The 53,178-nt window shown below is 40.0% G+C and overlaps 1 protein-coding gene across 1 annotated transcript; it reads right to left on the bottom strand.

Annotated features, from left to right (window-relative positions):
- Positions 1–20,288: 20,288 nt before the first annotated feature.
- Positions 20,289–42,613, bottom strand: CMTM6 (CKLF like MARVEL transmembrane domain containing 6). Its single transcript, XM_081283106.1, has 4 exons — positions 42,374–42,613; positions 31,301–31,477; positions 27,915–28,013; positions 20,289–23,397 (listed from the first exon to the last, which is right to left on the bottom strand). The coding sequence occupies exons 1-4, from the start codon at positions 42,509–42,511 to the stop codon at positions 23,260–23,262; spliced, it is 552 nt and encodes a 183-aa protein (XP_081139232.1). The 5' UTR covers positions 42,512–42,613; the 3' UTR covers positions 20,289–23,259.
- Positions 42,614–53,178: the final 10,565 nt, after the last annotated feature.

Below are 53,178 nucleotides of genomic sequence, written 5' to 3'. Positions count from 1 at the left end.
CTCAGGCTTCCATGGCCACCCAATAAACTGTCTGATAAACTCTTTGAAAGGTGGCCACACCACCAGCACCAAGGTATAAATGTCTAAGCAAGCAGTAAAGGGAAAGAAAAACAGATCGGAGTCAGAAGATTTGTTTGTGTCCCCTCTGCCATTCACTAGCCCCGTGACAGTGCATAGACAGTCTCTCTGAGCCTTAGTTCCATGTTAGTGTAATGGAGAGAATAAGCCCGTGCCACCTGCCTTGTGACCCTCTGGGAATTCAGCAACATAGCAGTGTGCTCATATGACAGTGATCTTTCTAATGCTGATCCCCAAAGAGGCACCAGAGTGGCAGGAAACTGAGCAGGTTGATATTGCAGAAATGACTGACTGGAGGGGTGCAGGGAGGAGAGAGGAAAACATCGTGACGTTTAGTTTTCTGGACCTTAAACTCTTTTAAAGTCAGGGCGAGGGGCCAAGAGCATTTTCAGCAGGACTCTGGAATACATGGTGGACAGAGGGAAGCAATGAAACCCTTGCAGGAGTCAAAGAAAGTTAACACGTCCTCAGCATGTGGAGATACTGGCAGTGGGGATGGGGGTGAAAAAAGCCGGTAGTGATGGAGGTAGCTCTAGGCATGTCCTGTGATCATCTCCTGCCAAAAGCCCACTGACTCCCTCCTAGCCTAGTGAAGGAATGTTGGCTTTCACTTAGCACAGAAAACAGGGATTTTCAGACATTCTGCCCTCTCGTTTTTTGAGCCCTGGTGGCTCCACAGCTACTCAGGAATATTCTAGCAGCAGAGCCAGTGCCTTAGAGTTCTTGACATCTTGGCAATCTCCGTACGTATCTGGCTCTCAGTTGGCAGTTGAGGACGCTGTTGGCGACAGTAGGGAGAAGCAAATCCAGCAGTGACTCACTGTCCCTGGACCACACCCCAGGGTCTGGATGTCTAAGCCAACAGGGCAGTGACACTCAGCTGTCCCATGGAGATGCAGCCCCTGGACCCAAATGTTGACTCATCACTGTGCCCCATGACTTGAAAGTGCCGACATGCCTCCCTCCAAGAAATTGAGATCTAATGATTCTGCACTGGGAGCCAGATATCTTCTCAGCCTTGTCCACAAAGCGGTCTATCTGCTGATATTAGAGCAGATTAGAAATGCAGGCCCCAGGCTCCAGGTTCCACAGAGGCCCACCAAAGCAGGATCATCATCTGCATTGTAGCTGGGTCCCTGCTGCTATGCCCTGCTACAACCTTTTTGAAGCACTGTTGGAACCAGTAGCCCTGGGCTGGGGCAGATCTGGTGGAGGGAGAGATAAAGTGGTATCAGTTGGCAGATGTCTAAAGCGAAATCTACTTCTGCTTGCTGGATCCCAGGCTATGTTAGGCAAAAGACTTCTTTTAAGGGTGACTCTACTGCTTCTTGCCTTGGCATTTCTGAACCCCAGTGTTCCTTGTAAGGATGCAAAGACAGGGTGAAGCTTGTGAGGAGCAGTACTGTCCGTGATACTGGGAGCCTGCTGTGCAGGCTGAGCAAGGAGCCCTGTCCCAGGGCAAATCGCACAACTGCACCCAGCCCCAGGAGACAGGTGAGACGCTAACCAGCTCCACCCACCTCACATGAGAGGCCACATGTCATAGAGCTTTGTGAACCAGAAAGAGTGTGTGGGCAAGAGGGCAGCTGTGCTCCAGCTGCCAAGGAGCTGCTTGATGCAACCTGGGGCCACTGAGTTTGTGTACCCCACTGAAGGTTTGAAGAGTAAAGGAAGCAGAAGATGAACGACATTAATGTGGAAGCCAGTGCTGTTCACACAAGACATAAAGCCATACTCAAAAGCCACACAGGGAGCCAGGCATGGCGGTGCACCAGCTCAGGAGGCTGAGGCGGGAGGATCATGGGTGAGAAGCCAGCCTCAGCAACTTATCGAGGCTGTAAACAACCTAGTGGGATCCTGTCTCAAAATAAAAATTAAAAAGGGCTGGGATAAGGTGCAATGGTTAGCACCCCTGGGTTCAACCCCTGGAACTGAAAAAAAAAAAAAAAAAGCCAGACAGTCAGTCTTCAAAAAGAAACTGGTGTGCTCTATTATGGTAACTTAAATAAGCCAGACACACCAAAAGAAAGGGTGGTGACCAGGAGCTATGGGAAGTAGGAACAGGGAGTTAGTGTCTTCCGGGTACCGTTTCAATTTGGGAAGATCTAAGAGTTCCGGAGGTGGGTGATGGCAATGTCTGCACAACAGTGTGAATGTATTCAGGACACTGAACTGTACACCCCAAAAGCAGTTAAGATGGCAAATTTTATGTCACATGTATTTTACTGTGTCTTTTTTTCTTTTTTCTTTTTTTTTTCAGTTCTGGGGATTAAACCCACTGAGCCACATTGCCAACCCTATTTATTTATTTATTTATTTATTTATTTACTTACTTATGGTACTTGGGATTAAACCCAGGGGCACTTTACCACTGAGCTATATCTGCAGTCCTTTTTGTTTTTTATTTTAAGACAGGGTCTTGCTAAATTGCCAAGGCTGTCCTCAAACTTGTGACCTGCCTGCCTCAGCATCCCAAGCTGATGGGATTACAGGTGTGCTCCACTGCACCCAGCCCATGGTTTCTTAAAAAAGTGATATAGGACCTTCTTGGTGCATTTGTCGTCTGTAAACCAGGCCCTCTTGGAGCTGCGCCCTCTTGGAGCTGCGCCCTCTTGGAGCTGCACCCTCTGGGGGCAGTGCCCTGTGGAACACAAACTCTATACCCAGCTCCCAGGCAGATCTTGTGAAGATGTGAGAGGCAGAGTTGGGCCCATGGAAGAGGGGTAGGGGGTCTGAAGCCAGCCATCCCCAAAGACCAAGAGCCCTCCCTGGCTTATCATGGCGGCCTGAGGTCTAAAGAAAGGGTGTTGGCTTCTGTGGCAACAAGAGGCACTGAGACATGAGGCCACAACCTGTCTGCCCACATTCCTCACTACAAGCAGTCTCTTCTGGCCAGCAGAGCCTCCCTGAGCCTGGCCTGGTCCTTGGAAGAAAGGGATGGGAGGTGGAGGGCGGTGCCATTACTGGCAAGCCTCTGCCACAGCTATTTTCTCACCACCTGAAAGATGGACAGAAAGACTGCTGCCAAGGCCGGCGCTGGAACATGGGGGCTGTGATGCTCTCTATAGAGGGATGTGGCCCCTATCTTAGAGGGTCTTGTGAGGGAACCACCTACCCTGATGCACTACAGTGTGGCAGAAAGGCCCAAGAAGAGAGCTGACTGGAGGTGAGCCAGGGGTGAGCCCAGTTTGGGCTGTCTCTTGGACCTGACCTGGAACTGTCCTACTTAGAGCCTCCGAGACACAAAGCAGGACTCGACCTAGACTGCGCCAGCTGTCTTCCTTCATGAGCAGTGGCCTTAAGCTCCACAGACAGGCCCAAGGTGGAGGATCAGAGAGACCCAGAACTCCCAGGCCTTTTTTCTAGCTTGAAGAGTAAACCTCTAAGCCATGGAAACATAGCAAGTCCTTGGGGCCCCTCGGTAACCACCACTTCCCCTCTTCTGAGGGTTTCTGTACTGATTCCTGTGAACTCTCAGAGCTGCTCCAAGGGCTCACAGAAATCAGACTGCATGTGCGAAAGACGTTAACGTCTTAAAGCACACACCATCCTGTCATCAACAGCGAACACTGGCCCTGGGAACCCCTTCCACGTAGGATGACTCCCCTCGTGCGGGCTTCAGGGGACCCTGACCAAGAGTATGAGACCAACCCCTGAAAACCTGCTGCTTCCTCTCTGGGTGAGCCCAGAGTCCTCCAGGCCACACAGCCAACAGCACTGGAAGGAATCCAGAGACGGGCTACAGCTGTTCTACCTCTTACTCCACTGTGGGATTTTCACAATGATCTCACTGTTCTTATGGACACACATTATAATAAGTAAACGTCATGAATTTTCTATAACAGAGTTTCAGGAATGATTTATATTGAAAAGAGGATTATCCTGCTTAAAAACAATTTTTTTTAAAGTTTGGAAACCACTGTAATTGTAGGGAGATGCCAGGATACCACTTGATACCAGGTAGATGGAGGTGTGCAGAACCCCAGAGGGGCATTCTTATGAAGACTACCAGAGAACAAGTGCCCCAGCCCTTGCAAGGAAATTGAGACAAAGTGGATTGGTAGAGTTTTATTGTCATTTTCTATATATACAGAAAAAAAACAAACAAAAAACTCCATACAAAGTTGTGCAAAAAAGGAAAAAAAAAGTTGCTGCTTGGCTCTGCTCTGAACAGAGATAACAGCCAGAATAATTGTCACACTGAATACTGATTTGACCACTCAGCTGGGCGTGGTGCACGTGGTGGGGTACATCTGGGGAGAGCTGCCAGGCCGACAGCTCGGTCTTGCCAGATGCTCTAGTGACCCAGAGAAATGGAAATATGGATTTTCAGGCTAAATATCTTCTGATTTGTAAATGTTGTAAAAGAAACGCTTTAAAGATACATTTCAGGCCAAACAAAACCTCTCTGGGGTGGGGGGGGGGGCCTAGAAGCAGCCAGCGGGTCATCAGTTTGAGACCCTGCCCCAGAGGGACATGAAGCCCTTGTCTTCAAAGTGCTGGCAGTTCTGGGGGAAGTTGGGGGAGTGTGGCAGAAAAAAAGTCAGGGCTGAGGCTCAGAGGCCCGGCTGACTGCCAGCTGCTTCCTCCAGAAACCTGGGGGCAGCAAGGGGCACAGGCTCTCCCCGGGGAGCCCTGCCCTCGGGTCCCCTGCCAACAGCTGCACCTATTCACTGCGTGGCCACACCTCCCAGCTGGGCACAACTCTTCTGTTGCAAAAACAAAAACCCACCGCACAGGTGGCAGCCCCAGACGGTGCCACGCGCCCACGCCTAGCGGCGCACGCCCTCTAGCGGCCATCTGGGGGCACCGCGTCCCGGATCTTGGTCTAGCAAACGCCTCTGGAAAGCCAAATTCTTCTGATTCCAGGGTTCAGATTAGAAGCACCAATTTGTATGTTTTATATACAAATTGTGCACAAATTAATCGCAATCCTCGGGTCATGATATTTTTATACTCTTTGATTATTGGTCGATCGATGTATGACCTCCTTCCGATTAGTTTGTTATAATGTAGTTAACACTGAAGCAAGAATCATAACAATAATCTACAGTAACAACAATAATCTGCAGTTAACTGTAATTATATGCTTCCCCATCTCACCATCCTCACCCCCATTTCTCCCCTCCCCAATCCACCATTCACAGCGTATCTGCTTTTGCTTTTTTCCTTCCTTTCTCCCCACCCCCATCCTGTTCTCCTCCTCCTGGTACTGGATATTGAACACAAGGGGCGCTCTACCACTCAGCAACATCCCCAGACCTTTTTTTTTTTTTTTCCTTTTTTTTTCCCAAGACAGTTTCTCAAAGTTACTGAGGCCAACCTCCTGCCTCAGCCTCTAAGTAGCTGGAATTACAAGCAGCTTGCTCTTCTTATAGTTTCATTGTAGTTATAACATCTGTTGCTTTAAATGTACATATAATTAGAGCCGGGTATGGTGGAGCATGCTTGTAATCCCAGTGGCTCTGGAGGCCGAGGCAGGAGACTCCGGAGTTCAAAGCCAGCCTCAGCAATTTAGTAAGGCCCTGAGCAGCTCAGCGGTTAAGCACCCCTGAGTTCATATAATTAGGATTGAGATATAGCTCAATGGTAGAGCACTTGCAGGCCCTGGATTTGATTGCCAGCGCTGCAAAACAAAAACAATGCAATAATTATGACAGTTTATATTTAAATGAGGGTACCACCCTGTATGTAATCTTTGGGGGCTTTCTTCCCTTGCCATTATGCACACTTTTTTTTTTCCACCCCATCCTCTTGGTCTCAGCCACCACTGCAGTGCCAGCCCTGCAAGGGTGATGACCATTTCATGCTGGTGTAACCTGAGAGCTGTGCTTCTGGTATGGTTATCCCTTTCAGCTATCATCTGGGAGCTTCCTGTGGACTGTCTAGGGAACTATACCCGGAAGCCTGCAGGTCATACCCTGTGGGAGAACATTGGCCAATGAGACCCAGAAGTCATCAGATGTAGTTTTCCTCCTTCTGTCCTGGGACTGACGGATGGAGGCACATTTTACACAGCTTCTTGGAGGGCAGTCACTCAGAGGCAACCAACTCAGTAGCACATCCTCTCATCAGCTCTCCCTTATTCCCTGCTTTCACTCCTGACAAGGAAGGTTCGATTGGATGCAAGGGTACAAGCTGAAAATAGTGGCTGCACTGATAGTCTTACTCAGGAGTGGCCTTCAAAGACAGTAAGGAAGAGAAATACACAGTCACGGAAACAGAATGAATTTGAAAGCGTAGCACCTCTAAAAATAGGTTGATGCAGATTCTGGCTCCAGAAGTCCAGGCTTCTTTGAGAATGATAAGGAGGGTCCAGGAAGAGGCTGAACCTGTAAAAATTCCTTTGGGGTATACAGACTCAGAGGGAAGCTAAAGGCCCAGAGGTGCGGAAACAGCTGGGAAGAGATGGCCCAGGGCCTCAGGCCTTCCACAGGCCAGCTAAAGCTACCTGTATTTCACTTCCTGGCCTTTTCCTCCTTTAAAAGTTCTACTTCCATTCAGGGATTTCAAAGATGGAATTTTGTAGTTATAACATCTATGGCTGAAGTTTCTTCCATTTTCCTTCAAAGCTTGCTTTGAACAAAACCTGTTTTCCTACTAATTTGAATGTTTCTGGAGCTTGAGAGTTATCTCCCAGGCAGAATTTTGTGTCCCCTTGAAGCCAGAATTAGATAGGCAGTCAGTATAGATAGGTCAATCGAGTCAGGTCGAATCCAGGAGGCCAATTTTGAGTATGTCCACAAGTTGGAGACTGTCTCTTGAGAGAATGAAATGTTAATTCCTTCAGAGCCCTTCCTCCACCCTTAACAAGAACCTGCCCCTGCTCCAACCAGTTGCTGGACTTGCCCCTCCCTATAGAGAGCCATAAGATTGTTATTGTGCCCTGGGTTGCACCATCTTGCCCTTCCCCCTTCAGCCCACCTGTTTCTCACCTTTGAGTGAGAAATGCCGTCCCACCAAGCATTCCTGGGCCTAGCCATATAAGCAGGAAGGCAAAAGATGAGGGGAAGAGAGCAGGAGAACAAAGGAAGCCTAGGACATATAAAAAGGGCAGAACACCTCGCTTCTTGGGACACCATGATACCAGTTATGACCCCCTTCACTCCTCCTCCCCACTGAGAAGTCTGTTATCCTATCAAATAAACCCTGCTTTATATGCTTGCCTCAGCATGCTTCTCTAATGTTCAAACTTCAACATGTGGGGAAGCAGGACTTGTCACTGATAACTGGTGGTATCACCCTGACAACAGCATCCCCTCAGTATCCACAGGACAGTGGACAGTGGTCCCTTCACCTTCTGAAAGCTTTTTTTTTTTTTTTTTTTTTTTGGTGCTGGGGATTGAACCCGGGGCCTGTGCATGAGAGGCAAGCACTTTACCAACTGAGCTATATCCCCAACCCTCTAAGGCTATTGTTTAAAAGAACATAATTTTTCTCTATTCTCCTCTCCCCCTCCCTAACAAGATTAGGGAGACAGTGTTAATTTCCTTCCCCTAGTTAACTGCCCCTGAACATGCCCACTACAGGAAGGAGGTGCCCTCTAAGGATCTAGGAAGTGAATATCTCCCAAGTTGGGACCCCCTAACCAGAGCTCACGTGGAATGTAACCCTTGAAGAGTTCCTTTAAAACCCTCCTGTCCCTTGGGCTGGGGATGTGGCTCAAGTGGTAGCGCGCTCGCCTGGCATGCGTGCGGCCCGGGTTCGATCCTCAGCACCACATACAAACAAAGATGTTGTGTCCACTGAAAACTAAAAAATAAATATTAAAAATTCTCTCTGTCTCTCTCTTTCTCTCACCTCTCTTAAAAAAAAAAAAAAAAAAAAAAAAAAAAAACCCTGTCCCTCCTGATGGGGAAAGTCACAGGAGTCCCGTGTTTCTCCTTTGCTAGCAAAGCAATAAGACTTATTTTTCCTTTTTCTCAAAACTGTTTCCTCATTATTATGTTGGCATTAATTAGCATTAGGGACAAGGACTGAGCTTTTGGTTACATCCATAAGGAATTTGTTCCAAGACCCCCCTGTAATGTCCCCAAGCCCACAGATGCTCAAGTCCCTTATGTAAAATGCTGTGGTATTTACATAGCTAAAGCAGCTCTCCTGTATTCTTTAAATCATTTCTAGATTACTTATACTACCTAATACAATGTGTAAATATTACACAAATAGTTATCATGCTGTATTGTTCTAGGAAAAATAAGAACAAAAAATCCACACACTTTCTGTACAGACACAAGTGGTTTTTTTTTTTTTTTTTTCCCCTCAAATAATTTCCCTTCACAATTGGCTGAACCCATGGATGCAGAAGCTGCAGATATGGAGGTAGATATGGAGGGCAGACTACACTCTAGGAGGAAGAGCTCTGAATGGAGCTGATGCAAAACCTGGACAGGATTCCACAGCCCTACTGGAGCAAAGACCTGAATCTGAAATGACACAATGCAGACTAGGACAAATTACAGCAGAAGAATAAGAACTAGGTATGGGCTGGGCGTGGTAGCACAAGTCTGTAATCCCAGCAGCTCCGGAAGCTGAGACCAGAGGATTGTGGGTTCAAAGCCAGCCTCAGCAAAAGTGAGGGGCTAAGCAACTAATACAAAATAGGGCTGGGGATGTGGCTCAGTGATTGAGTGCCCCTGAGTTCAATCCCTAGTTTCCCTCCCCTCCCAAAAAAGGAACTAGGTATGGGACTGGATCCTGAATTCAGTCCCACACAGGAGGAAGTCCCAAACATTCCTAAGCTCATGAGATACAGGCTGTGGTTTTGTGAGGGTTTTGTCGCCTGGGTTGTACTTGCTGCTGTTTGACAAGAATCTGCTCACTGAACAGAATCTGCTCACATTCGTCGTGCCCCTTATTGGTGGCTCTCTATATAGGGGTCAGATGCATAGACAAGGCTAGTGTTTACCCATAAAGCTTGCCAAGCGTAAAGATTTAAACAATGCCTCTTCCTGGGAGAAAAACAAGTACTGGTGAGGCATTAAACTGACACAGATGCTCTGCAAAACTTCCTTTAAGTTGAACATCCTGTCTGGCCAATGGATTCTGGGAGTTCTACTGTCCATTGTAGAAGCATAAATAACATGGTGACCTTTGTTTTTGTAACAGGGGTCCCTTCATCTTCTGAATATAAGCCCTCATTGCTCTTTTTTTTAGAGAGAGAGAGAGTGTGTGTGTGAGAGAGAGAGAGAGAGAGAGAATTTTTTAATATTTATTTTTTAGTTTTCGGCGGACACAACATCTTTGTATGTGGTACTGAGGATGGAACCCGGGCCGCACGCATGCTACCTCTTGAGCCACATCCCCAGACTTTCATTTTTTCCAATGTTTTTTTTTTCTCTCTTCTCCCCTCTCACCCTCCCTAACAAGCTTATGGAGCCAGTGTTATCTTTTCTTTCCCTAGTTAATTGCCCTGGAACACACCCACTACAGGAAGCAGATGCCTGCTGAGAATCTAGGAAGTGAATTAACAAATTCACTTCCCAAATTAATAAGTGAATCCCCCACCAGAACACACCTGGCATGTAACCCTTGAACAGTTCCTTTAACGCCACAACACCCTACTGCCAACCCCCCCCCCTTGATGGGGAGAATCACAGTCTTTGGGACAGGAGTCCCCTGTGTTTCTCCTTTGCTAGCAAAGCAATAAACCTTCTTTTTCTTTTTTTCTCAAAACTGTGTCCTCATTATTAAATTGGCATTGGGGACAGGGACCAAACTTTTAGCTACATTTTGATAGTGACTGACATCATAAAAGTGAATGAATGTTTCTGCAAAGGAATGAATGTGATACAGCAGGTCATGTGTCCTGTTCCCTCGCATGTTGAAATATAACATTAGAGAAACTCGCTGAGGCAAGCATATAAAGCAGGGTTTATTTAAAAAGGGGTAATATAGGCTTCTCCTGGGAGGGAGAAGGGGGCCATTGTTGATATCCTGATATCCCAGGAAGGTGAAGGTGTTCTGCCTTTTTATATGTCCTAGGCTTCCTCTGTTCTCTTGCTCTCTTCCCCCTTCTCTCTCCTTCCTGCCCAGGAAATGCTCAGTGGGATGGCCAAAAGGTAGGAAACAAGTAGGTTGGAGGGGCCCTGGGAGGAGTGATCCACACAGGAAGGGGTAGGAAGGGACAATCCCTGGGACAGGTTACCTTAGCAACAGATTGGAGCAGGGACAGGTTATCCTGATAAGGGTGGAGAAAAGGCTCCAAAGGAATTAATATTGCAATTCTTCCATTCTCTGGATCTGACCCTTGTCTATCTGCTGGTCTGGCTTCAATTCTGCAAAATATATGATGGCTACACCATCATATCTGGTACCGGGTTTGAAGTCTAAGATATTGCTGTAATATCTTTGTGCCCTTTTTTTTTTTAATTACCCTAGGGATGAGAAATTAGTTTGGCACAGCCTACTAAGTACACTCTTATTATCCTAAATTCTCCAGTGACAACAGCATCAATGGGCAGGGCAAACCTAGCACAAGGTGAACTATTGGTGGAAGTGCAGGCATTTACACAAAGGTTGCACCGAGAATGCAGCCTTTACTGTGTCACTTGTCACTCAAGCATAGCTAATGACAGATAACCCTGAACAAGGACAAAATCTAAGTGTTCTGCCTTCCAAGTGACCATCTTGGGAGCTATGTCACAGCTCAAAGAGATATTTCATAATCAAATGAGGTAAAACTTGGTAGTACCATCAACTATAGAAAACGTGGTCCCACAGCAAAACTGGCTGCTTACTGAACACAGTATACCCCAAACCTGGGACTATCCATACAGCCTCCACCCCAACTAATCAGACATGGTCAATCTGAGTGAGGGCCATAATCACAAATTATCTTATCAGTAGTCCAGGCAGCATAAACAGCCTTGCTCTAGACCTTCTATTTCCTTCAGGTGTCTGTGACTAGTTGCATAGCTCATTAGGGTCTGGCAGAAGGTCTTTCTGGGTCCTTGAGCAATTGCCTCTCCTGTCCTGATAGGCAACTGCTAACAATACTGAGTCCAAATCTAAACAGTTTAACTTGACATCTTCTTGTCCTGACTTTTTTCAGGATATGCCATTTCTCCTGCAATTTGGAACTGAATTCCACAGATGAGACAAGTTCCACGGAGTCTCATCATGACAGGAAATGGATCTTCCAATGATGGGTTAAACTCAGCCCCTGTGAGTTTAACCTTCTTCACAAACAGGTAGTTAGTTGCCCATGCATTAGGCAGAAAAAGTGTCCTTCCCATTGTTTTACCCAAACTATTGGTTTAATAAAGATCTTACCTGCAAAATAAACCACCTGACAAGAAAACTATCAATGAAAAAGCCCACTTACCTCCAAGATGAGAATGTCCTTTGGAAGGCTCCAGCCATCCAGTAACGGTGAACAGCGGGTGGCCCACAGCAGTGGACACTCTGTATGCAAACTGAGCTTCACATAGGATCCCTAGCCAAAGAATGCCCTGCCCTAATATCTACTGAAAAATATGAGTTGTCACTAATTGCCTAGCTGTATGGTCAGCTCTTTAGGCCAACCAGGACTGGACTAGAAGAGATATACCATCTATTAGGTGTCCCTCAATATGGGAACACTTAACTATTTAATTGTAAACTCAGTATCTGTTATATATATGGAAATAGGAAGCAACCTCAATAGATAAAAGTATTTAAACTAAAAATTCAATCAAACATATATGGCCTGATTATCTCTACTGCAGACAAATGAACCCGTGCTCAAATTCACCATAACTGTGGAACCACCATAAAGGATTGAGATGTCCAATGAGAAATTATGAAAGCCACTCTTTTTTTTAATATTTATTTTTAGTTTTAGGTGGATACAATATCTTTATTTTATTTTTACATGGTGCTGAGAATAGAACCCAGTGCCTCACGCATGCTAGACGCGCATGCTACCACTTGAGCCACATCCCCAGTCCCATGGAAGCCACTGTTAACTGCAAAGATTGTTATCATCTGCCAGATGTGTCAGGCTCTTTAATGGTGACTTCTACAGGGCCAGCTGGTTTATCTTCATCTATTTACAAACTGCACAAGCTGATAATCCCCTCTGCTTACCTGAGCTCCTTGGCTTTTATACCTGCTTTGATATCCACAGATTAACAGATGGATGATTGATTTTGTTCAGATCTACGTAGATAAACTTGAACACTATTTAGTATGGATGTTCTCTGGACACATTTCTTTGCTTGTGATCTCCTTAGGATAACAAAATGTCAACTCCTGGGTCCAGGGGAAAAAAAAAAAGGATAATCTAGCTCATTACTAAGAGGGGATGGCAGATCTCAACTGGTCAGGTATGAACATGTCTGACCCTGAGGAGTGCATGGAGGCCAAGGGGAAGTGAATAACTCTTTTGTTTTATTACAGATATGGACAAGTGGCCCCAAATGCCCCCTCTTTTTTTTTAAATAAAGTCACTTCCCCTACCAGTGTACTTTCATTCTTATAAAGTCGCATAATTACTGTACGGCTTCCTCCAACTTCCCCATAAACAAGTGTAGTATCCTGGGCCTTCGATCCCTCTCTGCTTGTAGTCCTTTCACATCTAGCACAAATTACAGGGTGTTGAAAGTTTAGGGACCTGGGCTTAGGGACCTCTGCTTGTTTCTCCCCATTAAGTTTTTCATCTGTACCATGAAGACACAAAGTCCTATTTTTTTTTTTATATTTATTTTTCAGTTTTCTGCAGACACAACATCTTTATTTTTATTTTATGTGGTGCTGAGGATCAAACCCAGCACCCTGTGCATGCCATGCGAGCGCTTTACCGCTTGAGCCACATCCCCAGCCCCACAAAGTCCTATTAAATTGGACAGCTTTCCATATCAACAGAAAACTTCTAGATTCCCCTGTTGATTCATAACTTAATCAATTAGAAGATGCCCACCGATGGCAGGAGCTACCACTCTTGATTATGACATGTGCTCAAGGAGGTTGAGGGGTGGGGAGGATGTAAGAATAAGTGCATGGCTGGCCCCAGTTCTTCCTCCTGCCCTTTACCATGCTCTTGGCCCAGCAGAGGCACCGCTGTTCTCCCTCCACCTGACTCTGGGTGTGAGAATGCTAGCAAGGGGGATCAAAGAAGCCTGACAAACACTTAGACTTTGGGGGCTTGTCTGTCTTCCTCCTTTGCCACTGCACAAAAAAAAAAAAAAAAAAAAAAAAATGCCCAGGCCCATCTGAGAGAGAGGAAAGAGGAAGAGGACCAATTTTCCTACCTGACTAAGAGCTTCCAGGCCTTGGCAAGCCTGTGCCCAAAAATATACGCTAGGCCTGCTAAGAGCAGAAGAGCCCAGTGGCCTGAACTCTGACCTTTAGGCTCGAGAGCTAAATAAATAGCTTTCATTTAAGCCACTGAGTTTAGGGGTGACTTAGGCATCATTGTTTGTGATGACAGACACAGGAGGCACCAAGGCACCAAGGATAGCTTAAAACACCGTCCATCACCTACTGTACAGAGGCTGTTTTTACTAAAAGCTGGTTTCTTCTCCTACTGCCCATGTAGACTTTCAGTTCAATCCAATTTAAGATGATTCCAAAGACAGGAGCAAACTGGTTTGTCTGGTGCAAACAGCAGGTCCCAAACTGCTTCTAGGAGAGCGATCTTCCTGCAGGTGCTAAATACAGATAAATGCTCCAAGTACACATGAGAGGAGGGAATAGGTGGCTGTGTGAGGCGTCCAGACACAAGACCAAATAAAAAAGACTGAGCCACTGGAAACTTAGAGCTCACGCTCACAAATGATAGGATAGAATCACCATGAAGAGGATTCAGTAAATCCAAATTCTGTGAATCTCCACAGGAGAATTGGCACCCAAAGGACTTAAGAATAGAATATTCTGAAAGAAAATGAGTTAAGGGGCTGGGGATGTGGCTCAAGCAGTGGCACGCTCGCCTGGCATGTGTGCGGCCTGGGTTCGATTCTCAGCACCACATACAAAGATGTTGTGTCCGCTGATAACTAAAAAATAAATATTAAAATTCTCTCTCTCTCTTTCTCTCTCTCTCCCTCTCACTCTCTCTTTAAAAAAAAAAAAGAAAAGAAAATGAGTTAAAAAAGTTAGAAACTCAATGGACCTGCTAAACAGTAAATAAGGGTTAAAATTCAATAAATTGGTTAAATATATCTTAAGAAAAATTAGTGCCTACCATCTAGAATGTAGCACCAGGAGACAGAATATAAAGTAGAAGTTAACAGTTCAAAGCCCAGTTGGGCATGGTGGTGCACACCTGTAATCCCAGCAGTTTGGGAGGCTGAGGCAGGAGGATGTCAAGTTCAAAACAAGCCTCAGTAACTCAGAGAGAGCCCATCTCTAAATAAAAAATATTTTAAAAGGGTTGGGATGTAGCTCAGTGGTTAAGCATCCCTGGGTTCACCTCCAGTTTAAAGGAAGGAAGGAAGGAAGGGAGGGAAGGAGGAAGGAAGGAAAAAAGAAAGTAAGTAAGTAGAGGTTAAATCTTACAGAAGATGAAATAAGAAGGTCCCACATACATCTATTAGGGGATCTAGAACCAGAGAGATAATAAGGAAACACAATCTCAAGATGCAAACAGATGAGAATTTTCCAGATATTAAGAACATCAATCTTCAAACTAAAACAGCACTCCACATCCTTGGCAACTTAAAATAAATTCACCTAGATATATCCAGTGAAACTCAACACCAAACACAAAGATAAAACCTTAAATAAACATATTATCTACTATAAATGTAAATAGACAGCAACATCAGAGGCCAGATGACAATGGAATAATATCTTTGAAGTTATAAGGAAAAATAATATTTTTTTAAAGAGAGAGCGAGAGAGGAGAGAGTGTGTGAGAGAGAGAGAGAGAGAGAGAGAGAGAGAGAATTTTTAATATTTATTTTTTAGTTCTCAGCGGACACAACATCTTTGTATGTGGTGCTAAGGATCGAACCCGGGCCGCACGCATGCCAGGCGAGCGCGCTACCGCTTGAGCCACATCCCCAGCCCAGGAAAAATAATATTAATCTAGAATTCTATACCCTTAGCTGCTTTTAAGAATCCAGGCAAAAGATACTCCTTTCCAAACTCTTGCTGAAAGAATGACCCACACTTGAGTTAGAAGAAAACAATCCAAAAATAAGGAGTAGGTTGAAAAGAAGCAATGGTGAATGAAAATGAAAACATGCTGGTAAATTGAAAACAGCAATGACTGCATAAAAGAACCACACCAATAGATCTTCTGAGGAAGGTGTTAAGATAGATTTTAAATAGTGGGCAGTAATAACAGTAGATGGGAAAACTGATGGGCCATTAATTTGTAGGGTCTTAATATTGTCCAAGAGATGGGTAGATGCTGAAGTCAAGTATGCATGCTAAATCATAAGAGCAATATTGAAGAATTCTAGCTAAATAAAGGTGGTAGGGCCGGGCACGGTGGCACATGCCTATAATCCCAGTGGCTTGGGAGGCTGAGACAGGAGAATTGCGAGTTCAAAGCCAGCCTCTGCAAAAGCGAAGCACTAAGCAACTCGGTGAGACCCTGTCTCCAAATAAAATATAAAATAGGGCTGGGGATGTGACTCAGTGGTTGACTGCCCCTGAGTTCAATCCCAGGTAACCCCTCCCCCGTCCCCAGAAAAAGAGTGGTAGGAGTAAGAGAATTGTGAAGTTGCCAGTTAGGATCCCTAACAAAATAACAGATTTAGGTAAGAGCTATGGATGGAAGCTTTTAGTTAAAAAGTGGGAACTTTACAGTGGGAGGATCAGATTGCAGTCCCCAAATCTGCTGAACACATGGGCATTAAGTGTGGTATGACCAGAGCACACACCTGCTGATGACGGATGCCAAATCACATACAGGAAAGACTTGAAAAATGAACTGACTACCCAGAGTTCAAGGAGGTCTTCAGAGCTATCTTTTAGTTTACAGGAAATACTGGGGATAGAGGAACAAGTTAAGTCACCATGTAACATAAACAGATAAACCAGAATGTGAGGATTCTGACAAGAAGTCACAGAAAAACTATCACAGTAACACAGAAGATGTCAGCAGCATTATGGAAAACAATTCAATGATCAAAATTCAACTGCATTCCTACTCCAATATACTAATCAGAACATGTAATTTTTTAAATTAAGATTACATTTGGTGGGCTGGGGATGTGGCTCAAGCGGTAGCGCGATCGCCTGACATGCGTGCGGCCCGGGTTCCATCCTCAGCACCACATACCAACAAAGATGTTGTGTCCACTGAAAACTAAAAAAAAAATAAATATTGAAATTCCCCCTCTCTCTCTCTTAAAAAAAAAAAAAAAAAAAGATTACATTTGGAGTAGCTTCAAAAATAAGGTATCCAGAATAAATCCAACAGATGAATAAGACCTTTATGAAGAAAACTATAAAATCTTCTTGAAAAATAATAAGTTAATTAATTAACTTATTATAATTAATCAGTATTCTATGTTCATGAAAGTGAAGTTCAAGCAGTCAGATGTCATTTTCTTCCCCAAATTAATCTTTAAATTCAAGGCAATTCTTAAAGAAAATTCTTTAAAAATGGGAACTTATCAAACCCATCCTTAAAATTATAACAAAAAGTAAAGTAGAATAGAACACTTTTGGGCTGGGGTCGTGGCTCAGAGGTAGAGCACTCGCCTAGCTAGTATCTGTGGGGCACTGGGTTTGATTCTCAGCACCACATTAAAATAAAGATATGTGTCCACCTATAACTAAAAAATAAATATTAAAAAATTTTGAACTTGCCCTCTCAGCTCTTAAGATTTTATCAAATTAATAGTATTTGAAGTTTATCTGATACATAAAATTGCAGTTCTTTTATATTTTTTGCATGCTGGGGAAAGATCTCAGGGCCTCACGTGTGCCAGGCAAATGCTCTCTCACTGAGTCATATCCCCAGCCCTGGTTCATTTATTGTAAATGCTATTTGATATTCTTTTGTATGATAATGAAACAATTTACATATCCTCTGTTGCAACTTTTTTTTTTTTTCGTACTAGGGATTGAACTCAGGGTCACTCAACCACTGAGCCACATCCCCAGCCCTATTTTGTATTTTATTTAGAGACAGGGTCTCACTGAGGTGCTTAGTGCCTCGCTTTTGCTGAGGCTGGCTTTGAACTCATGATCCTCCTGCCTCAGCTTCCTGAGCCGAACCCAGATGAAAGAAAACTTTTAACATGGTTTTCAGCTTTTGACCATTTCAATGTTACAATGAACAAACATACCCGAATGTCTCCACGTGAGTTTATGTGGGGGGCAAGGACTTAGAAGCTAAATCGCTGGGGTCAAAAGTATACATCATTTTGGGAACTGGGATATAGCTCAGTGGCAAAGCTCTTGTCTTGCATTTGCAAATCCCTGGGTTCCAACCCCACTTCCAAAAAAAAAAAAAAAAAAAGATGCATCATTTTAACATGGCTAAATATTTTTGAGTCCCCCATCAGCAGGGCTAAGGACACTGTTTTCCTACTCTTGTTCTGAACTTGATGTTTGTTGAACTAACATTTTTGCTGGTCTGGGACTGAGATGATACCTCTTCCTATCTCATATTTCCAATGAACTTGATCATCATTTTCATTTATTTTTGGACCTGTTAGGGTTCCACATTTCTGTGAGTTGTTTGTTTATATCCAGTGACTTCCCTTTGAGTTTTTTCCTTCACTTCAGAGATCTTGACATACTTGAATATTATCCTTGGTTAAAAATCTACCTTGGAGGGCTGGGGTTGTGGCCCAGCAGTAGAGTGCTTGCCTAGCACGCCTAGCACATGTGAGGCCCTGAGTTCGATCAGCACCACATAAAAATAAATAAATAGAGTAAAGATATTGTGTCCACCTACAATTAAAAAAAAAAAAAACGATTTTTTTTTTTAAAAATCTGTCTTGGAAATATTTTATTGCAGTCTATGGTTTATATTTTGTTTCTATGGCAACCTCAAAGTCAGAAATGTTCTCCTTTATTTCTAAAATGTTTAAAGATTTGCCTTTTATATTTTATAAATATAAATGATTCTACATTGATTTTTGTGATCTCGTTTATTTAAATGAGCAACTCTTTCTTTGGTACACAAGATTACCTCTCTTGTTTACCAAATGTTTATATGGGTTTGATGCTGGCTTTCTTGGGCTATTTTTCAGTATCCATGTTATTCCAATGCATATTCCCATGCATATTTGGTACAGACAAAGAAGCAGAGAAGGATGGAGATCTACCAAATTTAATATAATGTTTACCCTTAAAAAAAGGAAGAATAGGGGCTGGGTTGTGGCTCAGTGGTAAAGTGCTCGCCTAGTATGCCTGTAGCACTAGGTTCCATCCTCAGCACCACATAAAAATAAAATAGATATTGTGTCCATCTAAAACTAAAAAACAAATATTTCAAAAACAAAAAGGAAGAATACGATTAGAGGTAGAGCATTTTAATTGTATATAATAAAGGGCTTCAACATAGTAGTACTTTAAGACTTTTTCACTGGGCTGGTGGATAATACCTGCAATTCCAGTGGCTCAGGAGGCTGAAGCAGGAGAATCACAAGTTGAAGACAGCCTCAGCAACTCAGTAAGACCCTCTCTCAAAATAAGAAATTTAAAAAAAAAGGGCTAGGGATATGACTCGGTAGTTAAGCATCTTTAGGTTCAATCCCTGGTACTAAAAACAAAAACAAACAACAACAAAACACAATAACAAAAAGCACACACTCAAAAAAAAAAATTTTCCTTTTTATTTTTTATTTTTTGACAGTACTAAGAATTGAACTCAGAACTCTTGCATGCTAGGCAAACACTCTTCCACTGAGCTACATCACCAACTCTTTAGTTGTTGTTTTGAGACAAGGTCAAACTAAGCTGCCCTTGGATTTGCAATCCTCCTGCCTCAGCTTCTGGAGTCACTGGGATTCAGTGTGCACCACCATGCCTGGCTAAAATTCTTTTTTGTTTCAACAAGGGATCTTAGAGCAGATATAGGAAAATGTTAAAATCTACTTAAGCTGGGTATTGTCTCCAAGTGTTATTCTCTGTACATTTTAGTGACTGAAATATTAAAAAAAAAAAAAAAACAAAAAGTAGGGCATGTACCACCACACCCAGCTGAAAAGAAACATCTTGAGAGATACAGGAGAATAAATAATTCCTTTTCTTCTTAGACACCACTGTGTAGATGTCTTGTTACACTATAAAGGCTCAACCCTGAGCCAGGCCTGTACTCCCAACTAGGGAAGCTGAGGGAGGAGGATCTCAAGTTCAAGGTCAGCCTGGTGAAATTAGCAAGACCCCATCTCAAAATTAAATAAAATGGGTGGTGGTAGGGGATGTAGCTCAGTAACAGAACACTTAGCGTTTGCAAAGCCCTGAGTTCAACGCCCAGCACTGACCTCCTCTCCCAAGGTTCAACTTTAAGGACAAAACTCACAGCACAAGATGGATGGTCAGAAAATCACGGAAAAGGACTTGGGTCCATGACGACACAGCTGAAATACTGAATTTACAAGGCTGGTCTCAAACTCCTGTGCTCAACTGATCCTCCGACCTGTCCCTCCTGTGTAGGTAGCTGAGCCTGCAGGCTACTTACAGGTCTGCACCACCAAGACCTACCCAACTTTCTTGTTAAGTTTTTCTTACCATTTAAGACACATTTAATTATATTTTCTGCTCCTTGAAGCTTACAGCACATTGATAAAATGCTCTTTATCAAAACCAAACAATAAACTTTGAAGAATGTATGAATTCCAGTGAATTCTTGATGACTATAAAGACCTTGTTATTCTCATACAGATTGGAGGCAGGAATTCTGCAAACTATACAAATAGCTGAAGATTTACCAGAACCACCCTACTTTTCCTTTGTACTTTCCCAATTGTTAAACAGTCACAGACAGAATATGCCTGTTTTTTTAAGCACTGTTAGCCACATCTACAAATGTGATATAAGGTCCAAATTTGCTTCTGTAAAGGCATTTAGTCTGTAACACTATTTTATAACTTTTCATCCCTAAAAATGTTTAAATGTGTATTTTAACTTTCATCAAGAGGAACAGTTCAGGTATAGGAAATGGACTGGCTTCTTTCCTAGCCTCACCTCTTGCCCCTGGATAGTGCACACTCTAGTATTCTACACAGGTACTCAACAAGGTTTGAGCCAACTCCCACAACTAGGGAGAAACCGTTCAACAAACTATCATGCTCCTATAATGAACAACTACAAAGGTGTGAACATTTTAATTAAATGGATTTATTTAAAAAGAAGACTATAAAATTTGACATTGAGAGAGATAAAAAAGACCCACAGGATTTACACTGACAAATACAAAATTGATTGGCTATAAACAATGTAAAAATACATTTCCCAGTCCCCAAATAAAGCATAATTTAAGTTTAATAATTACAAAATTTTTGTACTATAAGTACCTTTCCCTTATAATTCTTAAAAACCATTTTAAACAGTTTTTATAAAATACAAATTAAATTTGCCATAGCTGTTAATATAAAGTTATTTTAAATTTGAATTTACTGAGGTTGCCCTTTTCTATACATAACAGCAATTTCTGGTCCCAAGTTCTCCTTGAACCATGATCTTTTTACTCATTTCCTTCCAGGCAAGAGAAGCTAACTAATAATGGGTTCCATAAAAAAAAAAAATGTGAAAGAAGATTCTAAGAGTGGCCAAAAATGCAAATTATCTTTCTGAAAAAGAAAAGATTAAGTGGCTTACCAAGAAGCCCACTTCTGCACCAATGAAACAATGGAGGTAAAACTTCAGAATAAGCAGAGTTTACAATCAATCCCAACATGCTGACTGAGTGAAGCCAACTGGGAATAAGTCTGTCAATTCTAACTAAGCCCAAAGCATGGTTGGTGCCTTATTTTATACCTAGAATGTTCCCCAAAGGCTCAGGCATTGCTGGCTTATTCTCTAGAATGGCACTATTTAAGAAGTGCTGGAAATTTTAGAGGTTGGGCCTAATGGGAGATTTTTTTTTTGGGGGGGGTGCCCTTGAAGGGGACTATAGGACTTCTGTCTTTGCTGCTCTCTTTTTCCCTTTTTGCTTCCCAGCTGCCATAAGGTGAGCAGCTTGTTCTACCATCAATGCGATGTTCTGCCTCACCAGAGACCCCAAAGCAACAGGGTCAACTGACCATGGACTGAAACCTCCAAAACTGTAATCCCAAATAACCATTTCTTCTTTTTCAGTTTATTTTCTCGGGTATTTTGTTATAACAACAGAAAGATGACTAACACAGGTGGTAAAACTGAGGTAGCCCAGTCAATTTGCTGTGAATTCTATATGGGTATAGATGACATTTAAAATGACAAGAGTACACAGTATGATCTGAAATTCTACAACTGCCTATCATAAATTTTTTTTCTTTAAATCAGTCATCATTCTTGGACCTAAGACCCAGCTATTTCTCCTCTTTTAGATGACATACCCAATAAAAACAGAATCCATGACTGATTTCATTATCTCCCAAGTAGTAGTGACATCATCACTAATACTAGCATCTAAAATAGGATACAGATGAATAAGAAACCGACCTTGTAACACAGAGCAGAGGCTGTATCTGTCCAGTCTGACCAATTTTTGAGAACCACAATAGCCATGTGCATGCAACTAAAACCTATCTACAACATTCAAATGGCAGCTGAGAAACTAAAAAGAATGTGGTCATTAACCAAATCACTGGAAACATGATTCCACTACTGTAGAGAGAAAACCTAGCCGAGGAATCCTTCACCAAAATACGAAAGGATGTGACTCCTGGGTTCATGACCTTAATACTGGAGTCTCTGGTCGAGAACAAGAAAGGTCTACTCTGTATGACTTGGGCAGAAAGGACTGATCTCAACAAAGTCCTATCTCAAGTGCCCTGTGTGTGTGTGACTATAAGACAGCGAGCAAAAGACAATTCTTTCAAATTATCAGAACTGAAATCTCTTGAGAATGGTTTGACTACTCCCTTACATCATCGACAGTATTCACCTGGTCAAGTTCCTTGGCATTCACTTTCTTAAGATATCTTCTTCTTGTGGGAACGAGGATCCTAAGGCTCCTGCTACACACTTTCACACCTAAAGAAAACTAACAAGGAAGAGGCCCACCTCTGTCAGATGATGAAGCAGCATGTGGACCATTGTGATAAGACAGAAAAGGAAGCGTCTCAAACAGATGAAAAATCAAAGGCTGGGGTTTTAAAAAGAAGACTTGCTCAAAGTGATCTAAAAAGGACCCACAGAGCTGCGTTAAATAGAAATGATCACATGCCAACAGGGTAACAGCCCTTTTTTCTAACTCATAATATAAATTCAGTTCTTCACATACATGGAAAGTGGTTGAAGCCTGTTTTTATAATTATTGTACTAAGTAAAAAATCTACCTTTCTTTTCTTTGGTCCTTAGGTATAATATCAGTTTCTTCAATTTTTCTGTGTTATATAACAATCATTTTTTTAAACCTGATCTCAACAAAGTGCAGTTTAAACATGAGGTTGCTGCTGCTTTTACACATAAAATACCAACAGCTCCCAGATATTTTATATTAAGCTATACAAAGGTCTCAGAAAGAGTTAATAATTATCCTAAAATGTTACCATATAATTTTAAGGCTGAGTGAGATACAGTAAAGCCAAGTATTACATAGTAAAGAAAAAACCTAGACCAACATTTAAAATATTGGTCTCTTAAAATACACATTAAATTTCCATTAACAGAACATAATCTAATAAAAATACTAGTATCTAAGCAAATTAATTTAAGAATGAAACAATTTCTAAATAAATGAATATAATCATGCTGTTTATACAGCTATAAAGCATAATTTGGAAGCTAAGACTAATAAGAGAATGCCCTGTAACAGAAAGACAGAATCATTTATCCTCAGTTGAGCTGTGTGATTTAAACAACGGTCCTTCTCCTCAAAAAAAAGACAAACTCCATACACAAGTTTTAAGTTTTGTTTTGTTTTGTTTTTTAACAATTAAAAATTAAAAAAAAAAAACCTCTACTCTAGACTGTGGTGACTGACACACAGCCTAATATTGATAAACCTGCCTTCCTGCTATTCCTCCAATTCTCCAAAGAAGTGGTTTAAGCAATTACACAAATTCTACAGGACATTCTGCCAGAGCTCAGGCATCACCACCAAGAGCCACCATCTTGTGTAACACCTGCTCCCCAGAGTCTTTAGGCATTAAGGGGTTCAGTGAGGGCTTCTGCTCGAGTGGTATTCTCAGGTTTTCTCAGCTGGGACTCCTGTAGCTTTTCAAAAAGCATAGCACCAAAGTCAAACAGAAACATAAAACTTGCTAGAAATCCAAACGCCTGAGGAGAAAAAAGGAGAGAAGGTTATAATAAGAACTTGTGGAATACAATTTCACATTTCCCACATGATTCTGAGAGTGCTTCATACAAGCAAGATGATTTATCAATTTTATCTTTTTTTTTTTTCAATTTTTTTTCTTATACCTACTACTTTTTAATGATAAAATAACTTTTTAAAGCTATCAAAAAATGGAAAGAAGCCGGGCATGGTGGTGCACAACTGTAATCCCAGCAGCTTGGGAGGCTGACAGGAGGATCATGAGTTCAAAGCCAGCATCAGCAATTTAGCAAAAGTCTAAGTAACTCAGTGAGACCCTGCCTCTAAACAAAACATAAAAAGGGCTGGGGATGTGGTTCAGTGGTTAAGTGCCCTTGGTTCAATCAATCCCAGGTACCAAAAAAAAAAAAAAAAAAAAGGAACAAAAAAGGAAAGAAGTTACAAAAGAAGAATTTCCAGAATAACTGCTATTAGATAAAGTCCCACAAAATTCAAATGCATATCTTATATATGTATGTATATGGGTGGGGCAACAATCTATGAAACTAAGGTGAGTAGAGGAAAAACAGGAACCCATAAAATGATACAAAATAGAGGATTATTAACAGTGTTTAGACTAACCCACATTCATGATTAGGGAAATATGTGAGTAGACAACTCAACCTAGGTAAAAATGGATAGAGTAATTAATATTAAAACAAATTGCATTTTGAAGATATGAGATTAAATTATTTAACTTCCAGTTAATTGTCCCATCATAAAATGACAACACATGATGCCACTACCTACTTCCTCTTCCTTAAAATTACTTCCTCATTGTACTCTTCTAACATATGATCAAACATTCTGAGAATTCTGTCAAGAGTCAGACCATGCTCAAATTTCGATTCTTCCCTAGCAAAACCCTTATGGAAACAGGGGGGCCAAAAAGTAAAAGAGAAATTGCACTGGGTGATGGTTAATGTCTCCTGCAACTCTAGCATTCCACCTCATTAATTCTTTTTTTTTTTTTTTTTTTTTGAGAGAGAGAGAGAGAGAGAGAATTTTTTTAATATTTATTTTTTAGTTTTTGGCGGACACAACATCTTTGTTTGTATGTGGTGCTGAGGATCGAACCCGGGCCACATGCATGCCAGGCGAGCGTGCTACCGCTTGAGCCACATCCCCAGCCCCACCTCATTAATTCTTAACATTCTGTTAACTATATGTTGCCGTCTCCTGACCCTCACCATCCTCAACCCCTCTCCACTCTAAAGAATATGCATTCTGGGCTAGGATTGTGGCTCAGTGCAGAGTGAATGCCTCGAACATGTGAGGCACTGGGTTCTATCCACAGCACCACATAAAAATAAAAAATAAATAAAGGAATTGTGTCCACGTATAACTAAAAATTTTTTTTTAAAAAATGAATATGCATTCTGTCCCATTTCATCATATAGCAAATTATTAAACTCCAAATTAATTCACCTGGATATATCCAACATATTCAACCTAAATCTATTTATCAAAGCCAGGCATGGTGGAGTAAGCCTGTAACCTCAGCAACTCGGGAGGCTGAAGCAGGAGACTCTTGTGTTTGAGGCCAGTCTCAAAAACTTAGTGAGACCCTAAACAACTTAGCAAGACCCAGTCTCAAAAAAAAAGGGGGGGGGGGCTGGGGATGTAGCTCAATGGTTAAGCCCCCCTATTTTCAATTCCCAGTACAAAAAAAAAAATTATCAACCCAACCCAACCCTCAAACCCAAGTCTTTCTCACTCTGAAGTCTTTATTTTTATTTGATAACATCTATTACCTTACTTGCTTAGGAAACTTTGAATATTTCAAATGCATAAAAGATGTCCCCTTGTCTGTCAAACTATCTCTGACCACCTCAGAAAGCTCTAGTCCACAGAGGGGCCTCTGTATTATGTAATCCAGACAAGTGATCTGCCAGCTCCTTTGTTCACATAGTTCCCTTTTTTATTTTTAATGTCTCTCTCACTCATTTAAGTCTATTCATAACTTGAATAGTTGCAGAAGGGCCAGGAGTAGTCACGCACACCTATAATCTTAATGACTTAGGAAGCTGAGGCAGGAGAATCGCAAGTTCAAGGCCAGTCTCAGTTAACTGAACCAGACCCTGCCTTGAAAGAAATCAAAAAGAGCTGGAGATGTAGTTCAGTGGTAAAGCATCCCTGGGTTCAATCCTCAGTAACCCCCTCCCCAAAATAATTGCAAAAGGTAACTTCAGTTTACTATAAATACTGACTTTTTAAACCATGAGTCACTATTAAATATGCCCAGTGAAATCTAACTACTGTAACATTCTAATGCATTATCTAAATAAAAAACAAAATTTTTTTTAACAGCTGAGGATTTTATGTCATGCTTTTTTTATATTCCCTTAGAACAAGTATTCAACTTCATTTCACTTACCCCACAGAACTTTATGATTTTATATATATATATTTTATATATATATATATAAAATATTTATTTTTTAGTTTTAGTTGGACACAATACCTTTGTTTTATTTATTTATTTTTATGTGGTGCTTAGGATCGAATCCAGGGCCTCACACTTGCTAGGCGAGTACTCCACCACTGAGCCACAACCTCAGCCGATAATATATTTTTATACTCATAAGTATATTATTAATCACCCTATCACACTCCTCTGCAATAACAATATGTATACAAACTAAAATTAACCATAAGACTCTATTAAAACTTTGGTTTTTCTCTCCAAATGGTTTGTGTATCCTTGGATAGATATTATTCATTGCTAGAATGAGTCAAGGTTCAACAATAATTTTATCTGTTTTGTTTTTATAGGTGTAAAGAGCTAAGAAATTATGATCACATGAATAGGTAGATATAGCCATACAATTCTTTGAAATCCTCTTCTACTGTTCTGTCATAAAAAGTGGTTTTAATGATCTATTAGCTGACAACTACTAATTGTAACTTCAATTTCATTAAAAACAAAGTACTAACTAGAAACTAGATGGCTTGCAAAAGGATGTATTATCCCATCATTAGTCGTTCACATGCATAACACTGGTAACAGTTCAGATCCTTGATTTGCAATTCTGAAACCCCAAAAGCTACAAAAACTCAAAGCTTTCAGGATTCATTTGACTCAAAATTGACACATAATAAGATTATTCACAGTCTTTCTTACTCCTTTTATTGTAAATATTCACATTTTGCTTCAGAAATACTAACGTTGGATTATAGAGTGCTGTACTAGGCCCTCTAAAAGGTAACATAGTACAGGAGGAGCATTAACTTTCTAAAATCCAGAATATTCTGAATTCTTAAAACAAACCTACTCCCAATGATTTCAGATAAAAACTGAACCTTGCCAGGTGCAGTGATACCTGCCTGTAATCCCAGCAGCTTGGAAGGCTGAGGCAGGAGGATCATAAGTTCAAAGCTAGCTTCAGAAACTTAGAGAAGCCCTAGGCAATTTAGTGAGACCCTGTCTTATAACAATTATAATAATAAAATATAAAAAAGGGCTGAGGATGTGGTTCAGTAGTTAAGCATCCCTGGGTTCAATTCCCAATACCAAAAAAAAAAAAAAAAAAAAAAAAAAAACAATACTAGATCTTTATTTTCAATCATCCCTTTGTTGTTCACAAAGGTTTTTTATTTTCTTTTGCTTGTTTTACAACTCAGGGTAATGTACCATAGTAACACTGGGGACAAGTACATTTTTCTTTTGGAGTGGGGATGGTAATTATAGAAGGGAAGGTAGAAAAGAACTGGCTAGTCTCTTCCAGAGGTGAATTCTTATACATATTAGTTTTAAGAAAAATTATATGTGAAGGTTAAAATCCTGGTAATTGATTTCCTCAAAAACTATTCCTAACTAGTACTCCTCAGAAAGTTTTGCTAAAATTTTAAGTACAGGCACTGAAGACTACTGTCTAGACAAACTTCTATTGGTTCATTTAACATATTCTGTCACAATTTGTTTCCCTTTCTATTTCGTTTATTACGCTGAACCTTTGAGTCATTTCTCCTGAGTATTTTTCTACACCTAGAACAGCATCTGGAATGTAGTTATGCTTTTTTTAATTTTAATTTTGATTATTTTTTGTGATACTAGGGATTTAACCCAGGAGTACTCTACCACTGGGCTACACCCACAGTCCTTTTTTATTTTGTATTTTGAGACAGGGTCTAAGGCTGACCTCAGACTTGCAATCCTCCTGCCTTAGCCCCCCAATTCATTTACACTTCTGAAGAACTAAAGAGAGGTAAAATATGATGAAGTCAATTTTATCACTTCCATTAGCATAATATATTCATATGTGGAGTAGATGGAATTTTTTTTAACAAGACTCAATTAAATTCTAGGTTTTTAGAGCTATAATGTTTATTTAATTTTAGATCTTCTATTCAAAATTACATTAAAAAATAAAGGACAAATTACTCTCACATATTGTAAAACCTGTCAAGTATTTTTTCAAACTTCTATATTTTTAAGGAAACAAAAAAAAAGCAAAGTTAAAAAATACTAAATACTTACAATTGCAGCAATTTCAGCTGAGGTTCTGTCATGGGTAGAAACAAAAATGATAGACGCCAACAAAAATACACATCCTGTTCCCAATGTAATGTAAAAATCCTATGCATAAATATAAAACACATAAGGAAGACGACATAATTAGATTCATAAAAACAAAGTTCCTAAATTTTAATTTTCAAAAACCTGAATGACTTACTTTTTTCTTGACACGACCCAATTTACATACCCTAACTTATAACTTTCCAATAAGCCTGGCATTCAAAACACCACCCATACTTTGAACTGGTCATACTGAAAGAGTACAGATAATCTTTTAATAGAAAGTCCCCCCAAAAGATAATCTTTTAACAGAAAGTCCCCCCAAAATAATCCTTTATTAGAAAGTTCCTCCAAAAAGAATTATCACAATCCAAGAATTTGTTGCAATTTCATTTCATTTCCAGAAGAAAAAAAAATTCCTTCCTTTTAAAATATTCTATGCTAGAATGACATCTCTCAAAGTACTTCAATAACACTCTGGAAAAGAGAAAAATCAAAAGAACCATCTATCATTAATTAGATTTATGTCAATAGTGTTTTAGACACTGGAGCTTTTTGGAATAACATATTATCCTTAACTGTTCCAAGTGGGTAATCCAAAATAAGTGTGTGTGATGAGCTTATCTTCCACCTAAGAGCTTCCATATCTCATCATAACACCGCTTAGAACCATGAGGTGCTTCATGGGTTGCAAAGTGCTCTTTATGGCACTGCCTAGGAAAGCTCTCACTTGCCAACTGAAAACAGTGCTTGACAGAGAGGAAAACTGGTAATATGATAGTCACTCCAAAGGCATACTTTTCTGTGAAAAAGAAGAATTTTCAAAGGAAATTCTTAATTGTAAGAATACAATTAGGGGCTGGGGTTGTGGCTCAGCGGTAGAGCCCTCGCCTAGCACATGCAAGGCCCTGGGTTCAATCCTCAGCACCACATAAAAATAAATAAATAAAATAAAGGTATTGAATCCAACTACAACTAAAAAAATAAAAAAGAATACAATTAGGGCTGGGGCCAAAGCCCAGTGGCAGAGAACTTGCCTAGCATGTGTGAGGAATGGGGTTCAATCCTTAGCACCACATAAAAATGAAAAAATAAAGACATGCTGTCCATCTACAACTATAAAAACTTTTTAAATAATATAATTATTACAATTAATTATAATATATACAATTAAAAATCCTAAGGTTTTGTCCGAAATTTTTCTTAATATGTATTTCATTTAAAAGTGGGTCTGTTGTCATTGTTATACAGAGATTCCTACAGTGATGGCATTTGCCATGACAGCCCTGAAGTTATCAGGACCTTGGTTCTAATAGGATTCTGCCTAGATCACGAGAGAATATACAACATGAGGGCTTTCCCTGAGTTCAAATTCACTTCACTCTAGCTGTGTTAACTTTAGACAGTTACTTAACCACTCTGAACCTAAATATCCTCAACATAAAAATGGAGCATCAAATAGAAGAATTCTAAATCATAGCACGTCAAGTGCTGGACATGATTATAGTACAGTCATATATTGGTCATACCAAGAACTGTTAAGTATGGGTTAATCAAAAACTTGATTCAAAGTTATATTTAACTGTTTGACATCAACTTTTTCTAATTTTTTAACTTAATTTTTTTTTTTAAAGGTAGTGAATTCCTGGGCTGGGGCTATAGCTCAATGGCAGAACACTTGCCTACCATGTGTAAGCAGGGGGCTCAATCCACAGCACCACATAAAAATAAACATAAAATAAAGGCATGTGGTCCATCTACAACTACAAAAAGAGAAAAAATTTTTTTAAAAAAGGTAACAGATTCCTAAAGCATAAAATGTCTTTATATAAAGGGTATACAAAACCCCAGCACTGCAAAACAAAAAAGGAAAAAAAAAAAAGGTAAATATCTTAAGATAACCAATACATGACCCTGTGCTTGCTTCTCATTAATTTAAAACAATAGAATCTTGTTGCTTTCTTTTTACACCATTATCTCTTGGCCTTAATAATTTAAAATATACCATAATTTTTATCTTTATCCTCAGAGATATATATCCTTTTATACCTCAACCCTGACATGCACAATTCTTCACAAACCCAAACATACTGAAGAAATAAATTTGTCAATGATTTCTTTCTTAAATTCAGTACTTTCTGTAAACTATTTCATCTGTTATCCCACAAATCCAAACTATACTCAAATAAAAACAAAGGATTAGTAGACTATCTAGAAAGTTAAGCACTTCCAATATTGGAAAACAAGACTTTCCCACTAAAATTTTATTGTAAGGGTAATTTCTCTAGCGTACTAGAGATTAAACTCAGGGGTGCTCTACCACTGAGCTACATGTTGAGACAGAGTCTCATTAAGTTGCCCAAGCTGGCCTCAAAGTGTGAACCTCCTGCCTCAGCCTCCTAAATCACTGGGATTACAGGCGTGTGCCACAACACCCACCTAACAAACTCATTCTTAAATTCACTTACAATTTTCTTCATAATAAAATGAAAGCAAAATATAAACAGGATTATACATTAGAATGACAGTTTTAAATAAAATTTTACTTTATTTAAAAGCCCAAGAAATAAATTAGTTCATAACTCTATCTCCAATGTTAGCATATGTCTGGAACATAACAGGCACACAATTCATAACTGTAAACAAATGAGTGACACTCTGAAATGTGGAAATAAAGAGTGAGTGACAAATCTAGTTTAAAAAAAAAAAAAGGCTGCCAGGTGTGATGGCGCATGCCTATAATCCCAGCAACTCAGGAAGCTGAGGCAGGAGGATCATGAGTTCAAAGCCAGCATCAGCAACTTAGCGAAGCTCTAAACAACTTAGAGACCCTGACTCCAAATAATAAACAAAAAGGGCTGGGGATGTGGCTCAGTGGTTAAGCGCACCTGGGCTCAATCCCTGGTACCAAAAAAAAAAAAAAAAAAAAAAAAAGTCTACTGTACATTAGATTAAACCACCAATAACTATAAAATACTGGCAATGTTTGTCACTGTCATTCTAATCCCTCTAATCCCACTTTCACTAACATTCCCTTGGCAGGAAAAATTGAGTTGCTTTAGAGACAGGGAGTTGGAATAATGCATAGGGTCTTTTCTTTTCTTTAATAGTTATTTTTTAAGTTTTAGGTGGACACAATATCTTCATTTTACATTTATGTGGTTCTGAGGATCAAACCCAGTGCCTCATGCATGCTAGGCAAGCACTCTATCACTGAGCCACACCCTCAGCCCCACACAGTGTCTTTTCATGGTGCTGAGTTTTAAAAGCATACCTACTTTGAACAATAAAACCAAGATCGAAACAGCTAAGCTCTTAATACAGGGATTTTATTTTTTCACACTTACCGATGATTTTACTTTTGTGTTATCAACTCTGTCATACACTGGAGTACAATACACAATCAGCAGAAGGAGACTCAGAAGGAAGGCACTGCAGCTTACAAATTCAAAAAAGTAAAGTCCTCCACACAATGTGCATTGTGATACAACTTCTTCACAGATGAATGCCAGCAGAGACAGCAACTACAAAAAAAGCAAAACATTCTACTTGTTTTTCAGAGAGCCCACTGCTAGTCAAAAAATACCATCTGTTTACTCAAGTATTTATAGAGACTATGGTAAACAAGATTACTGAGTGAACCTCATCTATACAGAACTTATGGCCTAATTGTCTTAAAGATAATACAGATAATTAACTACACCTAGCTAAATGTTAGAACAAGGAAATCAGGATGTTGTTTTTATAAAAACACACAGGAAGGGATTCAGGAAAAAATAAGTTCAATTCTGGGTAAAAGATAGGAACTGAAGTTCCTGGCAGAGGAACACTACATAAAGACACAGAGATGAGAAAGCATGGGCGCTGCCCCCACCAACTCACACACATATCTCACCACCCCAAATGAACTGCAAAAGCCTGTCAACATAACTACAGTGTAGTTTGAGAGAAGGAAATGACAGAACAAAATTATATGAGACTAGAGACATAAGCAGAAACCAGATATAAGTTTCCTTATCAAGTAGTTTAAGGGATCTGGATTTTATGGGGTTTATAGCAAAAGGGTAAAATGATCAAGTTTGTACTTTCAGTGGTTCTTGCTAGCTCCATGGAGAAGGGACTGGAGCTAGTGCAAAACTTGGAGCAGACATCCAGCTGGGAAACTGAAGTAGGAAATCAGAGAACATGGTGACCAGAGGTAGCAGTAATGGAGAAAAGTGGCTAATCACTGAGGGATGCAATAGAAGTCCTTATCAGACAGGGTGAGTACAAATAACATGAAGGAAATGACAGGCACAGTGGTGCACACCTGTAATCCCAGCAGCTCAGGAGGCTGAGGCGAGAGGATTGAGAGTTCAAATCCAGCCTCAGCAACTTAGTGAGGCCCTAAACAACTCTAAATAAAATATTTAATAGGGCTAAGGATGTGGCTCAGTGGTTAAGTACCTCTGGGTTTGATTCCCAGTGCCAAAAAATAAAAATTGTGTGTGTGTGTGTGTGTGTGTACACACACATATATATGTATGTATGTGTATAAAAAGTAGGCACAAGATGATACATATGTACACATTATTTTTAGTTAAAATAAAACAGCATGTTTATGGCTGGAGTTGTGACTCAGCAGTAGAGCGCTCAATTAGCACGTGCAAGGTCTGGGTTCAATACTCAGCATCACATAAAAATAAATAAAATAAAGGGTTTTATGTACAACTAAAAAATAAATATTAAAAAAAGGCACATTTATTCACTAAGACTGTGGATAACAATTGTGGGGCTGGAATGCCTGGCACAGTGAATGGAGAATGGGTAATTCTGACTGACCCAGCAACTCAATTAAGTGCAGGTGGATTTTAATGGCACTCCCACTGTTGGATTGTGGTATTAACACTCTGGTACCTCCCTGCAGAAAGAATCAGGGTTTTTCTTTTTAAGAGGCAAAGGTGCTGGGGAGAGAATTCCATTTTAAATGTGTTGTGACTGGGGAAGTCTGTAAGAGTTAGGTGGAGATATAGTTTGGAAGCAAAAGGATATATGCATCTGGAACTCAGAGGAAAGGTCCAGATGCAGATCAAGATGTGGAGGCAGCCAAGCGAAAGAATGAGATCACCCAGAATGAGGGAAGATGGCCTTATGCAGAACCCTGAGGAATCTCAAGATGTAAGGGAGTTGCAAAGGGGAGACCCCAACAAGAACTAGAAGCAGCAGCCCAAGAGACAGCAGGCAAGAAAAAAGTATTTCCACAGACAGTAATCATGAGCACTAAAAGCTACTTAGAGTCCAAGAGAGAACAACACTGAAACACCTTCATTAGAATGAGTACCAGAAGGTTGCTGGTGACATCAGCAAGGAAATCCCAGTTAGGAAGTCTAGCCAAATAAAGAAGCTAGATTGTAGCATGGTATATTAGGAAGTAAACAGAAGACAAGGCAGTGGAATAGAGACTGCAGTCAAGAAGTATGGCTGGGAAAGAGTGGCCAGATAGGGATTCAATGGATGAGGTCAAAAGGAAGAGAATTTTCAAGATGGGAGGGAGCACACTGTGCATATTTTAATGCTTAGAAAACAATTATATGAGTCTGAACAGGTAGTGAAACTGGGCTTGATAGTGCATGCCTATAATCCCAGCCAGCTTGGAAGGCTGAGGCAGGAAGATTGAAAGTTCAAAGCCAGTCTCAGCAACTTAGTGAGGCCCTAAGCAACTCAAGCAAGGCCTTGTCTCAAAATATAAAAAGGATGGAAATATGGCTCAGAGGTTAAGCATCCCTGGGTTCAATCCCCAGTGTCAAAAAATAAGAAAGGAGGCTAGGGTTGTGGCTCAGCAGTAGAGTACTTGCCTAGCATAAGCAAGGTGCTGGGTTCGATCCTCAGCACCAAACAAACAAACAAACAAACAAATAAAAGCATTGTGTCCAACTATAACTAAATTTATTAAAAAATAAGTAAATAAGTAATGAAGAAATTCTTTAGAGATAGGATTCAGGGCTCACATCAGGGCCAATCCTCAAGAAACCGGAGGGAAGAAAGTAAAGAGAAGTTCACTTGGGCAGTTTATGTGGGTTTTGTGGAAGCTGAGGGAGTTTCTTTCTGAGTGCCAAAACTATCAAAAAGACTCATCAGAGTTGAGCATTTGACTGGGCTCACCCAAGTCAAAGGCTAAAGGGAAATGCCACCTGACTTCAGTGAGGCCCGCAGAAACAACCAGATATACTAATGGCAATAAGATTGCTACCAAAAATCAACAGATACATTTCACAGTACATAATAAACATCTTATCTTACATTTTCATTAAAAAGAAGTCAATGGTGCAGCCACTCTGAAAAACAGTTTAGCCATTTCTTCAAAAACTATCCATGAATCTCTTACAACCCAGCAACTGTACTCTTGGGCATTTATTCTAGAGAAATGAAAATCTGTTTGTGCAAAAACCACTACATGAATTTTCATGACAATTTTATTCACAATAGCACCAAACTAGAACCAATCCAGATGTTGTCAATAGTTAAACTGTGGTAAATCCATTATTAATAAAAAGGAACAATATACAAAATGACCTGATGTATCTCCAGAGAATAATGCAAAGTAAAAAAAAATCTAGTCTCAAAAGGTTATATACACTATTTACATAACATTCTTTAAACAATAAAAATTATCGAGAGACAGAATAAATTAGTGGTGGCCAAGAAAAGGGGAAAGGCATGGCTATAACAGGATAGCCTGGAAGAAGCCCTGTGATGACCAGTTTTGCATCTCGACTAAGTTGATGACTATGGGAAGCTATACATGTGACAACATAGCACAGGACACCCCCATACACATTCATACCCCCACATAAACAAGTACATGGGACCTCTCTTAATTTATTTTGTAATTTCTTATGAATGTATAAGTATTTCAAAATAAAAATTGAAAATAAAAAAAGGGGTCAAACCTATATTAGTATGTAAGCCTCCACAGGATCCTCCCCCCCTTTACTGGCAATACAAAATTTATATATCCCCACAACTAAAAAGAACTTATATGAGGACACAAATAGCTCTCATTGTTCGAATTTACTGTAAATTATTAGCAAGGCATGAAATAGTCCCACACATCGCAAACAACTTCCTTGGACAGTAAGACATTCTCAGTTATCACACAACAGGATTTAAAGTGACATACAAGGATACACAGTGGCACACACCTGTAATCCCAGCAATCAGCCTGGGAAACTGAGTGAGACCTTAAGCAATTTAGTGAGAACATGTCTCAAAATAAAAAATAAAAAAGGGACTGAGGATATAGCTCACTGGTAAAGGGCCCTGGGCTCAAACTCAGTATCAAAAGAAAAAAAAAAAATCAAATGGCACAAGGTAAACTCCAGGTCATTATGAAGGTTATTGCCTTAGTCTCCTCTATATATAATTACAATGGATTTTTACAGATCTATAGTATAACAATATTTTAAATGTCTAATGTTTTATTTGCTTTATTCTTGCCTCTATGTTAACTTTTTTCCAAGTTTTAAGAGTTTAAATTGGGAGTGGTGGCACATGCCTGTAATCTCAGTGGCTGGGAAGACTGAGGCAGGAGGATTATGAGTTCAAAACCAGCCTCAGCAACTTAGCAAGACCCTGTCTCTAAGTTTGAAAAAAATATAAAAAAGAATTGGGGATGTGGCTCAGTGGTTAAGTGCCCTTGGGTTCAATCCCCAGTACAAGGAAAAAAAAAAAGTTTATGAGAAATTTACAAAATATGACTCAGGTGTTTAAAAGTTAACTATTAGAAGACACCAGCCTAAAATAGTAATTGTTCAAGAATAGTTGCATTTATTTATTTATTTGATGGACAGCATGCCTTTATTTGCTTATTTTTATATGCAGTGCTAAGGATCGAATCTAGTGCCTCACACATGCTAGGCAAGCACTCTGCCACTGAGCCCCAGCCCCAACCCCAACAACCCCAACAGTTGCTTTTGAATCATTCTTATTGTAAAAATTAGATTATCAGGACCACTCATCTGTGAAGGCTACATGATAATAAAATCTTACCTTTAGCATAGATATACAGTTCTTATCTACTCTTGGTAAAAAAAAAAAAAAAAAAAAGGGAAGGGGGCAGGAGCCAGGCAGGGTAGTGCACCCACCCCTGTAATGCCAACAGCTCAGGAGGCTAAGGCAGCTGCTACCATTAATCTTCCTTTAGAATCACCATAGCACTATTCAGTTTCCTGTACAAAGTGTGAATGAGGATTATGTATCCAATACTGTAACATATACATGAAGATGAAATGATGGAGTGACAAAATCAATGTATAAGAAATAATAAGAAAATAATGTTTTATGTGACATAATTGGGCATTCATTATATGTGAGTTCAGAATAGCAGGAGAAGGACTCAAAACCAAGGTTGAAAGACACAGATTGTGAACCGGAAGAGGATATTCCAGGTTAGAGAATAAAAAAGAACAGATTCATGAAGGCAAGAATTTGCATGGTAAATCCAAAAGGCTAATAAGGCAACTGACCTAACTGGATGTGGATGATGAGGAAAATGGTGAAGGCACGTTGGGTGCGGTCGTGTTATGACTGTGCAAGGGAATATGGATGAAGGCACCAGGGAAGAACTACCCTTTACAGGAACCAGGGAACGCCTGCCTGGTTTTGTAGGTTAGTAGACAGGACAGGAGGGCACTGGGTGGGGCCTGAAGGAACTTGACAGTTCAAGAGTAGGAGGGAGGGCTGGAGTTGTGGCTCAGTGGTAGAGCGCATGCCTAACATGTGTGAGGCACTGGGTTTGATTCTCAGCACCACATATAAATAAGTGAATAAAATAAAGGTCCATCAACAACTAAAAAAAAAATTTAAGAAAAAAAAAAGAGTAGGGGGGAATACAGCACTGCCAAAAAAAAAAAGAATAGGAAGGAAAAGAGCAACTAGCACAGGATAAGCAAGTCAAGAAGTGATCAAAACAAAACAAAAACTTAGGAAAACTTACATAGCAAGTAAACATCCTCCACACTGTTAATCAAACAGTGATGCCTGTGAGTGTGAGGGGTGAAGGGTTAGGATGTGGATTATTTTTATTTTAATCATATTTTTAGTTGATTTTTTGAATAAGTGGTCCCTTTTGTATTAAAAAATGAAGAAGAAAGTGTAATGGTTTAGAGAAAGAATAATTTCAAGAAATGGTTGGTCAACAGCATTAAATATCAATTGTCAAGGACAAGAAGACAGATAACATCACTCATATAGACAAGAAGTTAATGATGAAAAAAAAAGTAGTTAATGATGAACATAACCCATAAGTAAAAAGGCTTAATTGCTATTTCATGGTATACAGTCTTGCTCCTAATAGCATGAAATCATAATGCTGAGTGAATATTAAATTAGGAATCTAACAATTATGCCCAACGTAGTACCTTTTAATGATAAAATTTTACACAAATATAGGGCTGGGGATGTGGCTCAAGCGGTAGCGCGCTCGCCTGGCATGCGTGCGGCCCGGGTTCGATCCTCAGCACCACATACCAACAAAGATGTTGTGTCCGCCGAGAACTAAAAAATAAATATTAAAAATTCTCTCTCTCTTTCTTTCCTCTCTCACTCTCTCTTTAAAAAAAAAAATCTTACACAAATATAAATACAGGAATTATCAAGCTCTTAGAGTTGGGAGGGCCTCTGGAGAACATACAGTCCCTCAACCTCAAACTTACAGATGAAACCAAGCTTCTGTGTTAGCCAGGCACAGACAAGAACCCAGGTCCCTTGGCTCTCACTTTATACTTGTCCCCTACTGCCTCCCCTGCAAAAAAAAAAAAAAAAAATCTATAAAGTTTATTTTGTGATAATGTATGTTTTCACAGGTTTTCTCTGGAAGATTGGGTTTTTTGCTTTTTGCAGTGCTGGGGATTGAACATGTGGCCTCAAGCAGGCTAGGCAAGTGCTTTACCATTGCAGCTATATACCCAACCCTGTAAGACTGGGGTTTTGAAGTTACTACCACCAGCTTTGTATATTTCCTTTTTTGCTATTAAATCTTATATTAAAAACAATTGGCCAAGTGTGGTGGCACACAACAATAATCCTAGCAATTCAGGAGGCTGAGGCAAGAGGACTGCAAGTTTGAGGCCAGCTTCAGCAATTTAGTAGGCCCTAAACAATATAGGGAGACCCTATCTCTAAATAAAAAATAAAAAGGACTAGGGATATAGCTCAGTGGTAAATTAGCCCTGGGTTCAATTCCCAGTATCCCCCCATCAAAAAAAAAAAAAAATTGACTAGTCATTTGGGAAGTTTCACTCACTGACTAAAAGATGGTATTAACACAGCTCTGGTGATTTAAACATTCAGAAAATGACTACCCTATATCTCCATTTCAATTTCACCATCTTTTCTGAAACCGAATCTTCCTTAAAACTCTGTTATTATGTTTAACACTAATTCTCTATCATTTATCTTTAAAATTTTTTTAGTTATAGATGGATATAATACCTGTATTTTATTTTTTATTTTTATGTGGTGCTGAGGATCGAACCCAGGGCTTTACACATGCTAGGCAAGCACTCTACTACTGAGCTACAACCTCAGCTCCTATCATTTATCTTTAACCCCTATTATTTATCTTTAACAGTCTACTAAAAATTTTTTTCTAAAAAAATTTTTTTGGGGGGGAGGGGGTGGCGATATCAGGGATTGAACTCACCACTGAGCCACATTCCCAGTCCTATTTTGTATTTTATTTAGAGACAGGGTCTCACTGAGTTGCTTAGCACTTTGCTTTTGCTGAAGCTGGCTTTGAATTTGCAATCCTCCTGTCTCAACCTCCCAAGCCACTGGGATTAAAAGCGTGTACCACTGGCCTGGCTTAAAAAGAACTTTTGAATGTTTTTCATTAATCATAAGACATCATGTATAAAATTCTATGAATTTATGAATTAACAAACATGTTACTAAAAACCTTGTAAGGTTCCAATAAAAATACTGTCAGGTCTCTCTTGCCTTAAGAAATATTTACTTACAAAAGCTTAATGAGATAATTGCTGACATTATAGATCTTCCTCAAGGTAAAAATAGAGTATTCCAATTTAATACATATCAATTTTCACATTTAAATAATGAAAAGAACATCAATATAAGAAATTGCTTGTGAGTGATTTGCTTCTTGGTACTGACAGAATAACATTATAATTTAATAAGCTGAAATTACTGGTGAATCCTAAGACAAATTGCTTGCCTGAAGAATGACTATAATCCCAGTACCGTGCAGCCATCAGGATGTTCAACTGGTACCACAGACACAATGTGGAGCTTGTTGAAGAGAGAAAATTATACATATTTAGGTCACTGCACCAGCTAATTAGCAAATAAGTAGGTTGCCAAAGTCGATTCTCCCCTAAAAAATAAAAACAACTCCCTCAAAAAGTAAAATAAAAAACTCACAAAATATGAGCATAAGAACAAATGTATGCATAAATTTAAGATTCCAGTAACTCCTCACCTTGATATCTCAATGAATTTCTAATTATCTCTGGAAGGGTGTGTGGCAGTTAGAGGATGCTTATGCTTTGGACAATCCTTTGACAAAATTCAGGTCATATCTGAATGACAAACATAGCTAGTTATATGACTCCAAAAGCTAGAAAAGGTATGCTCTTTTATCTCTAATCTCCTCCTACATGTGTGTGGGCTCCACTCTCTACCCTTCAGAGCTCAGTTCTGTAACAGAAAACTCCATGGAGTCTAAGAGATTTGAAGAAATCTTAAATGTGCAAAAAATCTCAGAGGTAATCGAACTCAACATCCCTAGCACCCCAATGTAAGCATTTCCCAAGTATACAATGTCTAGTTTTTAATTTTAGAACAGGCTTCCTTTCTCTCTTGGGGTCTTTCAAAAACTGATAAGATTTATGGGTCCAGAAAAATTTACTCAAATACATAAATGGACATCATTTTGAAGTTTCCTTTTAAAAATACTGTACTTCCTCTTCTGATTATGGGCTTCTCCATTACAACTGTTTCCTTATGGGAGCTCTGCATTTCTTTTTTTTTTTTTAATAAATCATCAAAATAAGACAATCTAAAGGCAGAGTTTGAGTGAAGGCAAAGAAGATCTTGTCTACTACCCCAGGCTAGGTGACAATTTCTACTGACTCCATCTATAACTTCCCTGGGACTTTCTGGGTAACTCCTGTAATACACTGCAATTATGAAGAAATAAAACATTACTGAAACAGACAAAGCAAGAACAAGAAAACAACCATCAAAGTGAAAGGCAATAATGAAACAATATTTTTAACACCCCATACTAAAGAAAGCATTCTGTAATATTACAAGTTCCCCATAAACAAATAAATGAATTCATGAAAAGGTATTAGTTTTTACCTTTCCTCATTTCTCCTTATGAACAATGGAGAACAAACAGGAATAGTCTAATAACACTTTCAAGGCAAACTGACCTACTCTTCTCTCATCCAAGTAAAAAGTCTACCATCAGCAAAATTTCAAGTTGTGTTCTATTCTGAAGATATGGGCTAACAGTTTACTAAACTGTAATAAGGTAATGAGAAATTCTACTTTAGCTCTGCCAGTTCTGATTAAAAAGGAAAACTAAAGGCAAATGAAAAAGATTTAACAGGCAGCAAATTAATATACATTATTTCTTTTGAGCAGCAAGAATGCTTCAGATGAATATCAATCCTCTTCTGAAGAGTTCCATTCACATAGAAACATTTATGCTCTACTGCAAAGAAGCATAGATAATATTTAAAAATCCCATGAGAGCAGATAAGAGAAAGAGCAGGAGGAAGCACTTCTAGGCAGCAGGAACACCTAATGAAAAGGAACAGTGGCAAAAGGGAGCCTCTAATACCTGGTAAGAACTTAAAAGTGGCCCTGTGGGACTACCTAAAGGGAGGCCAGAGAAACAGGATCACAACATCTTGAGTTCCATAGAGCAACATTATCACTTGTCTTCAAGTGATTTCCTAATCATCCACAGATAGTTTATTTTGGTTCTTTATAAAAGCAGTGCCAGAAGAGAATGCTTAAGTCCACACTCTGCTTAGGTAACATAGTAAGAGCCTATCTCAAAATAAAAAATAAAAAGGTCTGGGGAATGTAGCTAAGTGGTAGAGCACTCCTGGGTTCAATCCCCAGTCAGAGGAAGAAGGAAGGGGGGCACAGACAGACACACAGAGACAAAGACACAAACACACAGAGGCGCTGGGGGTGGGTGGGGAAGAAGCCCTGCCAGATTCCTAACTGCTGTTTTTCTATTCAACAAAAGTAGGTCATCTGAGTTCTAAGAATTTAAATTCTGGTCATCTGCGTTATAACCCCCCCACCTAGGAAACCAATGAGTTCTTTTTACTTGGAACAGTTAAAAATAAAAATAAATAAAACAAAACCATAAACATTCTAAGCATTCTGATTTTTCCCAAAATGGCCCTGGTGCAGGAAAAATGCCATTAATGGTTGAAACAGCACAGGGGAGCTCAATATAAGTGTTAACTGAATTATAATTTAAACTTCAAAGATGCTTTGATATTTTCACTAATAGATTTATGACACTTTAACTGCCTAAAATACTCAATGAAAAACAAAGCATCCCACCTCCCAGTTCTGCTAGCTGCATATACTTTTGACTTCCTACCTTGAACACACACATTGCTCATTCAGAAATAATTATTTTCCAGTCAATACAAAATTTCTGGGAGCCTGGCAGGGAGGCAAATGCCTGTAATTCCAGCAACTAGAGAGGCTGAGGCAAAGGGATCCCAAGTTTGAGATCGGCCTCCGCCACTTAGCGAGACCCTGTCTCAAAAAAACATGTAAAGTAAAAATGGCTAGGGATGTAGCTCAGCAGTAAAGAAGAGCATCTGAATTCACTCCCCAGTACTAAATAAATAAATAACAACTTTTGGGAGACAATTTACTGGAGACACACACATCTCAGTGCCACGCGCGCCGACTGTCTTCAACAAGTTCAACTTGCCCCCATGGTCTAGCACCAGGAAAACCACAGGAACCAGAGAAAGATAAGCAGTACTACGTAGTCTAGTCACAAGCAAATGGGGTGTCCATGGAGAGTATCAGCTGGGAGGAGAGAGAAAGGCCACCACAGAGGGCAAGTGAAAGACGTCGAAGTGGCTGATTTGGGTCTCCCACGACGCATTTCCTGGGCGCGCGGAACCATTTGGGGCCCGAATGGAGAGAGACTTGGGGATGAAGGATGGCCCCCGCGACAGCAGGGAGAAGCAGAGGGCAACGCCCCCTCCGCCAGGTGGAGAGGGAAGGAACTGAGGGTGTGGAAACGGCTGCTTCCTGAACAACCAGACTGAGCAGTGGCCGCCTGGCAGCCTCCCGCGCCCGCAGGCCAACGCCCCCCCGGGCCAGCCCCCAGTCCCCAGCCCGGGCTCGCCCTCCGCCGGCAGCTCACTCACCAGCTGCAAGCCTTTGAGAACCCGCCGATACCAAGGGAGTCGGGCCAGGGAGAAGTAGGCAGCGAGGCCGCTCCGGGCGCCCCTGGCGGGACCCGGGTCCTCTTCAGTGGTGGGGCTGTACACTGCTCCGTTCTCCATCGCCCAGAGTCAAGATCGCGGGAGCCGGGCAGTTCCGTCTGACTCGGCTGGGTCCAGTAAAAGTCCCCGAGCAGCAAGGGGCGTCACTTCCTGGACCTCCACCCACGCTTCCGGCTGACTCCGCCCCCGCCTCGACTCCGCCCTCGCCACGCCCCCTTCCCTCCACGCCCCCTCCCGCCCCAGGCCTAACCTTTTGCAAACGTGGTTATTGTTTGTGATTCTGGCTTTTGACCAGGAACTGGTTACTTTCTTTTTCTTCCTTCCTTCCTTCTTCTTTTCTTCCTTTCTTCCTTTCTTTTTTTGCAGGGATTGCACTCAGGGGCACTCAACCACTGAGCCACATCCCCAGCCCTATTTTGTATTTTATTTAGAGACAGGGTCTCACTGAGTCGCTTAGCACCTCACTTTTGCTGAGGCTGGCTTTGAACTCATGATCCTCCTGCTTCAGCCTCCCGAGCCTCTGGGATGACAGGCCTGCCCACTGCGCGGGCTCTAACTGGTTACTTTCAATGAACTTTTTTTTTTTTTTTAAGGTGTTGGGGAGGAACTGAAGGGGACCTCACAGGTACTAGACTAGTGCCTTACCACTAAGCTACATCCCCAGCCCTTTTGATTGTTTGAGACACGGTCTGGCTAAATTGACGAGGCTGACCTCAAACTTGGAGTAGTTGCGATTACAGGCATGTGTCACATGTACCTACCGTAGATTTTAATACATTTTTCATTTCCCTCTGTCTTCTAGACACTCGTTCATTTGTTCCTTCAATCAATACGTTTTGACTGTGCAACAAACTTGGTTTTAGGTGTTGGGATTACAGCCATGTATCAACAGAAGATGCAAGATCCCTGCCCTGTTCCAGTACAAAAGCCAGTAAACAAGTAAACAATACGAATTTCAGATAGTGATAAATGATGTGAAAATACTGATAGTCCTAACTTAATATGAAAGTTCAATTTAGGATATTTTTACCTTACAGTGGTGCAAAATAGATATGCTCTCAGTAGAACCATACTTTTGAGTTTTGATCTTTTCAATAAATTATATGAGATATTCAACACTTTATTGTAAAATAGGCTTTGTGTTAAATAATATTACCTGAATGTGAACTAATGGAAGTGTTCTGAGCACATTTAAGCTAGGCTAAGTTATGATGTCTGGTGGGTTAGGTGTACTGTACTAAATTGCAACTTGTGATATCTTCAGCCTAAAATGGGTTCATTGGAACATAACCCCATTGTAAATTGAGGAGAAACTGTCGTGTGAGGTTTGGGTACTAACCAGTCCAGAACTTAAATGAGTGGTCAGGGAAGGCATTTCTGAGAACCTTAATGTTTATGCTGAATGAGACCCAGTGGTTGAGAAGGAGCCAGGTCAAGATCTAGGACTTTCATGCAGAGGGAACAGCAAATACAAGGGTCCTGAGGATCAAATGAGCTTGGCTAGATTTGTAGTTGGTGTGACTAGAAGCAAGTAAGGGAATAGGAGAACAGATGGAGGCAGAGACTACATAATTTAGGGACCTTAGATCTTGGAAGAATTTGGATTTCTATCTAACTACTTCTTTTTCTTTCTTTCTTTCTTTCTTTCTTTCTTTCTTTCTTTCTTTCATTCTTTCTTTCTTTCTTTCTTCTTTCTTTCAGGGATTAGAGCTTTACCACTGAACTGCATCCCCAACCCTATTTATCTATCTGTCTATCTATCTGTGTATCTTTTGAGACAGGGTGTGAATAAATTGCTGAGGCTAACCTGGAACTTATGATGCTCCTGCCTCAACCTCCTGAGTAGCTGAGATTACATGTATGTGCCACGGGGCTGGGGATGTAGCTCAATAAGAGAGCACTTGCCTAGCATGCATGTGGCCCTGGGTTCAATCACCAACTGCAAAAAAAAAAAAAAAAAAAAAAGTGATAGTATTAGCCAGGTGTGGTGGCACATGTCTATAATCCCAGTGGCTGGGGACACTGAGGCAGGAGGATTATGAGTTCAAAGCCAGCCTCTCACAACTTAGCCAGACCCTGTATCAAAATAAAATGCAAAAAAGGGCTGGGGATGTAGTTCAGTGTTTAAGTGCCCCTGGGTTCAATCGTGACCAAACAAACAACAATGACAACAAAAATAGTCATGTGCCACTGTACCTGGAAAAGTTTTGGATTTCTATTTAAATAGAATGGGTTCCCTGGAAAGACTTTCAGAATTTTCCCTTCTTACTTTTCTCTGAATTCCCACTTCAGAATTCAGAATTTCAACAGAAACATTTACTCATTTGTGTCTTTCTTATGCACCAACTGCTGTAGTCACATAGTTTAATTTTGTGTAAAATATCAAGAAACATAATTATATTTTAGCAACGAAAGTTGATTGTTACATGTCAAACTCACATATTTTCTCCACAACAATATAAAGTAGTTACTATGATTACCTTCATTTTACAAACAAAAACATTTGCTGTGTATCAAATCCAAGGCTAAGTAGCCAGGAGCAGCTGAAATGCAGTTCTGACCATTCTGACTTAAAACCTAGCTGCTCACCACTAATCCAGCAAACCACAGCCTCTACTTCATCTCCCCATTAAAGTCTCAAAGCCCACAGATGAGAGGAGGGTTCTGCTGCCATTAGCTTCCACACTTATCTCTTATCCATGACCCCAAACCTCCTTTCTCCTTCCAGTAATAAAACAAAAGCTCTCATTCAGATGAATAGAGACACGTAGATAGGACTGTGCGGGGATTGTCAGCAAAAAGCTATTCTTCCGTCTTTGATTAAATGTATTCTCCCAAGGCCTTGTCTAGCCAGCAAAAAAAAAAAACATTCTTAACGTCTTTGATTAAATCTATTCTCTCAACCAATCACCAGTTATTTTTTCCCCCTTTGGTGCTGGTATTGAATACAGAGCTTCAGGGATGCTACTAAGTATGTGCTCTACCCCTGAATTGCGCCACCAGCCCATAGTCGCTAATTCTATCCAATAAAAGTAGGCCACTGTATTCTCACCAGTGCTAAAAGGATTTATGAATAGCCCTGTTAGTCTTAAGTCTCAATTATCCCAAATTATACCCTATTGATATCTGAAATTTCCCTTGAAATTCATCCAATAAATGATATGGGTTGATGACTAGAGAGAGATGTAAAAGGACAGACTTGTCTTAAAGCAATTGCTGAAATATGTTAATGGTAGAATCTAAGTAAAGTGTTCTGGTATCCACTCTCCAGTGATTTCAACTTTTTTGTACATAGGAACATTTTCTAAATAAAATACTGGTGGTGGGGGAGTTACAAAGAAACAAGGACAGAGTGTCTTTATTCTACTGGGTTGGTTAGAATGTACTTGGGCAGTTCTCTAGGGATCTCTTGCATTTAGACAATAAAAATTTAGCCAGTGATTAGTAAATTTCAGGTGCATAAGAAACATCTATAAAGTTAATCTAAAATAATAATATTGGAGATCCGGAACCAAAGATTCTGAGTTTGAGTGGAACTTGGAAGTATATGTTTGTAACAAGCTCTTCATGCAAATCTGGGAGGAAATCTGCCCACATGAAGGAACACTTCTGTATTAAACAGTGAAAGCCATTATGTACTACAGTAGGTAACTTTGCCCTGATTTGGGGAGATGCCCATGGTTTAGAGACTAATATCCCTCCCGGTTAGAGGTGTGTGTCTTTTTTTTTTTCCCCTAAAAAAACCCATGGGTGCTCTACCACTGAGCTACCTCTCAGGTCTTTTTATTTATTTATTTATTTTTTGAAACATGTTCTCCCTAAGTTGCTGAGGCTGACCTCAAACTTGTGATCTTCCTGCCTCAGGCTCTGAAGTAGCTAGGATTAAAGGCACACACCACTATGCCTGATCCTTTGTTTTCTTAATGAATTAGAGACCAATGAACATTTTAGAGTTTTATGAGCAAATTCTGTTTGGGGTCATACCTTTTTGATGGGTGCATCCACACAAAAAAACTCTGTCATTAATTAATAAATAAACACTGAACAGTCAAATGATGGGACTCACCACAACTAAAGTGAGAAAAAATTATTCATGATGAAACAATACATCATAAAAAAAAATAGAAAAAGAAGACTGGGTGTGGCAGCCCATGCCTATAATCCCAGCACACTGGGAGGCTGAAGCAGGAGGATCACAAGTTCAAAGCCAGCCTCAGCAAAAGCAAGGCACTAAGCAACTCAGTGAGACTCTGTCTCTAAATAAAATACAAAATAAGGCTGGGGATGTAGCTCAGTGCCCCTGAGTTCAATCCCTGGTACAAAAAAAAAAAAAAAAAAAAAAAAAAAAAAGAACTGAAGAATCATTTAAGTGCTGAAGAATATTCCATTTTCTCTTTAATTTAATATTAAATATTTACTAAAAATTTTTGGCAGATTTTTTTTGGAGAGGAAGGGAATGATATCTTTCTCTGTCTCCCAGGCTCGTCTCCAATGTATAGACTCAAGTGATCTGCCTCAGCCTCTAAAGGAGCCAGGACTATCGACATGAGCCACCACACCCAGTTTCAGTATTTTTTTTTTAAATGAAAGGAAACCATTCACAGAAGAGGTAGATTGAGGAAACATGATTTGAAGGAATGCTAGACACTCAAAAACTAATTTGGTATTATTATTATTTTTTTTTTAAATATTTATTTTTTAGTTTTTTTTTGGCGGACACAACATCTTTGTTGGTATGTGGTGCTGAGGATCGAACCCGGGCTGCACGCATGCCAGGCGAGCGCGCTACCGCTTGAGCCACATCCCCAGCCCCTGGTATTATTTTTCTACTTGAGTTTCTTTTTTTTCCACAGCCCCTACTCAAAAAAAATGTCACCAGCTCTTTCATTTCTCTTAGCAGTTAGGCAATCCCATGGATACAAAGTTGAATAACAGATGCTGTCCTAAAATGAGGCCATAGAAATAAATGTCCATAAAGGGCCAAGTAACAAAATAAGAATTCAGTATGTGCCATAAAAAAAAACAAAAAGATAAAAAGTAAACATGTTGGGAATTTGGAGCAGAGAGAAGTGAACTTCAACTAACAGAACCAGTACAGTGGAGCTTCAAACTGGGGTCAGACAACCTTGAGGTGAAAACGTAGGACACCAGTGACATGGAAGACAGTAAAGAAAGTGTACGTAGCCACCACGAGTGGAGGGGAAGAAAGAGTCAGGGAAGATACAGTTGAGGTCAAATTTGGCCACACAACTGGGCCTTCCCATTTGGCCACTTCACTGGGCAATGAGGACCCACCAAAGGATTTCGGGTAGGGGAGTGAAATGGCTGAAGCTTGTCTTTGGGGATATTTTTCTAGTTGCCTTGAGCAGATTAGATTGGTTATGAAGCTCTGGTAGGGGCGATTGTACATGTTCAAAACAGAGGGGACAGGGACTTTAACTCTAGTGGTAGTCATGGAAATCTTAGAGTGGATGGCTCTAAGAGAATGGAGGAGATGAAACCAGGGAGATTTGGAGACAATTTTGTTTGGAAAATAAGATTTGGAACAAGTGCTAAGGTTTTTAAGCTTGTGAAACTAGGAGATAGAAGGAGGGTAATGGCAGAGACAAGTTTAGAAATCTCAGTATTTTATAATAAAACGGAAATGAACTTTTCATGACTTTGTGATGAGATGGCTCTCAATCTTAAAATGGAATTAGGCTGTGTTCATCAGAGGCCAGTGCCAGCAACTTAGCAAAGTCCTAAGCAACCTGTCTCAAAAATAAAAAGGGCTAGAGATGTGGTTCAGTGGTAAAGTGCCCCTAGGTTCAATCTGTGGTTAAAAAAAAAAAAAAAGAAAGAAACTACACTGAGATTTCATCTCACTTCAGTTAGAATGGCAGCTATTAAGAGTATAAACAATAATGAATGCTAGAGAGAATGTGGAGAAAAGGGCACACTTATACTATTGGTGGGGTCATAAATTAGTATAACTACAATGGAAATCAGCATGGAAGTTCCTCAAAAGACTAGGCATGGGGGGCTGGGGATGTGGCTCAAGCGGTAGCGCGCTCGCCTGGCATGCGTGAGGCCCGGGTTCGATCCTCAGCACCACATACAAACAAAGATGTTGTATCCGCCGAGAACTAAAAAATAAATATTAAAAATTCTCTCTCTCTCTCTCTCTCCTCTCTCTCCTCTTTCACTCTCTCTTTAAAAAAAAAAGACTAGGCATGGAACCACCATATGATTCAGCTATACCACTCCTTGGTATTTATTCTAAAGAATTAAAGTCAGCATACTATAGTGACACATGCTTACCCATGTTTATAGCAGCACAATTCACAATAGCCAAACTATGGAACCAGCCCAGGTATCTATGAATGGATGAATGGATAAAGAAAATGTGGTATATATACACAATGGAGTTTTATTCAGCCATTAAAAAAATGAAATAATGTCATTTGCAGGAAAATAAATGGAACTTGAGAACATTATGCTGGAAGAAATAAGCCAAACTCAGAAAATCAAGGATCATATATTTTCTCTCACATGTGGAAGTTAGAGAGGAAAAAAGGAAAAGAAAGGTGTGTGTGGGGGGGCGTCTCATGAAAATTAAAGGGAGATCGATAGTGTAGAGAAAGACACAGGAGGGAGGAGGGGAAGGATAGGGCAAATGCTGGGGAATGATATTGGCCAAATTATATTGTTATCTTGTGTGCATGCACAAATGTGTAACAACAAATTCCATCATTATTTTCAACTGTAATGCACCAATTTTTAAAAAGGGAGAAAAAAAATAGATGACTTTCATACAAGTATATAATAAGCATGCTTCAATGTTTTATCTACTTATTAGTAAAGGGAATATAAAACTGATTTAAAGAAGAATAGGAGAGACAGGGCTGGGGTTGTGGCTCAGTGGTAGAGCACTCGCCTGGCACATCTGAGGCCCTGGGTTCAAACCTGAGCACCACATATAAATAAATAAAATAGACATATTGTGCCCAACTACACTAAAAAAATAAATATTTTTTTAAAAAAAGAAGGATATGAGAGAACATGGTATATGTGCGAGTGCCTGCATGCTTATGTGTGTGACAGAATAAGAGTGTTAGGTTAAATCCAAAGCTGGTTAATGGTCTATAGGACAATGAAATTGTTATCTTTCAAAAGAAATCATTTTTTAATTTATTAAACAAAACTCATTTGCAATTTATCAGTCTTCTATAGTTAATAACTATAGAATCTAGGCTCGACTTGATAATAAATAATAACTCCCATAAAATTACCATTCCCTGAATCATCAGAGGACCTTAAGAAAGGTTTGGTAGACTATACTCCAGTTCAGGGGCCTGAAAACGCTTTCTGTAAAGGGCCAGGTATCATTTTTAAATACTTTAGGCTATGAGAATCTGTTGTAATTTCTCATTTGTGTTGAGGAAAGCAGCCATAGTTAATACATAAACAAATGTTTGTGGTTGTGTTCCAATAAAACTTTATTTATTTAGTTTTTGGTACCAGGGATTAAACCCAGGGGTGCTTAACCATTGAGCTACATCCCCAACCCTTTTAAAATATTTTCTTTAAAGACAGGGTCTCTCTGAATTGCTTAGGGCCTCACTAAATTGCTGAGGTTGGCTTTGAACTCACAATCCTCCTGCCTCAGGCCTCGGAGCTTCTGGGATTACAGGTGTTCTCCCAACTCAATAAAACTTTATAAAAAATAGGCAGTGGGCTGGATTGACAAACCATACTTTGCTGACCACTCCCTGCTCTGGGTTCAGTAGTTTTCAAACATGAATGATCATCAGAATCACCTGGAAGTCTTATATTACACCACAGATTTCTGTCCCACACCCCCAAGTTGCTGACTTAGCAGAGTTTGGGTGGAACTTGAGAATCTATCTACATTTCTAACAAGTTCCCCCATGCTGCTGCTGCTGCTGATCTAGGAACTTTAACTTTGAGGACAACTGTTCTAGTGTGACATTGAAAATATACTCAGTAATCCTTTTGACTTATTTTCAGGAGAGAGTCCTCTGTTTCAATGAAGGGAGGATGAGAAATTCAGATTAGGGTGCACTGAGATGGAGGTGCCAGAGGGGCATCAAATGGAATTTGTAGTAGTTTCAAATATGAATCTGGAGCATTAGAGGAAATAAACCATATGAGGAATGCCCATAGAACTAAACAGTAGAGCCATAAAAATGTTAAAAGGATGAACCTATAGAAAGAGTTTTGGAGGAAGAGAAGGTAAAGAGGAGCCAGGGAAATAAAAGAGTGATTAGGGACCAGGGTAAGAACATAGGAAGAAGCGTCGTGAAAGGTAAGGTCTGACATTTAACTAATATTTGCCAGTTCCACAGCCTGGACAAGGAATTCAATTAAGAAAAAAAAAAAACTTGAATCTGAGATCTTGGAGAGATGATAGCATCAAAACTCTCCTTAAATAACCAGACTAGAGGATAAACATGCGACATCCTCAACTTCCACATTTCATCTACACCAGCAGAGGGCCACAAAGGCACGGGAATGCTAATGATGCCTTTTGTTTTAAGGCTTCTACACTCACCAGTGCAGGAAGCTAAATCCTAAGTGATTTGGGGGGCTTCAGGTGGGGCCCGCTGTGTGTCACTCAGCCTCCTTGCCCCCATGACCATTCGGGAAACTTTAGTCCTGGACAGTTTAATCGTGTGAGTGGGAGATGTAATAGAGGTGGAAGCTTCTGAGTACCAGGGGGAAGGGAGAGGGAGGGGGTGGGTTCAGTTTGGAATTTGGATTTGAGGGAGCGCCTGTTATTGCTAGGCAACCCAAGTCCTTGCCTCCAACTGAGTGTTATTACAGATAGAAATCAGTCTTAGGAGTTTTTCCTTATTACTGCTTAAATTTTATTTTTTAAAATGTGAACCACTGATTAAGATTCCAGAAATAAAAACCTACAAAAAGGTCCACTAGAGAAGTGTCAGTCAGTCTCTATTTTTCCACCTCATTCCTGCCCAACCCTCCCTTTTATGGGTGACAGATTTTGATAGTTTCTGGTTATCTTACCTGTGCTTCCTCAGTGGAGACAAATGCATATGTGTGTGTGTCAGAGTGTATTATATATTTGTGTGTGTGTGTATATATATATATATATATATATATATATATATATATATATATATATATAAAATGCATATATATACACACATACATGTGCACACACATATATTCTAGTACTTTTTATTTGCATTTATCAACATATCCTAGAAAATACACATATCAGTTCATAAAAATCAATTTCATTTTTTAAAAAATTGCATAGGGGACTGGGGTTTGTGGCTCAGGGTTAGAGTACTTGCCTGGTATGTGTGAGGCCCTGGGTTCGATCCTCAGCACCACATATAAATAAACAAAGTGAAAAATCCATTGGCAACTTAAAAATATTTGAAAAAAAATTGGATAGTACTACATTGTGTAGCTGCAGTTTATTCAATTTTCTGCATACAGGCATTTAAGTTTGTTCTCAATATTTTGCAATTACAAAATAATGCCACAATGTACAACTGTGTGTCTCTTATTTTCAGATTCTCAGATGCATATGTATCTTTGTTTTAGAGGAGGACAAGTTTATCTGGGGTCTCAGGTGTCAGAGGTCTCAGTCCATAGATGGCCAACACCGTAGCTCTGGGCCCCAGGTGAGGCAGAACATCAGGGCAGAAGGACATGGTGAAGAGAAGCGGCTCAGGAAATGACTATCAAGAAGCAGAGAGAGCGTATGTATCTTTAAGGTAAAGATACATGGTATGCAAGTTTGTGGATGCAGTTTTGTTAAACATGGCAAAATTCCCTCACTAGAGGTTGTATTCTCATACAATCCCAGGAGCTATGAATAAATGCCCCTATTTCTCCATCACCTGTCCAACAAGTTTTTGAATTCTTTTGTCAAGCTTTTGAATTTTTTTCATTTTGTATTTTAATACAGTATTAATTTGCATTTGTTTTGGGAGGAAAGCTGAATATATTTCAGCCGTTTATAGTATTTTCTACCTATATACATCTTTTGCTTATTTATCTATATTCTTTATAAGGGTCTTGGGTTTTCTACTTTTCTATTTTTGAGCATTCTTCATATATTAAGAACATTAGCCCTTTATCTGTAATATCTTATAGTTGTCTTTTGACTTTGCTTTTGGTGCCTTTTGCCATCATGTTTCTTTGAACTTCGGGGTGGCTGGGTAGTAGGAATTGAGCCAAGGGCCTCATACATACTAGGCAAGTGGTAGAGGTACCACTGAACTATGCCCCAAATTCTTTTTCATTTGTTTTTGAAACAGGATCTTGCTAAGTTGCAGAGGCTAATTTGGAACTTGTGATCCTACTGCCACAGCCTCCGGAGTAGCTGGGATCACAGTGGGCACCCCCAGTTTCAACTATTTTTGTTAGTTGGATTTGCTGGGGATTGAACTCAGAGCTTTGCGCATGCTAGGCAAGTGTTCTATCACTCAGTCATATCCCTGGCTGGTAGTTGAATTTAAATTTTTTCTTTTGTTGCATGTAGATTGAATTAAATTTAGAAAGTCTTTCTTGTTAAGGTATAAAATAATTTACTTTGTTTTTAGTACTTGTATGATTTCATATTTTACATTTAGTTCTGATATATTTGAAGTTTATTCTTGTGATTTTTGTCAGGTACAGATCCAGTTTTATCTGTACAAATAGCTAGCAATCGGTATAATAGTAATGTAAATATAACTTTTTCTCTA

This window comes from Spermophilus citellus (assembly GCF_964194105.1).
Source record: "Spermophilus citellus genome assembly, chromosome: 3".
Taxonomy (NCBI): Eukaryota; Metazoa; Chordata; class Mammalia; order Rodentia; family Sciuridae; genus Spermophilus; species Spermophilus citellus.
Note: the sequence above shows the minus strand (reverse complement) of the source record. Positions and strands in the feature narration are given on the sequence as shown.

What these genes read in the sequence shown, in the direction of transcription:
- CMTM6 (XM_081283106.1), bottom strand. Translation starts at nt 42,511, where the DNA reads ATGGAGAACGGAGCAGTGTACAGCCCCACCACTGAAGAGGACCCGGGT. An exon ending in TTCTCAAAGGCTTGCAGCTG is followed by an intron (nt 31,478 to 42,373) that starts GTGAGTGAGCTG and finishes CTTTTTTTGTAG; the next exon opens with TTGCTGTCTCTGCTGGCATT. An exon ending in ACACAAAAGTAAAATCATCG is followed by an intron (nt 28,014 to 31,300) that starts GTAAGTGTGAAA and finishes ATTTATGCATAG; the next exon opens with GATTTTTACATTACATTGGG.